A 72,089-nucleotide genomic window follows, 5' to 3' on the forward strand; every position below is an offset into this window, starting at 1 on the left:
TTAAAGAGAAACTAGTTGTGTAGATTTTGAAATCAGTATATATCTGATTTCAAAATCTACACATTCATTCCTATATAAAATCTACATATCCATTCTCCATCATTATTGTTTTCTAATATATCTTAAAACAAATACGTTGTCTCCCGCTCGACTCAGATTTGGTCACAATTAATTGATAAATTAAAGTATTCCAAGTTATCCTACAATTAATTGCATTGGATCAATTAAGATGAGCACTGATGGGCTGCACACTCCTAAAACTTTCATACATCAGTAAAAATACCATCATACGGTCAAATCAACGTGACTTTTGTAGCGTGGGTTGCAGAAGCCACACGGCAGCACACCCATCCGAAATGGGCACGCAATGCCATTGAGATGTACTTAAGTGTAATGACTTTCCAGGAGTAAATATTAACTCTCAGTACTTCCCAATAGACGTTCTTCATCTTTAGGTTTCTAAATAACCTTCACATCTTTTTCTCAGCCCTACAAGCTTTTTCTCTACTACTTCTTGCCCTTTATTTTCATTCATCTCACAATCACATCTGCTTCTCTATGCGTATGTGCGTGTGTGTGTGTATGTGTGTGTGTGTGTGTGTATAATAATGATCACCATCATAAACTCATTTCTTACATACAAAGTCGTTTACATTAAATGCATAAAACGATGAATTAAGAAATATTAAACATACTTATATAAAAATTACCTATTTTTCCCTCGTTTCCGACCCGTAGGTGACTGTAGGCATTCCCCACAAAGTATTCCTGGTGAGAAAGCAGTGGTGAACTACCATAGGGTAGTTTCCCACTGCTCTCCCCTCCCCCCAATTTTATCCGGTCTAGGGACCGGCATATAGCTGAGACGTATTCATGACTGTAATCTACGTGTATTCTCGGGGCCGGTTGGCCTGTTCTTTGTTTCCCGGGTTTCCGGGTGGGAAAAAAAAAAAAACCTACCCCACCGCATGAGACCGGATCATCCGCCTTCAGTCGAAAGAGACCAGATAAAGTTTTCTCACATCTCTTACGGGAATCCAAACCGTCTTTCCGATCAAAGCGCTTCGTCTATACTGACTGAGCTACAGTGGCTCTGAATAACATTGAAGAAAAGAAAGTTTAAAATAGCAAAATTAAAATACAAAATAATATATTTGTAATTTTTAGCAGTATTTGAATTCTATTATCTGTACGACTACACGGGACAGAGAAATTAATGAAATCAATCTTCATTTAGTATTCTCGGCAAAATTAAAAATGGTGTATCATAAAATTTTAATTCAAATCCTTTTATTATAATATCTTTCTTATAAAATATTACGTTAACCTTAAAAAGAGTTTAGAATCTTTAAAAGATATCGACAGTTTAATTACAAACAGTCGATACTTTTTACAAAACACTGTGTATTAAATCAAAATACCTTTTAATTTATTCAATGAGTTATGTACATTAAAATTGAATGTTCACTAAAAAAGGTGAGAGAGAGGAATGAAAAAATTCCTTTTTAGAACTTCCAGGGTAACAATTAGCAATGCTGAACCGAGGAAGTAAACTGAGGTTCGGCTGTTGCTGTTATCCTGGGTGTGAGTTTTTGAGTTCGCTCCCTTAGGGTTTTTGCCTTAAGGGAGCACCATGAGTCTCCGGGGAGGGTGTTCTCCGGCACGGCCCGCTGAGGGGTTCTTGCCGGTGAATTATTTTCCTCGGAATTTGAGCGGTTCTGCTCAGTGGTCGGGGAGCCCGTCACTGAGTGGAACCAACGCTGAGATATGGACGGTCTTTCGCCCACTATGGAGTGGCCTAGAGATCGTGCGATTTTTTGAGATTTTACCCTTTACTTACTAATCAGGGTAACAATTAGCAATGCTGAACCAAGGAAGTTAACTGAGGTTCGGCTGTTGCTGTTATCCTGGGTGATGAGTTTTGGAGTTCGCTCCCTTAGGGTTTTTGCCTTAAGGGAGCACTTTGAGTCTCCGGGGAAGGTGTTCTCCGGCAGGGCCCGCTGAGGGGTTCTTGTCGGTGAATTATTTTCCTCGGAATTTGAGCGGTTCTGCTCAGGAGTCGGGGAGCCCGTTGGGGTGCTTGAACGGGGCGGCCGACACTGAGTGGAACCAACGCTGAGCGGTTCTGCTTAAACGGGGAGCCCGTCGGGGTGCTTGGACGGGGCGGCCGTCAATGAGTGGAACCAACGCTGAGACATGGACGGTCTTTCGCCCACTATGGAGTGGCCTAGAGATCGTCCGATTTTTTGAGATTTTACCCTTTACTTACTAATCAGGGTAACAATTAGCAATGCTGAACCGAGGAAGTAAACTGAGGTTCGGCTGTTGCTGTTATCCTGGGTGTGAGTTTTTGAGTTCGCTCCCTTAGGGTTTTTGCCTTAAGGGAGCACCATGAGTCTCCGGGGAGGGTGTTCTCCGGCACGGCCCGCTGAGGGGTTCTTGCCGGTGAATTATTTTCCTCGGAATTTGAGCGGTTCTGCTCAGTGGTCGGGGAACCCGTCACTGAGTGGAACCAAAGCTGAGATATGGACGGTCTTTCGCCCACTATGGAGTGGCCTAGAGATCGTGCGATTTTTTGAGATTTTACCCTTTACTTACTAATCAGGGTAACAATTAGCAATGCTGAACCAAGGAAGTTAACTGAGGTTCGGCTGTTGCTGTTATCCTGGGTGATGAGTTTTGGAGTTCGCTCCCTTAGGGTTTTTGCCTTAAGGGAGCACTTTGAGTCTCCGGGGAATGTGTTCTCCGACACGGCCCGCTGAGGGGTTCTTGCCGGTGAATTATTTTCCTCGGAATTTGAGCGGTTCTGCTCAGTGGACGGGGAGCCCGTCACTGAATAGAACCAACGCTGAGATATGGACGGTCTTTCGCCCACTATGGAGTGGCCTAGAGATCGTCCGATTTTTTGAGATTTTACCCTTTACTTACTAATCAGGGTAACAATTAGCAATGCTGAACCGAGGAAGTAAACTGAGGTTCTCCTCTTGCTGTTATCCTGGGTGTGAGTTTTTGAGTTCGCTCCCTTAGGGTTTTTGCCTTAAGGGAGCACATTGAGTCTCAGGGGAAGGTGTTCTCCGGCACGGCCCGCTGAGGGGTTCTTGTCGGTGAATTATTTTCCTCGGAATTTGAGCGGTTCTGCTCAGTAGTCGGGGAGCTAGGACGGGGCGGCCGACACTGAGTGGAGCCAACGCTGAGCGGTTCTGCTTAAACGGGGAGCCCGTCGGGGTGGTAGGACGGGGCGGCCGTCAATGAGTGGAACCAACGCTGAGACATGGACGGTCTTTCGCCCACTATGGAGTGGCCTAGAGATCGTCCGATTTTTTGAGATTTTACCCTGTACTTACTAATCAGAGTAACAAATAGCAATGCTGAACCGAGGAAGTAAACTGAGGTTCGGCTGTTGCTGTTATCCTGGGTGATGAGTTTTTGAGGTCGCTCTCTTAAGGTTTTTGCCTTAAGGGAGCACTTTGAGTCTTCGATTTGGTCGGGGAGCCCGTCACTGAGTGGAACCAACGCTGAGATATGGACGGTCTTTCGCCCACTATGGAGTGGCCTAGAGATCGTCCGATTTTTTGAGATTTTACCCTTTACTTACTAATCAGGGTAACAAATGGCAATGCTGAATCAAGGAAGTTAACCGAGGTTCGGCTGTTGCTGTTATCCTGGGTGTGAGTTTTTGAGTTCGCTCTCTTAGGGTTTTTGCCTTAAGGGAGCACCTTTAGTCTCCGGGGAAGGTGTTCTCCGGCACGGCCCGCTGAGGGGTTCTTGTCGGTGAATTATTTTCCTCGGAATTTGAGCGGTTCTGCTCAGTAGTCGGGGTGCTAGGACGGGGCGGCCGACACTGAGTGGAGCCAACGCTGAGCGGTTCTGCTTAAACGGGGAGCCCGTCGGGGTGCTAGGACGGGGTGCCGTCAATGAGTGGAACCAACGCTGAGACATGGACGGTCTTTCGCCCACTATGGAGTGGCCTAGAGATCGTCCGATTTTTTGAGATTTTAACCTTTACTTACTAATCAGAGTAACAATTAGCAATGCTGAACCAAGGAAGTTAACTGAGGTTCGGCTGTTGCTGTTATCCTGGGTGTGAGTTTTTGAGTTCGCTTCCTTAGGGTTTTTGCCTAAAGGAGCGAACAGGGTAACGAATAGCAATGCTGAGTGGAACCAACGCTGAGCGGTCCTGCTTAAACGGGGAGCCTGTCGGGGTGCTACGACGGGGCGGCTGTCAATGAGTGGAACCAACGCTGAGACATGGACGGTCTTTCGCCCACTATGGAGTGGCCTAGAGATCGTCCGATGTTTTGAGATTTTACCCTTTACTTACTAATCAGGGTAACGAATAGCAATGCTGAACCGAGGAAGTTAACTGAGGTTCGGCTGTTGCTGTTATCCTGGGTGATCAGTTTTTGAGTTCGCTCTCTAAAGATTTTTACCTTAAGAGAGCACTTTGAGTCTCCGGGTCAGGTGGTCTCCGGCACAGCCCGCTGAGGGGTTCTTGCCGGTGAATTATTTTCCTCGGAATTTGAGCGGTTCTGCTCAGTGGTCGGGGAGCCCTTCACTGAGTGGAACCAACGCTGAGATATGGACGGTCCTTCTGCCACTATGGAGTGGCCTAGAGATCGTCCGATTTTTTGAGATTTTACCCTTTACTTACTAATCAGGGTAACAATTAGCAATGCTGAACCAAGGAAGTAAACTGTGGTTCGGCTGTTGCTGTTATCCTGGGTGATGAGTTTTTGAGTTCGCTCCCTTAAGGTTTTTGCCTTAGGGGAGCACTTTGAGTCTCGGGGGAGAGTGTTCTCCGGCACGGCCCGCTGAGGGGTTCTTGCCGGTGAATTGTTTTCTTCGGAATTTGAGCGGTTCTGCTCAGTGGTCGAGTTTCACTGAGTAGAACCAACGCTGAGATTTGGACGGTCTTTCGCCCACAATCGAGTGGCCTAGAGATCGTCCGATTTTTTGAGATTTTACCCTTTACTTACCAATCAGGGTAACAAATGGCAATGCTGTAGCCAATGAAGTTTTAACTGAGGCTCGGCTATTGCCGTTACCCAGCCATGACTGGAGCTTTTTAGCTCAATAGCACTCCATCCACAGATTTACTTCATTCAGATGACGGGATAAAGAGTCAAGGACTCAGTCCATCGCCCAGTTCTTATAAGAACTATAAGAAAAAAGGTGAGAGATTGTGGGAATTGGGATCAATCGACCGTGAGATGCGGTGATTGATTCATTAATGCACTTGGAGGTAATGAATGGCAAAAATGCAATGCTGTACCAATGAAGTTTAACTGAGGTTCGGCTGTTGCTGTTACCCCCTTGGGCGATGAGTTTTTGAGTTCGCTCTCTTGGGGTTTTTGCCTTAAGGGAGCACATTGAGTCTCAGGGGAAAGTGTTCTCCAGCACGTCAAGCTGAGGGGCTTTGTCGGTAAATGATTTTCTTAGGAATTTGAGCGGTTCTGCTCGGTGATGGGGGAGCCCGTCACTGTCCTGAGATTAGGACGGTCTTTCGCCCACTATAGAGTGGCCTAGCGATCGTCCGATTTTTTGAGATTTCGCCTTTATTTACTTACATAGTCGGTGATTGATTCATTAATGCCCTTGGAGGTAATGGATGGCAATGCTAATTCTGTACATATGAAGTTTAACTGAGGTTCGGCTGTTGCTGTTACCCCCTTGAGCGATGGGTTTTTGAGTTCGCTCTCTTAAGGTTTTTGCCTTAAGGGAGCAATTTGAGTCTCAGGGGAAAGTGTTCTCCTGCACGGCCCGCTGAGGGGCTTTGTCGGTGAATTATTTTCTTCAGAATTTGAGCGGTTCTGCTCGGTGGTGGGGGAGCCCATCACTGAGTGGAACCAACCTGAGATATGGACGCTCTTTCGCCCACTATGGAGTGGCCTAGAGATCGTCCGATTTTTTGAGAGTTCACCTTTACTTACATAGTCGGTGATTGTTTCTTTAAATCCAATATACCCTTGGAGGGTAATGGATGACAGTGCTGTAGCCAATGAAGTTCTAACTGAGGCTTGGCTATTGCTGTTACCCACCTGCGATGATCAGAGCCTCAATAGCTCAATAACACCTTATCCCCACACTGTTCTCTACAGATATAACGGGGAAGATGAAAAGCATTCTTGCTTTTCCCCTTTAAGCCAGTCCTTTTAAGGATTACATGATGTGATTGTTAAAATAATTTAGCTATTGTTATTAGTCACGATTGCGATATTCGAATGGAGAAAATAGTTGAGAAATAAAAGGAATAACACGCTTTCTTATGTCAAGTTATTTTTTCTTTTCTGATTTTTGCTAAATAAATAAAGCCACGTGAACTAAAATCTAAAAACATAAACTGTTACCTTAGCTGCTGCTTGTTAATGCAACATTTTTGTGTTCAGCATCTTTCGCGGGGTTTTTCATGATTACTTGATTGAATATTCGTCCAATATTCATTGAGAAAGGGAGGACAATATTGATCAAGCTGCGATTCAGTTGCTTTCTTGTACTGATCTTAAATTCACAAGTAGACTTGCTTTTCACAGAGATTCATTGAGAAAGAAAAACAGAACCTCACTGATAATCAGCAATCATTCAAGTGAATATAAAAGAGGAAGGAAGTAGAAGCCACTCCAACGAAAACACGTTTAGTTTCCGACCACTGTATTTCGATGCATCATGAAAAGGTTCAGTACCAAGACCAGTTTTAACTTTTATTGAGGTCTCATCAGTGGGAGCCAAATCCCCAGTGATAGCTGATGAGACCTCAGTGTAGTGACCCTTTTCATAACACATAGAAATATACTCGTCTGAAAGGTAATAAATATTTATTGTATTTATAATTTATTAATAATTTATTAATTACTAATAATTAATTAGGTTACTTATTTATTATATATATATAAAAGTAAATTAATAATAATGTCCTAATATATATATATATATATATATATATATATATATATATATATATATATATATATATATATATATATATATATATATATATATATATATATATATATATATATGTTTTAAAATAAGGGACACTCCTAAACAAAAACAGGCTATAATAGCCGTAATTATATTAATAGTCTTTAAGAGGAGTAACATGGGAATTTTCCCAGAAACTATACTTAAACTAGTAATTATATTTTACATGTTCTAAAATTGAAAAACTCTCTTCATAATTAGGGATAATATTTCCATGTGGCATCAGCTTGCAGGAAGTTTGTAGTTGTCTCTCTCCACGTAAAAGAAATAGTTCTTCTATCACTTCGGATAGTTCGTTATCGTTTGAGCTGATGCTTAGCTGGTTTCATTCTACCGTATTAGCCGGAGTAGCTGAATCGATTTCGTTCGGTTTACGTCTACATCGTAGAAAATCATCGATGATGTCATCTTTACGGATAAATGACACTCAGGAATACAAAGAATCAACAATCGGACGTAGTCGAAGGAATCGACAGCCAGAATTACCACTTAGCCAAACAATTAGCGGCCACATTCAAGGAATTGGTAGGTCATTCCCCTTCTTACATTAAACATACACATTGTATAAACAAAATTAAAAACATTACACTCAACGACTAAGATTTATTAGTCAGCTTTAACGTTACTTCCATTTTCACCAATGTCCCGATCAACGATACTATTATGCTCCTACAGAACCATGGGCTCACCACCTCCCCCCCCCTCAATAGCAAACTTTTATATGGAAGATGTTGAGAACGAGCTCTAGAGTCAGCGTGCCTAAAGACCGAAATTTGGCTCAGATACGTCGATGATATTTTCGCCGTTTGGTCTCATGTCTGCGAAGCACTAAATACATTCTTAGCCACCTGAACAAACAACACTAACATATCCAATTCAACACTGAAATTGAAAAAAACAACAACAAATGTCTGCCTTTCCTAGACACACACACACATCACACGTCTTCCCTCAGGCTGTCTCTACTTCTCAGTCTTTCTCAAACCTACACACACACAGGCCAATACATGCACAAAAATTCTTACCACCATCCAACACAAAACTATGTGTCATAAGCACTCATAAACACAGAGCTCAAAATATTTGTTCAAATGAGCGTAAGCTCTAAACAAGGAATACGAGATCATCAACCATACATTTATAAGAAATGGATACAGTAAATAAAATATTCACAAGATCCTCAGAGATCTACAGTTAACAGAGTAGATTCGATTTTCCTTTGTAGAGTGAAAGAGCTTGTTTTCATATACACATGTATGTTTCTGATGATGACCTCAGTACATGAGTCGAAACGTAAATTGTTATTTTATTAATAATAACTAAAATAATCATTTCAACACGTGTGTATTGTGCCGTAAATTTGAATGCTGATCACCGTGTAATAACTTTAAAAGAAAAAATGCCATCTGGCTGTTCCGCTTTTCAGTGCTTAGTCTAGATCTCACGTTGTCTCTTGCATCTTATTTCACCATTGTAACTTCATTTTGATAAACGATTTTAGATTCTTCATCCAACTGTTTCGCTATATTTTCCCTTCTCATTCCCACAGTCTTCCCAAAAACAATTGCTTGTCCAGTGATTATTCTGCTCACATAATATGTCCAAAGCACATCAACTTCTTTTTACTAGTGAATGCTTCCAAGGCCCATACAGTCTTTATATATTCTCTGAACTCTTTTTATTGGTCATTCTTGCGTCTTATTAGTCACTATTAGTATCCTTCACGTACATAATTCAAATGACTGAAAGGAATATTGATGAGAATGGAAGACAAACGTCTGTATTTGGGATTCATGTTTTATTATAATTTTATTTCGATTCAGAAATTATGAAAATTGATTATTGGTTTTATTAAGATGTATTGTCTTAAGTAAAATTCAAAAGTTGGTAAAAAACATTACTGAAGAGAGACCTCGAAGGGATGCATCGCCCACACTATGTCATTATCTCAGTTCTGCGGTAATAAATAAATTGCATTAGAATGACGTCCGTTATGAATCTTATAAGCAGCAGGCTAGAATAGTCACAACTGTTGTACGGAAAGCAAAGTCTGAGAATGAAAAGAAACTGGCTCTTCTTGCTAAAGATGACTCACAAGAATTCTATCGATATGCTGTAAGCAAAAGAAAGAATGAATATGAAAGAATAGCTCTTAAAAATCCTGATGACGTGAGAGATACAGATCCAAAAGAGATCGTTCAGTTAATGAGTGCCCATTTTTTTTTTAAATCTATCAACCTGGTGAACGCCACATTGAGCTCACTGTTACCTCTTTACTGAATGAAGAAACGAAGGTATGTGAGGCCTGAGGTTTTGGAGATTTGCACAAATTGAATAAGAATTCAGCAATAGGGACTGATGGGATATCAGCGCGTGTGCTAAAAGTGTGTTCAATTAAACTGGTCATTCCTTTGACCAGGCTGTTTAATGTGAGTGTCAGAACAGGGAAGATTCCGCAGAAATGGAAGGAATGCATGGAAATTCCTTTGCACAAGGGTGGTGCAAAGACCGATTTATCCAACTATCGACCAATTAGTATCTCAGGAGTGGTGGTGAAGATTTTGGAAAAATTGGTTAGGGCTTGCATTCAGAAATGGGTTGACAGTGAATCTCTACTTTGCAATGAACAACAAGGGTTTACTAAGGGAAGGTCAGGTTTTACCAAATTGCTCACATTCTATAATAATGTCACCATTGAACTGAACAAGGGGAATGGACACACCATGATACTTTTCAATTTTGCTGAGGCTTTTGACAGCATACAGCATGACAGACTGTTAAATAAATTGAGAGAAAATGGGTTTGGGTTATCCAATATTAGTATAGATAAGAGAATGGCTGACTGACAGATATCAAAAACTGGTATACGCAGATCTGAGTCTGCAAGGTTTAAGGTAACAAGTGGTGTAACACAAGGATCCGTGCTTGGTCCACTGTTATTCAATCTGCATTAATGATATTGGGAAGGATTTGACAAGCGATATACAGCTATTTGATGATGACGCAAAGATAGGCAAGGTAATCATGAATGCTGCTGATATGCAGTCCTTGCAGAATGATTTGAATAAGCTGGAATTGTGGGCATGGGAAAATGGGTGTCACTTCAATGTCAATAAATGTAAAGTCATTCACTTCGGCATGATTACCTATCCAATGCCGTATTATATTGGTGGTATTAGGCAAGAAGAAACTGATGAAACAAGGGATCTTGGAGTTTTAATAGATAGGAAATTGGAGTTTAGGGGGCCATGTGGCAAAGATTTCAAATACAACTCAAAATATAATTGCAATGCTGATACGAACGTTCACATGTAAAAATAAGAATGTTATTTTGCCTCTTTACAAGGCCTTGATAAGACCTCACTTGGACTATTATGCGCAGGTCTAGTCTCCTGGTTTCCAAGGTGATTCTGATATATTGGAGGGAGTACAAAGGAGAGCGTTAAAAATGATATTAGGATTGTTAAATACTGATTATGAAGACAGATTGAGAATTTGTAGACTGCAGACACTAGCAAACAGGAGAAAGAGGGGTGATATGATTGAGACTTACAAACTTCTGAAAAGGTCATACAGGATTTCAAACGATGGCATTTTTCACTTTACGGAGAGTGGAGAAAGGATGAGAGGGCGTTTTGGGAAGCTGAGACTGAATGCCACTAAGAAGCGGGTGATGGCTAGATTTTTCTCTAAGAAGGTGGTGCGTGATTGGAATGGATTGCCATTGGACGTTGTGAGTGCAAGCAGTGTGGATGAATTCAAGAATAAGTATGATAGCTTATTCTTGGTGTGTGTAGTATGTGGCCTACCTCGATGAGTTTCTGACTTCCTCGAGGTCTCTCTTAATAATAATCCCTGTAAGCTGCGATGTTCATTTTCCTCGAATTGCTCCCTGAGAATTCTATGAACCAATGCGAGCACAATATATTTTTATATTACGCAGTATATTGTTAGTTTTGCGTAGTGAATTCATGTTTCTTACTTTATTAAACTTTGTGTTTTCAATACATTCAGTAAATTACAAAATTTGTAGTTTGTTAAAAATCAATGCTTTATCTCTATTAAGCCAACAAGAATATCGTACCTTCCTTTATGATTATTAGTATATCATAAAAAGCAAAACCCTCCATGTTATATGAATTGATCAATGGCTTTTTAACTCTCTCTCTCTCTCTCTCTCGTGCTGAGTTTTACATGCATCATAAAGTAAAATGCCTGGAAATCTGAAAATATTAATTTATATATTTCGTACGAGATTCCCCCCCCCCTTTTTTTTGTTTTTCCCTTCCGCGTACCTGAGGACGGATTGAGGCCATTTAATGAGGGATTAGGGTATGCATTTTATGACTGTAGATCCGTGCGTATGTGTGTTCATAGAGCCAACTTGCATGTTCTGAGGTACGAAAAACCCGAGTTTCTGGGTGAAAAACCCTCTACTCTGTATGAGGCCGGCTAACTCACATTTAGTCAAAGAGATCAGAGAAAGGTTCCTCAAGTTATGGACGGGAATCAAGTCTTTCCGAACAAAGACCTCGTATATACCGACTGAGCTACAAAGACTCGAGTGAAAAGTTAGCCAATATAAAAAATGTGTTACCATAATCCAAGCAAAATGCCTGGCAAAAGAAACATTCCTAATGTGTAACTGGGAGTTACCTTTATCACGGACATATTTTAAATTCATCATTTATAAGAATATGATTGGACTACGGCGTAAATATCCCCCTGATAGGAACACGTCAGTTTCAATTGTGTGTTGACGCATCATCGAAGCAAATGAAGCAATGTAATGCAATGAATAATGTTTTTTGTTTAAAACGGGATCGACAATAATCGAAAATATATTAAAATAGAAAATTAAACTCAATATATTAAACTCAAGAAAATCGACCGTAGAACCCACATTATTTCAGACATTAAATGTTTTGTGTTAGGGTTAGGGACCACGAGATGGCAGCACATTTGAGCCGTCTCTCTTCACTGTGTACCGCTTAATTAGTGATAGCCTTGGGCCATCTATCTCTGATTGGTACCAGTGGAGATTGAACTACCCACTCAGTCTCCAAAAGTTAGATAGGGCTAAATGGCCTCGCCTACTCCCCGCATGCGGGAATAAAAAGGCGTTAGCTGATTTTTTTTTTTTTTTTTTTATCTTATATTAAAGATGAAGTAAAAATTATTCGTTTGCGAAAAGTTGACATCCTTTCTTTTTTGTGCATTGTTATGTCAAAAAGTTAATGATTCATATTAGAGTTTTTTTTTACGATAAGTCTCTTTTCGTGTACATTTTCATGTATTTAGGCAGGTTAACATTCAATTCCCGACAGCAAGCTTTGTATTTGCAAAAACATCGAATTCTATTTATCACACTGTGTCAGATCAACACAAATTCATGATACTCTATATAAAACTATTCATTTCAATAAATGTATCGATAATAAGAAGCATATTTCTATCCAAAGGTGGGATAAACTCATGTACCTTCTCTGCATTTAAAGCTATGAGCATAAACTTGTTATCATAAAAAGGAGATAAATTTAAAAAAAGCAAATGAAACATACATGTAATCAACAGCTAGTGATGCCACTCCCCTACAGAACAAATTTAAATATTAACATTATTACTAATTGTATTTTGCCTATAAAAACCTATATACGGAACTCGCATGCTCCGCCTTTAATTACTCCTGAAATTAGGTTTAACTGCTTTGAAAGCTATTTCGAACAGTTTATTCTCATCAGAGGCCAATCAGAAATCTACAGAAAGAAAGCCCTCTGTTTGATATCATAGCAGTCCTATGTTAGGTAAATCTAACATACGAGCTGTGTTTAAATAGGAACCAAGGTAAAAGATTCCTAAACGACGAAGCATTTGAATATGTGCCTAGAGTTAGAAGTACGTAGCGGGAGATCCATCAACCTATTGCGATGCCGAAGGTTATATTCTCATTAGCTCTCTGGTAAAAATCGAAACTTTATCACCATTAAATTACCCTTAATTACACGTCTGAGCTACTTGTATAAACAGACTAAAGACTTCATATCACTTGCCTTACTACGTATCCCATAATGTTGACAGTAATAATACCGTACTGATATGGGCAGTAGTTAAACATATGGATGTTCCAATTATTACAGGTTAAATGCTCAACTACAAAGCTAGACATGATTAAGCTTTGAAAAGATTCCTAAATGGCGCATTACCTGAATGTGTGCCTAGAGTTAAGAGAACAAAGAGGGAAATCTACCAACCTTGTGTGACTACTAAATTGGATGATAGAGGTGCACGAGAAGGAGATTCTAGATCTGTTGCTAACTTAGACAAGTATTGGCCATGACGGACATATGGAATACTAGCAAATACGCTAAAGGAATGTTCAATCGAACTGTATAGGCCCTTAACATGTTTATGTATTGTGAGTCACGACTCAAAAAAAAATGTTCCCAAGGGAATCGAAAGAATGTACGATGGTCCCATTGTACAAGGATGGTGAAAAAATGATGAATCGAACTATTTACCACTTGGTACCTGTGCAGTGGCGGTGAATTTTTGTAGAAGTTGGTAAGAAATTGCATACAGCAATAGATTGACAGACAAACTAAATCTGACAACAGCATGGGTGTACGAATGGGAGGCAATGTTTCTGAAATTTCGGATACTTTTACTAATGGGCTTGGGTGATTATCACTAGCACGTAGACCACCAGCAACAGCCCACTGTGTAATTGATCTTATTAGATTCAACCTCACACCAGATGGCTTTAGACTCACTGCACATGAAAAATTGGTATACTAGTATTGCAATCATAAGTGTCAACAATAATTGGATTCAAGTTATCCGATATCACTAACACGCATTCTTCTTTCCTATTCTGTCTATCCTTGCTAAAAATAACACTATACCCTAATAATTAGTCAGAGAACCCCTCCTCCCTAATAAGCGAAAACACAGTGTTCAGGTTCTCCTGCACCTTACGAGTATATCGCATATAGAAATAAATTGTCTTGCTGATTTCGTGCAGTACGATTTCAGGGTTATAACATGATTCATATTTCTTTATTGCTTCACCAAGTGTCCTTATACATATGTATTAAGGATACAAAGTAATTTTATAAACTTAGCTTTTTAGTCCTTCTCCCAATTAAGCAAAACAGTTAAGTTTGCGCCTGAACGTAGTTCAAGTCTAAAGGTAGTGCAACACCAGGGCAACTTGTTGTAAAGTTGGATAAAGGTCTGATCACTATTCTTACTATTTCCCATAATGTAAAACACATCTCATGAGGACACGTAAACTGTTTTACATTATGGTGTGTGTGTGTGTGGGGGGGGATACTACACAGACCGGTTTCAACCTTTTTTGAGGTCTCCTCAGTGAGTAGCTAGACCTTGAAATACCAAGGTTTCTTAAAGTTCTTAAAAGAACTGGGCGATAGACTGAGTCCTTGACTTTTCATCCCGTCATCTGAATGAAGAAAATCTGTGTAGATGGAGTGTTACTGAGCTAAAAGCTCTGATCATGGCTGGGTAACGGCAATAGCCGAGCCTCAGTTAACACTTCATTGGCTACAGCATTGCCATTTGTCACCCTGGAAGTCCTATAAAGGTGATAATCTACCAAGATTTTTAGTAATACAGAGCCTTAACAACTTTACCTATACAAGTTGCTACAAGGTACTTTTACATTGAATAAGAAATTCTGGATGAGATAAAGATGTGAAAAGTTTTTTACTTTGGAGATAATATATATTAAGGATATCATGTCATTTTATAAACTTGGTTTTTTACTCCTTCTCCCAAGTAAGCAAAACAGTTAATTTTGCGCCTGAACGTAGTTCAGGTCTAAAGGTAGTGCAACACTAGGACAAAAGGTTGAAACCGGTCTGGGTAGTGACCCATGATGTATAACAGTATACATCTCCTAGTGAGATGTGTTTTACATTATGGGAAATGCTAAGAATAGTGATCAGAGCTTTAACCACCTTTACAACGAGTTGCCCTGGTGTTGCACTACGTTTAGACTTGAATTACGTTCAGGCGCAAACTTAACTATTTTGCTTACTTGGGAGAAAGAGTAAAAAAAAAAAACCAAGTTTATTAAATTACTTGGTATCCTTAATATATATTATCCCCAAGGTAAAACACTTTGCACACACACACACACACACACACATATATATATATATATATATATATATATATATATATATATATATGTATATATATATATATATATATATATATATATATATATATATATATATATATATATGTATATATATATATATATATATATATATATATATTCTTGTAAACGATCCTAATCTGATTTACTTAAAATTTAGCAAACAGTTCACAGTTTTTATCTAGCCAATGAAGTTCTAACTGAGGCTCGGCTATTGCTGTTACCCTCCTGCCATGATCAGAGCTTTAATAGCTCAATAATACCTTATCCCTACACTGTCCTCTACAAATAACGGGGAAGATGAAAAGCATTCTTGCTTCGCCCCTTTAAGCCAGTCCTTATAAGGACAGTTTTTTGTCTGAAGATAATGCAACTTTCTGCTTAAAAATAAATGAATAAATACAATTTCATTATTTCTAGTTATATTTACTAATTAGTGGAATATATATTTAATTCATCATTATTGATGTAAGCAATATTTTTTTTCAATAACTTTATTTTGAAATAACATGTAGGAATGATGGAATTAAGTAATGATTAACATTTCTGGCATAAAGGATGAAGCAAAATGCGTTTCATACTCCCAGCTCTCTGATAGGGAAACAATCAATGAAAAAAATTTTGAGCCAATTGCTCCCCCTGAGCGATGTACACAGTCCTTATCCTTAAAAGGACTGTCTTAAAGGGGCGAAGAAAGAATGGTTTTCATATTCCCCGTTATCTGTAGAGGACAGTGTAATGATAAGGTGTTATTGAGCTATTAAAGCTCTGATCATGGCGGGAGGGTAACAGCAATAGCCGAGCCTCAGTTAGAACTTCATTGGCTACAGCATTGCTATACATTACACTCCAAGGATATTAATAAACACCGCCTTGGCCACAGATAGTCGATTCTCTCTACTGCTCCGATAACTGCCACCGATAGTCCTTATAAAGACTGGCTTAAAGGATCGAACAAGAATGCTTTTCATATTCCCCATTATCTGTAGAGGACAGTGTATGAATAAGGTGTTATTGAGCAATTAAAGCTCTGATCATGGCAGGAGGGTAACAGCAATAGCCGAGCCTCAGTTAGAACTTCATTGGCTACAGCATTGCTATACATTACACTCCAAGGATATTAATAAACACCGCCTTGGCCACAGATAGTCGATTCTCTCTACTGCTCCGATAACTGCCACCGATAGTCCTTATAAGGACTGGCTTAAAGGGTCGAACAAGAATGCTTTTCATATTCCCCGTTATCTGTAGAGGACAGTGTAATGATAAGGTGTTATTGAGCTATTAAAGCTCTGATCATGGCGGGAGGGTAACAGCAATAGCCGAGCCTCAGTTAGAACTTCATTGGCTACAGCATTGCTATACATTACACTCCAAGGATATTAATAAACACCGCCTTGGCCACAGATAGTCGATTCTCTCTACTGCTCCGATAACTGCCACCGATAGTCCTTATAAGGACTGGCTTAAAGGGTCGAACAAGAATGCTTTTCATATTCCCCATTATCTGTAGAGGACAGTGTATGAATAAGGTGTTATTGAGCAATTAAAGCTCTGATCATGGCAGGAGGGTAACAGCAATAGCCGAGCCTCATTTAGAACTTCATTGGCTACTGCATTGCCATCCATTACCCTCCAAGGGTATTGGATTGAATGAATTAATCACCGACTGTTTAAGTAAAGGTGAACTCTCAAAAAATCGGACGATCTCTATGCCACTCCATAGTGGGCGAAAGACCGTCCATATCTCAGCGTTGGTTCCACTCAGTGACGGGCTCCCCCACCACCGAGCAGAACCGCTCTAATTCCGAAGAAAAGCATTCAACGACAAAGCCCCTCAGCGGGCCGTGACGGAGAACACTTTCCCTGGAGAATCAAATTGCTCCCTTAATGCAAAAACTTTAAGAGAGCGTACTCAAAACTCTGGAATCTCAGCGCCCCAGAGGGTAACTGCAACAGCCGAACCTCAGTTAAACTTCATTGACACCGTGAAATGCGGTGATTAATACCCTTGGAGGGTAATGGAATTAATCACCGCATTTCACGGTCAATTGATGTCGATCAATCGCCACTGATAGTAAAAACGCACTGTCCCATTTAACATTAATTATACGATATTGAAAAAAAGGTGGGTGTTGTAAATATAAAACTATTTTGAAGTAAATTAAAATATAAAAAATGCTAAAATCGTTTTATATATATATATATACAGGGTGTTCGGGATAAATTTGACAGTTTCGTAAGGAAAAAGAAAATCTTCTTTGTGTCTATTAAATTTAATGAATTGACAAAAAAACATTACAGGCAGAGTTAATTACAATACTATCAACAAGATTTACTCAAAATAACCACCATTAGCATCGATCACAGCTTCAATTCTGCTTCGGAACCTCGAACAAGCTGATGCTACAGTCTCCCTGGGAAGGGCCGCAAAAACTGTTTTAATTTTATCCATTAACTGGGCTTTTGTATTACTGGAAGTGCGATTGGTGTCTTTTTCAACTGCGCCCCATACAAAATAATCCATGGGGTTAAGGTCTGGGGAGTTTGGAGGCCAAACATTTGGACTGGTGAAGTCGTAGAAATTTTCAGACAACCATTTTTGACTTTTCCCAGAGGTGTGGCAAGGGGCCGAATCCTGCTGCCATACATACGGCCTACCATTGGCTACCCTTGTTATCCAGGGCTTGACTACAGTTAGCAACTCCACGAACAAAGCCCGAATTCCAATGCCAGGGTTCTTCAACACCTGTTCCTGCAGATTTGCGAGGAATTCTGCTGTACGAACGCAATCAGATCGTCTGCTAGGGATCTTTCTTCTTGCTACATCCTCGTAGTCACCATTGCAAGTCTCTAGTTCATGCCTGATTGTTTTTACTGTATTCAGGGAGCATTGGGCAGCAGTCGTAATATCCTTATTTTGATGGCGGGCACGAATCATCATGATACAAGTTATTCTCTTCCATGATTCAGGTGGGTTCCAGCTATCCATCCTTTCTGACATCTTGTATATGAATGAAGAAGGGTCCAAACTTTTAAATGAAGAGAAGTGTGTGTTAATACATGTAACTTACGGGAAAATATAATTAATTATAAATATGTCAAATTTATCCCGAACACCCTGTATATATATATGAATCTTTTGAAGTAGTATGAGGAAACCAAGATTGTTGTAATAACGTTCCTATCAGACCTTTTAAAAATGAAAAATTGAAACCATAGATAAAAAAAAGGAAACTATCGAAATAAAAGCGATTATACTTGACTTACGAAATAAAAACAAAAGAGAATATTAGCAAATCAATTAAGTAATTAATATTTATCAACAATGTATAGAAATATCTAGTTTTCTGGTTGTGTTAACAGGTAAGGGTAATACTTCAGTTCTTCAAAGAAATATCTCATATGCTGGTCTGGTTCCCCAATCGCCAGTGATCTCGCAATCGGGCGATGAAATCATATTCCACCAAATTATAATAACGAAAGTACATGACCATAGCGGGATTCGAATCCGCATCCTGTTAGTTGGAGAGTGAGTACGCTAATGGGAAGAAAGAGCTTGAGAATTTCAGTCACTTTCTATGTCGAAACTATGGTGTGCAAAGTGATCTTAGTGCAGAATGATCTTGAGCACTCAAATTGTATTCATTTCGGTACATCAATACTCTAGTAAAGAGTTTCTGAAATGGTAGCTCACGTGATACTAGTGGTAGGTGGAAAAAAAAATTGAATGACTCTTATCAAAAATTAACCTGAACGTAACTTTTGAAGGCAAATCTGAATTTGTAATGATAGAGTTAACATATTAATATCATTCATAAATTAAAATGGTGTATTGGGCATAAATATGATTTTTTTATCTCAAATAAATTAAAGAGTATTTGCTTTTTATTATTGAATTTTTAATAAAAAGTAAAATTATTATAAAAAGAATCTATTATAAATTTCGAATGCAGGATCTTGTTTATCTTTAAACGAAAAAATGGCAGATGAATAAATTTTAATATTAATTACATAAATTCCTATAATTGACTTATATCAACATTTTCATCTCTTTTGCTACACGTAGTCTCATTAATATAACGAAAAAACATCGCATTTCTGAACGCGAAGACGACATTAATAAATTCATAAGAAAACTTATGTCTGGCTGTATAGATCACGTTCTATGTGTGAGTAATCGTCTCAATATTGAACGACTTAAAATAGAGAACACTGTGTCAGGAATGAAATCCTTTACTATTATATTATGAATTTTGCATAACTGATGCATTCGAAATTTTAAAAACGGAAAGAAAAACCCACCTCCTTGAGAGATCAGTAACTCATCTTCAGCATAACGCTATTGTCAGGATGGGTGAAGCACATGTGCTTTTCATATTCCCAATTGTCTGTGCTGGAAGTTGTTTGAGAAAATGAGTTTTGTGAGCAATTAAGCTCGCCCATTGGGGAGCAGATGTGTTAGCTAAAAACAGTTGGGAGTAGAATAGCCTTCGATTCTTTTGTATTTGAAGAAGTCTGTTTCATTGTAATCGAAAGCTTGTGCGATCAGCGGGTTTGAATGCGAACTTGATTTGAGGAAGAATTTTTCTGCGAGATCACGAAGAAAGAAGGAGATGTATGGAATGTCGGTTTCTCGATGAATCTGTGAATTTCTGATGAACCATGGGGCGTCCAGGATCATCCTCGGGCATTTATTTTGGATTCTTTGTAGTTTTAAAATGTTTGATCGTGACGTGTGACTCTTATCTTCATGATAATTGACATTTATGTCTTTAGGAGTGAAGAAAGATGCTTTTCATATTCCCCGCTATCTGTTGTGGTTACAGGGAGGGTAAAATTTATGAGCAGTTTGCTCGCCCTGAATGAGCATGGAGATTATGCATCGCTATGGGATGCTAATATAGATTTTTGGTCTTCTATATTTGAATATGTCCGTTGCCTCGTATGCTACAGCTTGCTGAACAAAATCGTTAGGGTGTGTAGACGTCTTTAGGAAAAACTTGGATGCTAAGGATTGTAGAAAAGAGAAAATATAAGGAATATTTGTATCTTTATGAAGTTGATTGTTTCTAACATACCACGGGGCGTTCAGAATCATTCTCAAGCACTTGTTCTGTACTCGTTGTGTTTTGATAATGTTAGTATTAGTGGTGTGGCTGGAGAGGAATAGGTGATTATAGGACGAATCGTCATCTGGTATAACTGCAATTTGATTCTGTTACTGAGCTTGTTATTTTTGTTAATTAGCGGGTAGATCTGAGCTATGACTTTAGATACCTTTGCGCACGTACACTTGATGTGTTGGTTGAAAGATAGCTTTTTGTCAAGAATTACACCCAGGTAATTTGTTTCTGTCTGCCAGGGAATTTCAGCATTGAATAGTAACACATCTCCTACAGGAGACATTGGCCTCTTTGAGAAAAGAACGGCAGAGCTTTTCTGGGAGTTGACTTCCAATCTCCATTTGGAGAACCAACCATCCAGCTTTAAAAGGTTTTCTTGAAGCTTTCTGGTAACGAAATGGGGTCGGAGATCTGGTTAGTATTGCTGTATCGTCCGCATACAAGGCCAAAATGGAAGACATCGGATTGTGCGGGATATCCGACATGTATGCAGAAAACAGTAATGGAGCCAGTAGAGATCCCTGCGCCACTCCAGAAAAGATATGGCGCTGGGACGAAGTAGAACCGTTGATTTTTACTTGCATTGATCTATTCTGGAGATATGAATGGATTAAATGAACCATTTGTAGTGAGGTACCGGCTGAGATAAGTTTGTGCAGGAGTTTAAAATGCCAGATTTTGTCAAATGCTTTCTAGGAAAAGTGCTCCTCTGCACTGGCGCCAATTGTAGCTGGTGGTGATGTATTCCACAATTCTGTGGATTTGCTGGGTAGTACTATGGTGTTGCCGAAAACCAAACTGTTCTTTAGGGAGAATGTTTAGGTCATTTACTGAGGTTTGGAGTCGTGAGAGGATGACCTTCTCTGCAACCTTACCCAGATTTGAGATAAGACTGATTGGACGATAATTTTTCGGTAGGTGTGGGTCTTTGCCTGGTTTATGTATAGGAATTACATCAGCCAGTTTCAAGGTGGAAGGAAAATAGTGAAATCTTAAGATTGCATTTATTATACTGGTCAGGTGCACAACAGCTTTCCGAGGTAGCAGTCTGATCACCCTGTTTGAGATGCCGCCTGGTCCAGGGGCTTTATTGCTCTTAAGTTTTTTAATAATATCATATAATTCAACAGGTGATGTGGGTGCAATATGGTCAGCGCTGGTAACCCGGAGATTTAAAGCGTGTCTGACCTGTCTGTCGATATTGTACAAGTGATTGAAAACTAAGTTTTTATAAGAGGGTTTGCACTGTTCCTCTAGATTCTTTAGTATGGCCTCTGCCTTATCTACATCTGTGTGAACTAAGCCCTGGTTTGAGATTATGGGGGGGGGGGGGAACTGATTTTATTTCTGATGTTTCTCAGTAATCCCCTCAATAGGTGAGATAGCGGATAACTTTTTATCCCAAACTTGGTTTCTCTGAGTTTTAAGTGCATCTCTTATTGCCCCATTTACCTGTTTAATCTTGTGGTGCACGCGTGTTACGGAATCTTTTCCTAGCTCTGTTTTTGTCTCTGACAAGTTTATTATGTCTTCAGGCCAACGATCTGGCTTGCGGGCAGATTTGTAGGAGGAAGCTACCTTTATAGCAGAATTAATTTCTTGTGTGAGATTTGTAACTGCAGTTTCTACTTCTTTTGTGCTTATGTGAGGAACAGGTCCAATATAATCCTAGAGTTCTGTTGACAGTCTTTCCCATGCAATGTAGGAGTGAGAAGGAGGACACTGGTATTCTTGATTTCCCAGCTGTAGTAGAATTGGATTGTGATCGGATGATAGTTCATCCATGGATATAATGCTGTATTGAAATTTGATATCCTTTCAGGATAGCTATATCCAGGATGTCAGCAGTGCCAAACGTACTGAGATCAGTTGGTACGGTGGGGCCTGCTACAACAGCGTTGCTTGATCCTAAGTAATTAGAAAGGATACAACCATTCTTGTTGGTGGTTGTGCAATTCCACACAGGGTGCTTGGAATTCAGATCCCCGGCCGTAATGGTGGATTCTCTGACGCATAAGATGGCATTTAGATTCAGAGTGAAGTAGAGATTTTTGGATAGGGTTGTAAGCTGAGTAGATTTTCAGTTTGCCATATTGCATGCGCCTATCGTAGAGGTATGCCTTTATAAGATGAATGATTCCTATTGGTACACCAGATGACATCAGTTTGTATAGCAAACCATAATGCCAAACCTTGTCAAATGCACTGACTATGTCAAGCAAAACAACCCGAGTGCATTGACGCCAGTTAAAACACATGATGATGTGTTCCACCATCTGTGTATTTGTTGAGTGGTGCTATGCGGTTGAATATCTTAATATGTTTCGTCGGAATACTGATTCTTAGAGTCTAGTAAGAATTACCTTCTCGGCAATTTTGCCGAAATTTGAGATTAGCCTGATTGGTCTGTAATTTTGAGAAAATCTGGGATCTTTTCCAGGTTTATGGATCGGTATTATGTCCACTAGTTTCCAGTAGGAAGGGAAATGTTTGTAGTGAAGGATGGAGTTAATTATATTTGTCAGATGGACAATAGCACTACGTGGTAGAAGCCTTATTACTTTGTTAGAGATACCATCGGCTCCAGGAGCCTTTTTGTTCTCAAACTTCTTAATAATATCATATATTTCAGCAGGTGAGGTGGGTGCAATTCGAGTTTAATATGTGAGAACAGAACTGAGTAAATATCTGACGTTAAGGTGGATTTTTTATATATGGTTAAAATCGAGGTGATCGTATGCAGGTATACATTGTTTTTCAATATGATTTGCTATTGCTTCATCTTTATCAGCATCAGTGTGGATGATATCTGAATCTGTTTGGAGGGGAGGAAGAGGGTTATTTCTGTTTTTAATATTTCGGATGAGATTCCATATGGAGTGGTTATCAGTAGAGATGGAGGTCAGTTTTTCTTTCCAGAGTTGAGTTCTATGGGCTGCGAGGGCATCTCTCACTGCAGAGTTGAACCTGTTCAAGATCCATTTGTCTTGCGGCTCGCTGGTGTTGTGATATCTTTTTCTAGCCTTATTTTTTTCTCTAATCAGATTCATAATATCTTCTGGCAAGTGGTTGGATTTGCGGGTAGTTGCAGGGGTAGTAACTGCAGCACAGGCTGCTTTAATCTGGTCTGTTAGATTTTTAACGGCTGTTTCAATTTTCTCTTTTGATTTAATGATGGGAACAGGGCCAATATATTTTGGAAGTTCCTTGGAGAGCCTTTCCAAGGAATAAATGAGTGAGGGGTGGGGGATAATTTTTCAAGGTTTCCAGTTTTAACCGTATTGGGTTATGGTCTGATGACAGATCGTTAATCGTCGTTAAATTTTATTGGAATCTGATGTGCTGTAATATGGCTATGTCCAACACATCAGCCCAACCATAAATGTTGTGATGGGTGGGGTCAGTGGGACCTATTACATGAAGGTTGTTGAAACCAGCATAGTTTTGTAGTATCTGTCCATTTTTGTTGGTGGAACGGCTATTCCAGGTTGAATGCTTGGCATTTAAATCACCTGCCACAATGATAGGCTCTCCAGTATCGAATAAGGCGTTCAAATCTGAGAGCAGAAATGTTTTTTGTGGAGGATGATATGCTGCGAAGATTTTTAATTTGCCGACAGAACTCGTGAGAATCTCAATGCCGGTGACCTGGAGGTTGGTGGTAGGAGGGATGTTTATGGAGTGATGAGAGATGAAGTTTTTAATGAAAATGACTGTGCTTCCTCCTCTGTGGGATAATCTATCAGCTCTACAGTTGGTTTCCACAAATTTTGGAGTTGTCTGAAGGTCTTAGGTGCGTCTCATTTAGTAAAAGGACATCTGGTGAAGTCTTTGGACGAACTCCTGGAGCTCCAAGACCTTACTCTTTAGGCCGTACGCATTCCATGCTATGATCTGCAAAGAATCTGGTTTTAATTTATTTTTGTTCATTGGTGAGCGCTGAGATAATGGCTGGTGTATCCTTTAGAAATCTATTAGTAGAACTTGGTGAAGGGTTTAATCTGTTAAAATCCAACAGCATATTTGCGAGAGAAGAGGTAATGATAGCTGTCAGATTTGTGTGTGTGTGGTGTTGTCTGTTCACTGGATGACTGTTTTGGACGAGTTAAATCCGCATATATCCTAGATTGTTGTTGCCAAGTTACTCTTTTGGGAACCTCTGACTTCGTCTGAAGAGCGTCTGACCTTTTATATTGAACTTCAGGAAACTGTGAAGTAATGATATATGCACGTAAACACAAGAAAGATATTTAATTAACCATTTAATTTCGGTCTGGAAACAGCAGATCTCCTCAGTGGTATTACAAAAAAAACAGATTTTTAAAAATAATACATGCTAGAATACTAACAATAGATCGTTAAAAATAGAACACGCCGCGTGATGTTATATCACTGAGTATTAAGTATAAAACGGAATATTTTAAAGTAGAGACATGATTGAAAAAAATTAATAAGTAATCTTGATTAGACTTTCCCAGATTTTTGATATAGATATACAGTCATTACGATTCTGGTTGGGGCGATGGAGCAAGGCCTCCACGCTTTCCTTGAACAAACGTTCGAACCTATAACGGGATCTATGTAAGAGGCGAGTCCTGGACCAAAAGATGCTGTGGTCAGTTTCAATCCCGTGTTGAGCCAATCCAGACTTTTCAGGTTTGTTGTGAAGAAAGGAGAATTGATGTTTTTGGATTCTTTTTTCAAGAGAACGTCCAGTCTCTCCAAAATAAGAGAGATCACAGTTGCAGAGAATTTGATAAACTCCAGGAAGAGATAAAGTTGAGCGTTTTTCTTCAGGAGAAGGAAACTGAGAAGACAATTTGTTCATAGGTGAATACGTAGTTGTTAAATCGTATTTCTTTAAAATTCTTGGTAGATTAAGGTAGAACTTGCGATAGGTTCTGAAATACCAGAGATATAAGGAATAGACACTCGACGTATTGAAACTTTGTTGTTTTGTGGAGGATTATAAGAATTGAGAAGATGTTGAGTACTTTTTTAGAAAAGCCATTGAGTTTCATGTGTTGTTGGATAGTAGAAAGTTCTTTCTGTAGGTAAGCTAAAGTAGAACAATTAGTTTTGGCTCTTCTGATGAGGCATTTTATAATTCCTGTTTTTTGACATGGATGATGGGCTGATTCTTTAAGAATATAACGACCTGTGAACGTTGCTTTCCTGTATACTGTAGTTATAAGAATAATTGAAGGTGGCCGGATGAGGAGAACGTCTAAAAAAGATAACTGGTTGTTTTCTTCTATTTCCATAGCAAAATTTATACGACGATGCAAGGAATTAATACTGTTTAAAAAAGAAGTTAAAGAGTTTTTGCTGTGAGGCCAAATAGTAAAGATGTCATCTATATATCTTACCCAAAAATTAGAAGAAAATAGAAGAGGTAATAGCAGAAAACAACCAGTTATCTTTTTTAGACGTCTTCCTCATCCGGCCACCTTCAAATATTTTTACAACTACAGTATACAGGAAACCAACGTTCACAGGTCGTTATATTCTTAAAGAATCAGCCCATCATCCATGTCAAAAAACAGGAATTATAAAATGCCTCATCAGAAGAGCCAAAACTAATTGTTCTACTTTAGCTTACCTACAGAAAGAACTTTCTAATATCCAACAACACATTAAACTCAATGGCTTTTCTAAAAAAAAGTACTCAACATCTTCTCAATTCTTATAATCCTCCACAAAACAACAAAGTTTCAATACGTCGAGTGTCTATTCCTTATATCTCCGGTATTTCAGAACCTACCGCAAGAATTTTAAAGAAATATGATTTAACAACTACGTATTCACCTATTAACAAATTGTCTTCTCATTTTCCTTCTCCTAATGACAAACGCTCAACTTTATCTCTTCCGGGAGTTTATCAAATTCCTTGCAACTGTGATCTCTCCTATTTTGGTCAGACTAGACGTTCTCCTGAAAAACGAATCCAAGAACATGAATCCTCCATCCTTCACAACAAACCTGGAAAGTCTAGATTGGCTCAACACGGGATTGAAACTGACCACAGCATCTTTTGGTCCAGGACTCGCCTCTTACATAGATCCCGTTATAGGTTCGAACGTTTGTTCAAGGAAAGCGTGGAGGCCTTGCTCACTCGTCCCAACCTGAATCGTAATGACTGTATATCTATATCAAAAATCTGGGAAAGTCTAATCAAGATTACTCATTAATTTTTTTTTAGTCATGTCTCTACTTCAATATATTCCCTTTAATACTTAGTGATATAACATCACGCAGCGTGTTCTATTTTTAACGATCTATTGTTAGTATTCTAGCTTGTATTTTTTTTAAAAACTGTTTTCTTGTGATACCACTGAGGATGGTCTGCTGTTTCCATACCGAAATAGTTGGTTAATTAAATATCTTTCTTGAGTTTTCGTACATATCATTCAGTCGTATGTCACAAGTATCCTTAAAACAGCAAACTGTGAAGTAATCTGTGACGTAGGTGTGCTGAGTGAGGAAGAAAATGTTTCTGTTTCTGCTTTCTATTTCTTGGATTGTGAGCGCATCCTTTGTAATTGGCGGTGTGAGAGCCGCCACAATTGGCACGTTTAGCCCGGGTAGATTTTGGTTTAGTGCATGTATTTGTTGGGTGGGCGACCCCACATTTTAGACATCTGAATTCAGCCCTGCACATCTTCTGGGCATGGCCAAATCTTTGACATCTGTGGCACTGCCCTGTTAAAGCTCTTTTTCTCAGTGGTTCTATAGTAATTTTGAGTCCACAGATGGATATCAGATCATATGTGCTTATAAGCTTGACTGATCTCAATTAGAACCACTGGCATTGGAGTCTTTTTTTTTTTTTTTGGTCATTCTACTGACCTTAACAGGTGGTAAGTCTTGCTGGTGTAGATGCTCAACCACTTCTTCTATGGATACGGCTTCCGAGACTAGTGATCCTACTAAAACGGTGTGATACCTTTGGCATCCAATTCACCAGTCAACCTTCGATAATCCATCCCTGATCAGGGCTGTATTTTAATACCTTCTGTGACATTCTTTGCTTGGATGTATGAAATCTTTAAATTGGACATCATAGTCCTTAGGGATATCCATTTTTTCTTTTCTCGTAGAATAATCGGAGGTATATTTTCCCTTGAGGAGGTAGGAGATTCCGTGTCAGGACCGTCTTCTTCCATTCGATCCGCTTTTGGTGGTTGAGAGGCTGCAGTTTTGCGTTTTTTGCGAACGCAAACCTCCTGATAATCGCTGTGAACTGCAATGAAATTGTCATCAGCAGTTGTTTCTATTACGCTGGTGCTATCGTGATGGATACTGGGAAGAAGTTCAGAGAGTTGATGGTCATCTGAATCAATCTCTTTCATTTGATGAATTACGAATTTACCTGGCCATTTAGTGTGCAGTAGATTGCCTACATGCTTGAAGATAGCAAGAAGTTCTTTGAAGTTTAGTTCTTCATATGGTGCCTCCATGATTGGCCCCAAACTCTGTTCTGTGGGGCAGGACATGCCGTGCTCTTGTCACTATAGCAAATAGACAGTTCCTTATGATTACAAGATATGAAACAATGGCGATACTAGCGGCAGTAAGCCTAGCATATCGCCGTTGTGATTTCAATTGACTTACCTGGATAAACCACTATGAAAAAATAGTGTTTGTTAATGGTAACAGGCAATTAACTACTAGTTCTTATCCTTATATGGAATGGCTTAAAGGAGTGAAGCAAGAATGCTTTTTATCTTCCCCATTATCTGTAGAGGACAGTGTAGGGATAAGGTGTTATTGCGCTATTAGAGCTGAAATCATGGCAGGAGGGTAACAGCAATATCCGAGCCTCAGTTAGAACTTCATTGGCTATAGCATTACCATCCATTACCCTCTCATGGTTTCATCCATTAACCTTCCACTTTGCAATCCACTCAATTAACTACTGTCCTTATAAGGACTGGCTTAAAGGGGCGAAGCAAGATTGCTTTTCATCTTCCCCGTTGTCTGTAGAGGACAGTGTAAGGAGAAGGTTTTAATGAGCTATAAAGCTCTGATCATGGCAAGAGGGTAACAGCAATAGCCGAGACGCAATTAGAACTTCATTGGCTACAGCATTGCCATCCATTTCCCTCCCTGGGTACCAATTTTAGTTGCCTCGTACGACATGCATTAGCTACATTGGTGCTATTCTTATCCCGGCAACCACACGGGGAAAAATTAACTACTATCATCTAGCCCAGCAACTAACTATAAAATATATAATGAAAAGAAATATGGTGTAATATTAAATTTTACAAAATAAATCAGTATCATTTTAAATCAGAAAAATATTGCTTAAATTATATTTTGTATATATTTGCTTTAAAATTATATACGTATTATATTATGGAAGAACATTACATTAATTGGATAGTTTAATCGTTTTCTTAACAGCAGCTACTAATGTATTTCTCCAAAAGCAGCAAGACATATTACATAGTATACATTATTTCTGATGTAAGTTTACATTAGAAAGAGGCACGAAATGGCAGTACTTGTTTGTATGTCTCCTCATCGGTTGCCGCTTATAATTAGTGATAGGTTTGGGCGAGATATTTCTGATTGGCTACTTGTGGAGATTGAAAGTCTCCAAAAATTAGGGCTTAAACGGCATCGCCTACTTACTATAAGAGAATGACAGGAAATAAATGCCCTTTAAAAAATAAATATTAATATTAAGTACTAAATAAATTGTTTTAACATTAAATATAACTTATGTTTCACATAACTGGAGCGTGTTTCAGAAATTATCCTCACTAGCATGAAGGCCTTCCTTCCGAATTAGGATAAATATTCTCGTCCACTCTTCTCTGGTTCAACAGAAAGTGTGCCAAAGCAGGTGAAGAGACAAACTCAGCTTACCAGTGGACTTCATCAAAAATTCCAACTGAGCCTTTGTTGCATCATGCAACAAATGGAAACCAATCATATTCGTAAAGACCAGCAGCAGAAAACCTGCCTCTGTCGGCTTGGAAGCACTCTGTCTTACTCAGGTCACCTAGAGGATATCAGTTAACAGTATGGATTCAAGCCATTCAAGGTCCACAGCTGACCTTTCAACTTATATTAGCTACCACTGGACATGTATCATTCACTGCATGTCGTGGATGGCTCTAAGCAACCAAAGCTATTAAGACAGTGTATTATGTCTTCTCTTATTATGCGTGTGTTCATACAGATTTCTTTGTTTTCCAGAATCAATGCTCTCTAACGGTATAAGAGAAAACCCTATTATCTTTTTATGCGATTGGCAACTCGTATTCATTTGAAAGCATTGATAAAGGCCTTCTTCCCAATCGGGAGTTGAACTCAAGTGTTTTAAGACTAAGGGCATCGTTCTCGACTTAACTGGAGGCTCTGAAGTGCAGCCTTATCAGAAGCTGCATCTTGCCTTTACGACTTTTGCGGCCTGCTACAATTTTTTGGCTGCAATGCGAATCAACTAAGGCCATGAGATTAGCGTAGTATGTCTATTAATTGTGTGAGTTCCTTTGGGTGGTATTGCGTTTTGTCTGCGAGATGATCACTGGAAATGACGGAAAAAGGAAAATACCCTTCTTTTGAGCTTAGCAAACTCATCTTTAACTGTAAGTTCACATATAAAAGTTCTTCTCTTCCTACACCGGGTTCGAACCCAGGTCTCTCCAAGCCACCACAGGACTAAAATATTGGTTTACTACCAGGTATTGCTGAATGATGTCTCTGCTTTGGAAACGTTTATAAGTAACTTTCATCCCTTGATCTCCAAGAATGGAAATAATCTGTGTGTGTGTGTGTGTGTGTGTGTGTGTGTGTGTGTGTGTGTGTGTGTGTGTGTGTGTGTGTGTGTGTGTGTGTGTGTGTGTGTGTGTGTGTGTGGAGAGAAAGAGAGAAAGAGATTACAATCTTCTGAAGAACTGTTGTGCCATTTCCATATTTTTTATGTAGATAGTTTTCAGTAAAAACTTGAACGATTAAGGGATATATTATTTGATTAATTGTTAATTTTATTACTTTTTAGGAGGGGGTGATGTTGTAAATATGATTGTCGCTCGCTGTCTTAAATGCCATGGAAATGAAAACATGCACCAAAAACTTTTTTCACAATTTTCTTTGACCTTTGAAATTATATCGGAAAATTTGTATAAACGTCTTAGTTGCAATCGACCCACACCGAAAATCCATCGATTAGAATACGCCACAGTTTTTTTTAATGAGAAATTTTAATTATTTATCTGTGCTAAATTGGTGATTATGAGGACTCGTCTTAAAAACTGAAATAAGAGGATCCTTTACAACTGAAGATGAACGAGTTACTCTCCTATGGGGTTGGTAGGGTTTTCTCGTAGACAAATTCTTCTTTTCTTATCTGAGTTTAAACTTCAGTCCAAAGTTCAAACGGTGATTGACGATCCAGCAATCAAGAAGTACTACATTGAGGTTTTGCTTCTCCACCATTACAATGAACTCGCTCATTCCTTTTGCAGAATTTCTGACTTTTACGGCATCGCTGTAAAAAATAGAAAATTTGGGGCATTGGATGAAAGATGGTAACTATGGGATGGCATTCATTAGCAGCTTAAAGAGTGCACAAATTTCACTGTGTATGCATGTTTTGGCTTTTACAACTTATATACTTCATGTGAATTTTGTTCTTCATCTGTTCATAAACTTGTCTATAATTTCAAACATATTAAGAAGCGTGTTGCTTATTAAGATATGTTTAAAAATAATCAAAAATATTAGGGTTCAATGAAACATATTATGGAGCAAATGATTAGTGTGAGAGATAATAGAAAAACACGCATTAACTGCAGATGGATTTATTTATTATTATTATTTCAAAATATACGACGCTCGATACAAGAATTTAATTTGCACATTTAATTGTGGAGTTAAAAGAAAACATTCTGAAAATATCTTTAACAGTGAAACGAACCCTAATTCACCATAATAAGGCGAACAGAATTAATGCAAAAAAAAAAAAAAAAGAATAACAGCAAGCACGTGTATCAGAGTCCATTGGCTAGTCTCCAGAAGAGTACGAGTCGCTTCGGTTAGGTTTGTATACAATGCAAAATAGAAATGGATTGTTTGCGATAAATTGAAGCCTTGGACTCTTAGCAATAATAATAATTGCTGTGACAACGGCAGCCTCACTGCGTTCTTCGTTCACCTCAACAAACGCTTTGTGGATCACTTTGGAAACTTTACCTGACCACTCACTAATTCCACTGAGGTCTGCAAGATCTGTGAAAGCGAGCTTCATCCCCATTTGTTGAAGGACAGAATTCAAATTCTTATTGAATTCAATTGTAAATTTTGGAATTTCTATTCTGGAGATTTTCTTTTCCACTAATCTTTCGCTGATGCTGAATAGAAGATCCACCGACAAAATGTCTACCAGTGCTTCAAGTCCACTCCTTTCATTGGGCAGCAAAATCCACATCGCGAGTTCTTCTCCAACGTACATCAACTCCAACACCTTGAAATTATATTCCTCCATGTCAGCATATCCAAAGGTTTCGTTTTTTCCTGGTGTCATGATCATTGTGGGTAAGTAATTCCCTGAATCAACATTTGTGCGGCTAAAGAACGGCGTTTCCGCAGTGTCGTTAGGGTTGAACGGTGTCTTCCATGTGCCTTTGAAGTACACTGCATTCAGAAGAACGGCAACAACTAACGGGGGAAGTCCATCGATTTCCAGTATTTTCTGATGTGTTTTCTCGGCCACCCATTCATTGATTTCTTTGATTGCTTTTTCAGTATTTCCAAAATCGACGTTTTTAAACTCAGCGTCATATATTAATTTCAGACCTTCCACATACTCGGGAAGGACAGCGAATCCAACTGCAGCAAGCAAGGCATTGGCCACTTCGAGAACGTAGTTTTCATCTGCGGCAGTTAGAACTTCCAGCATCTCCTTAATGCCTGTCTGTATGTCTTCATTTGTAACGTTGTCATTTGCCATGGCGTGTTGAATTTCTGCCGCTGTCGTTTGTCGAGCTCAATACAGTAGCATGCCCAGCGCAACGTAGATACTAAATGGCGAACAACAGATGTTACCTGATTCATTTAGCCGTTTGAAGAGGTTTATTCCAAATATATTGCAATTATTCGATACCTGCTTCGATAAATAAGATCCTATAACACACGAAGCAAGGAGACAGATGCAGATGAGAACGGCTTTAATCTCATTTCTGGAAAAAGAAAATCATGAATTCTTAAATAAAGATGGCAAAAATGTAGACTTTGAAGTCGAAAGCATGCCTCTTAAAAATTCACTATAATAATATAAATATTTTGCTACCGTACGTTTAAACAAGAGAGAGAGAGATCAACTACGTATAGTCTCCGATCAGGTTGTCTCTGTTGCAGAACTGAGGTGGTGGAATGTCCTCGTTTTCGGAATTAAAAAAAAAAAAGAAAAACAAACCAAGTCTGCCATCTTCATAGACTAATGACTAACTAACGTTTACTTAACATTCTTTACAAGTTTCCTTGTGTCTTAGAGAAGATTTGAACCCATATTCATCCTACGAGTTGTGCTAACCTTGTAGTTCATTACTGGTGCTTCGACACAAGAAGCCCCAGAGATGTAACCCTGGTAATATGAAGCTAATGTCTCAAACCAGGCGTCCAAAGATACCCAAGCCTCCTTGGACCACTTGCAGCAACAATCATAAAAACACAACTCAATAAAACACCATGCCGGCTCGACCGTTGCCAGGAATATCAAGGATCGCGTTGCTTGTTTGGGAGGAGGGAAAGCTTGGAAAATATGTTACAGTCCTCTAAACAACACTCTCTTAAGATTTGTTCCTTAAACATAGAAGAAGCACTCTCTAAATCCAAAACCAAAGTCATCGGAAAAATAGTCAAAGACAAAATGATTGAGGTCCTGGCCCTCCAGAAAACCCACTTGCCTGACGCAGCTCTCAATAAATATATGAGGCTTGATTCATGCTCTTATAACCGCCATCCCAAGCATGGCCTGGCAACAATCCGGCCTGCTCTGGAAGACTTAACCCAATGCGTGCCCGAAGTAGAACATTCCATAGGTATTAAAATTCAAAATACCACCATCTACAACGTCTACAAACCACCATCGCAATTCTGGCCTGACCAGATGGACCGGCCTCCATCTCACCTTACTATCCATTTTGGTGACTTCCACTCTCATCACACCATGTGGAGCTATTCCTCTAACAACCAGGATGGTGATAATCTACTGTTGTTAATTGGATGGATACATATAACCTGTATTTGATCTGTTACGCTAAGCAAGAAGACACTCTTCACTCAGCCAGATGGAACAGAACCTACACACCCCGATCTGTGCACAGTCTGTAAAGACTCTGAAGACCACCATCTGCCAACAACCAGAAACATCCTCAACAGATTCCCTAACAGCCAGCATCGTGCTACACTAATAGAAACAGGTACGTCAAACCCAATCATCAGAGGAACACCAATCGCTAGATGGAACCTTCGCAGTTACGACTGGAATGTATTTGAAAACAAATTGAGCAAATCATTACAGCAATACCACCCACCATTAATTGCTGTCCCAGATTTGTAAAATTAATCAAAAACTGCAGCCAAAGCCTTTATTCCCGAGGCTACAGCATACAATACATCTCGTGCTGGAGTAAGAATATCGAGGAACGTTTAACCAAATATGAAAAAAAATTGAAGACTCAACTATTTCTAAGGAGCTCATAATAACGCTTGACAAAATAAATAATAAAACTAAAAAATTAAAGGAAAGATGGATCTCAACCATCCATGAACCTGACTTCATCAATTCTAGCTTTTCCGGCTAGAATGTCCGGGGAGCAGAACCGACAACATACAAATCACCAGAGATAAATCCTGATCAAATGGCTAATAATTTACTGAAAACCGCCAAGATAAGTCTCAGCTCTACTATGAAATACCTGTGCAATCTTCCATCAGAAAAAAAATCTGAAGATGGCCTCCGAGATTCCTGAAATTGTGCAGCCAGTTTTTCTTAAAGAGGCGCAGGAAGCCTTAAAACCCACCAAGAATGGCAAGGCTGCAAGAGTGGATGGTATCCTCTCCGAGTTTCTAAAACATCTTGGCCAACGAGTTCAAAAATGGTAATATTTTTCCGCCAGCAACTGTGCTTGCGTGCGCAACAGTGGCGGCTCGTGGCTTGAAATCGTGGGGGTGCTACAACTTTCGAAATATAGATACACACTCTAAGTACAGTGTATACGTGTTTGGATAAAATATCAAAATTATGCTAAAAATTTAAAAAAAAATGAAACATGAAAAAATATTGTTTATTATCGATAAAATTATATTTTTTGGTATAATTCAAAATTACTTAAAAATAAAATCTATTATCATAACCCCAATAATGTTCTAAAATAAAAACTATAACAAATGTTATGTCTTTAATTGTAATCTCCAAATATTTAAAGAGACGGAGTAAACACGATAAGCACAACGAACACTCTACTACTGCCGCAAACTGCATATAAACAAGAGTGGAACGGACAGTGCCACATTACGCTAATAACTCGCATCTCACTATGACGTGCATAGGCTTACGCGCGTAGCAATATGGCACTGTGATAAACACGGTACTGCTAGAGTCCTTCGCCCTAAAGTGCTACAAGATGGATTTTTATTATTTTTTATACAAAATAAGAGAATTGTATAGGATTGTTGACGATAAAATTAAATAATACAAGCAAATATAAATAAATTAATAAATATATTTATATATCGAGAAAAACTGGGGGTGTTGCAGTTTTGCAGTGCCTATGCACGAGTCGCCCCTGGCGCACAAACACCTGGAAATATCAGAAAACAAGTTAAAATACCTAAAATTACTGATGCGAATATAAGCTTCAAAAAAGTGTAGATTTTTGTGTTACATAACGTGATAGTAAATGACCTTTTAACTCATTTTTTATTATTTACTGGCATACGAATTATTTTACCGTGACAATCCTTTTTCGAAGTTTTAGCCTGGAACCTGATGCAGCTTTTTAGTTTTTAATATTTACAGGTTTTCGTCTTTAAAAATAGTCTCGGTTGTGGAAGTGAAACACTTAACGTCACCAAGCGTTAGAACTCTGCTTATTATTATTATTATTATTATTATTATTTATTTATTTATTTTTATAGAGAAAGAGAGTGGCCTTCTCTAGGTATTCTTGTAGTCAATGGATCAGGCAAAGAAACCGTGTTGTAGGTTTCTCGCTATTTTACCGGTGACGAAATTAAAAGTATAACCAAAATTTGTATGTTGTGATATGTGGATCCCTTTGTCCTGTCGCAGAACATCAAACACCTCCTTAAGATAAATTACCAGTTGGGAATCGAGACATTGACTTGCCTCAAGATGGCGAAAAGTAAAAACGAACTGTTTATTGGTTTTCGAAAAAAAAAACAAAAAAAACTGGGGGTTAATGCAAGGCTACCTACTCCCTTTCAGGAATAAAAACGTGTGCAGGATTGATTTTTTTTTTTTTTTTAATTTTAATAAGATGAAATACTTTATAAATTTTTTGCTTTTTCATCCCCACCCCACGCACACAATAGAATGAGTTCTGTAATTCTGTACTGGCATTACAGTTTTACATCGATGTGTAAAATTGTGACGTCATATATACGGCATAACGTGTAGTACCGATTTTTGAGGTTTTCAAACCTGGTACCTCTGGAAATCTCTACATTATTACTGAAAAGTATAACTCGAATCAAATATCTGCATGCACTGCAGACATTTTTGGAAGTTCTCACTAGTTTAATAACATTTGACTTTTCTAATAACGGCCACTGCACTACTACTACTGTAAAATTTATAGTACACTAATTTTAGGAGTCGAAATGTTCCAATTATACTATACCCACAAAAACAGAATGCGAAAACAGAATATATATATATATATATATATATATATATATATTGCACTAAAATTTATATTTCGCACTAAAATTTATTGCATTCGATGACTTGGAAAGTATATACAGGGTGTCACAAAATTCACGCAAGATAGCGCCATTTGTGCGGTAAAGTGAAAAAAAAGACAGCGTGACAGCTGACAATTTAGGTTCTCCCACTTAAGTGGGGGTCACTGTTTGCTATGAGTCTCCTCCACACCTTCCTGTCTTGGGCTTTCACCACATCCAAGTTCTTCATCTTCAAATCCTCTTCTACCAGCTCCCTCCATCTCTTCTTTGGCCGCCCACGCTTCCGCCTTCCTTGCACATCCATCTGCATGACCCTTCTTCCCACATATTCGTTCCTCCCTCCTCATCACATGACCAAACCATCTCAACCTTGCCTCCTGTATTTTCGCTCCTACGTTCGTAACTTTCACTGTTCCCCTGACATAGTCATTTCTCAGATGATCCTTTCTGGTCACACCGCACATCCACCTAAGCATTCTCATCTCTGCTACTTCCATCCTGCTGATGTTATCTTTCCTCAGGGCCACAGTTTCTATAGCATATGTCATAGCTATAGTCCTCACTACTGTCCTATAAATTTTGCCTTTCAGATTGATCGGCACCCTCTTATCGCATAACACTCCAGCCATCTCCCTCCAGTTCCTCCAACCCGCTTGTATCCTGCATCCCACTTCCTTCTCCGCTCCTCCATCTTCTCCCACTGTTGAACCTAAGTATCTAAAGTCTCTCACCTTCCTGATGACATTTCCTTCCAGCTCCAGATCTGTCTTCTGGCCACCAATTTTCATTGTTGAGCAATATTTTAAAAATGATGAAAGTTTGGCAGCTACAGTTCGCAATTTTCGTACAAAATATGGTGGGAATAGTGATTTAACTTTATCAACTGTGAAAAGATTAATTAAAAAATTCAAGGAAACTGGATCAATTAGTCATCTTATACACGCTGGCCGTCCTTCAACAAGTCGTTCAACAGAAAACATCGAAGCAGTTCGTGAGAGTGTTGCTGAGAGTACAGGAACATCAATTTGGCACAGTGGTCTTGAATTGGCCATTTCGAGAAGCACACTACAGCATATTCTCACGAAAGATTTGCATATTTATGCTTACAAAGTTCAATTGACTCAAGAACTGAAGCCTACTGACCACACACAGCGAAGAGAGTTCGTTGAATGGATTATGGAAGAACAACAAGTGGATGCTTATTTTTCGAACAAAATCATCTTCAGCGATGAGGCTCATTTTCATCTTGATGGCTTTGTTAATCGACAAAATTGTCGCATTTGGGGTTCAGAAAATCCACGAGTGATTGTTGAGAAACAAATGCATTCACAACGTGTCACTGTTTGGTGCAGATTTTGGGCTGGAGGCATCATCGGGCCATTCTACTTCGAAAATGCTGCTGGCAAGGCAATAACAGTGAATGATGCTCGCTATCGCGACATGATAATCCAGTTTTTTTGTGCTTAAATTGCAAGATATGGATGTGGACGACATGTGGTTTCAACAAGATGGTGCCACATTCCATACATCCCGAGAAACAATTCAATTACTGCATGAGTCATTTCCTGGTCGTGTAATTTCCGGTTTTGGTGATCAGAATTGGCCGCCAAGATCATGTGACTTAACGCAGTCGGAATTTTTTCTTTGGGGTTTTTTGAAGTCTAAGGTTTATGCCAACAAGCCCACGACCACCCACGCCTTGAAGGAGAAAACTGAGCGCTGTATCAACGAAATTCAGCCACATTTATGCAAAACAATCATGGAAAATTTCGACAAAAGAGTGCGTATGTGCCAGCAAAGCTGTGGAGGCCATTTACCCGATATGCTGTTCCATGCGTACCCCTATACTGTATACTTTATGAATCAATAAGAAATTACAATTTTTAATTAAAAACCTGTGTTTTCTATCAAAATTACTTCTTGCGCAAATTTTGGGACGCCCTGTATATATTTATATATATATTTTTATTTATTGTAATAAATAATATAAAGATATAACTTTCCAAGTCATCGAAAGCAATAATAAATTTATTGCATTCGATGACTTTGAAAATATATATATTTATGTTTATATTACTCCCCATGGAATTATTGCATTCGATGACTTGGAATGTATTCTTTATATATATCTTTATATACTTTCCAAGGCATGGAATGCAATAAATCCATGGTGAGTAATATAAAGATATAATATCTTTATATTACTCACCATGGATTTATTGCATTCGATGACCTGGAAAGTATTCTTTATATTACTCACCATGGGTTTGTTCAGTTGGAGAATAATTTCCAAGTCATCGAAAAACCATGCAATAAATCCATGGTGAGTAATATAAAGATATATATAAAGATATATATATTTTTCATATATATATATGAAAATTTATATATATATATATGTATATATATATATATAAATATATATATATATATATATAATTATATATTTATATATATATAAATATATATATAATTATATAAATATATATATAAATATATATAAATATATAATTATATAATTATATATAATTATATATAATTATATAAATATATATAAATAAATATATATATATATATATATATATTATATCTTTATATTGGTCATCATGGATTTATTGCATTCGATGACTTGAAAGTAATCTTTATATTACATTACTTACCAAGGATTTGTAAAATCTGAAATTTGCTTTGAAAGTTCGAACGAATATAACCCCACAACCTATCTATATACAGATTATGAATAAACAAAAATACTGGTTTAGAAATAGTCATGTAAAATAATATTGAACCAAGTAATTTTAATTTTAATAAAATATTTTTAAAATATAATTTATCTAAATGATTAATTTAATATTTTATATATAAACTTTAATTTTGAGGAACTTTTTTATTTTCCTTTTTTTTTAAATATAAATCAAACTCACGAAGAATTGGAAACTTACGTAAAATCTACGCTTGGAACTATTCCAATTCTTTTAACTGTAGAGCAATCTTCTAGAGAGGTATTATTATTATTATTATTATTATTATTATTATTATTATTATTATTATTATTATTATTATTAATAATAACTAATCCTTATAAGTAAATGCAGAAATTTGTATGTTTAATCACTCTTTTTCAATTATTATTATTATTATTATTATTATTATTATTATTATTATTATTATTATTATTATCATTATTATTATTATTATTATTATTATTATTATTATTATTATTATTATTATTATTATTAATCTGTATACTCTGTATTCAAAAATTCTGTTATAGTCTTTATTGATAATTTTAAAAGGACATGTGTTGTAAATACATAATATAGAAGCAATAAATTATTATTATTATTATAAAAAACTTATTCTGTGTGTCTGTGTGTGCGTGCGTGCGGAAAATATGTCTTGTAAACTTTTATCGTTAAATGTGAATAACTGTCGAATATTATTCTGTTGAAACCTCAAAAATTAATTCCTTAGAAAAGAGAGACATTTTTTTAGAAAATAATTTTTAAAAAATAATTTAGCCCCTAGCGAGAACACCATTTCTTGGGAAGATCTAGGTTTGAATATCATCTTTCAGACAAGAGAAACATTTATAAACTATTCGGATGAAGATAAATTAGCGTGTCGTATACGGAAATAGCAGTGCCGTTTCCTGTAGTTTGAAAAAAGTAGACGAACTGGCTTGAGAACAGACACATTTACAGACATATCGGACTACAAACCAAGTTCGAATGCCAGTAACAGCTTGATTACGGAAAGGAAAAATGGATTGAATTTTCACAAAATGTTGTCAAATTTATACTTTTTTTACCTTTTTTTTTTTATCAATCCAACATGCACGCACGAAATGTTGAGAAAACCTATGATACATAAGTAGGGTGTGACCAATATTTGTAACAAATACTTCATATCTGTCATAAATTTTGAAGATATCTAATATCAGATATAATTTTTTTTAGTTCATTTTTCTAAAATATTTTCTAAAATATTAAATATTCGGTCGAACCTTTTAGGATCTTTCAGTAAAAAAAAAAAAAAATATATATATATTTATATATATTATTATTATTATTATTATTATTATTATTATTATTATTATTATTATTCGGTCTTACTGGTTTAATTTTTGAAAATAATAGTTTTGATATTTTTAAGGCGAAAAATTAAGCTTTGCTTGGCAACAACTATTTCCAGGTTGACTTTTTTGAATAAGTAAAGGCAGTTGAAGTTATCATTCTCCACGCAACCGCAATGAGAACCGATTCTGCAATTTCAATCACGTGACAATATACGAATAGGAAAAGCAGTTTTAGATTTAAAAACAATTAGCAAGTTTTAAGCCGAGAAATGTTGTGATGCATTTCTCAGCTTAAAACTTAAGATATAAATGATTCTCCTAAAATAAATATTTCTATCGTTTTTCCGATAATAAGCGCGTTAAACTCCAATTATTTATTTAATTGTCCAAATTTCATTGTTTATTCTGATTTAGAATAAGCAACATTTTATATTTCCTGGTTTTGAATAAACAGAAATAATATTTTAAAAACATAACCAGAAAGATGTTAAGGATGAAACCAAAGGGAGAATCTTACCTCATTCAGAAGGGAACCGATGCTGATGTACTGTATGTATTGTGCCTTTAACTTGCTGCAGCACTCGGAAATACATCCCTGCAGGTACGTATACAGTACGGTACTTTCCGGTGTTAGGTCACTTCAGCTAATGAAACGAATTTTTATCGGAATAACTGAAGCGTGTGACAACGAAGGCTGATGGATGGATCTTTTTGCAAACTGCTTCTTTCCAAATCGTATTTATGAATATTAATAAGAACGGCGCCGTGTATATGTAGCGATATGTTCGGAGTAATAATATAACTAACTAAAACAGATAGGGGACCAGAAGATTCGAACTCTATGTGGATTGGTGATATGAAAATGAAATAATAGAAAGATAGGTAGATGACAGAAGAAATAATTCATGTTTGACCCAAGCTCTGAAAAAACACGACGTATCTCTCATTAAAGTAATCATTTTAAAGTCCGGTGTGTCGATCCGAAAAATTAATTGCGTTCGTGAAGTTAGTATTCATTTATTAAGTAGTGAAAGACGAATAAAAAAAATAAATATTTCTCTTAGTATATTTTAAAATCGTACAACTACTAATGCATTCAGATGTCAGTTCATTATCTTAATGAGAAGTGTATTTGTAAACGCCACATCACTTGACGTAAAACAATACGATGAGTGTTTTGCAAGTTTACAATCCTTTACCTCCCATGTTTATATGAGTCAGTACAGGATGGGTTGGTACTCAAATTAAGAAAGAATTGAGGGATAAAATTCCCTCGTTGTTCTGCATATATTGGAAAAGATAATAATAATAATAAACTCTATGACAAGGAATTGGTACGAGCACGAAGTAAACGTAATAAAAAATCCTGCTACCAGTTCCATGTTTTGCCAAAATGAAATTACTGTCCAGTTTCACAATGAAAATCAAAGGACGTATCAAAACCTTTATCGATAGTAAATTGCCTACATCCATTATCATCGTGGGTAATTGAATTCCTTTTTACTTTATGATATGCAGATGCAGGAAATATACTCTAGACAACGGACGCCATCTTGTGTTCCTAATTCTAATCAGCCTATATGATATGTGAGTTCTAGGATCTTTCTGTGTTTCAAGGGTTAAACTCTGAGTTTTCAGCAGGTAGAAATACGCGAACTTACTTACCAGAGTCAGAGATTCACTACTAGAGTTATCTGCTACACAAAACACTGAAAATACTATTTAAAGGTTGGTAAATAACAATAATAATCATATACTGTTTGTTAATGCTCTTGGTAAGATCTGTAATTACTAAAATAGGGAATTCTACGAACTTACATATTATGCTAAAACGATGCCTATCATCAGATTAACCATCCTTTATTTATTATTTTCTTTTTCTTTTTTTATTTTATTTAGCATAAATGTATATATCCTAGGGTTAATGAACCATTTTTCATCACCATCGCGCCTTCTGCAACGTCTGATAAATTTTTTTTTCGAATGATTTCTTTAATATAAGGTTCTAAATCTAACAGCGATTTTTTAAATTGTTGGACAGCTAGCGGTAACATATGGTTGGGAAATATACAGTGAATTTGTCTTCTTCTTGTTCTTCTTCTCCCTTCTACGTATTAGGCCTATTGGACTGTTACAGAACTATCTTAGGCCCTTCTAAGTTGTACCCGTCCAGAGGATAAGGTAACTAGCCCTGTGCCTCCCGGTATATTCTATGGCTGGAGCCGCGTGTGTTCACGGGGCTGTTTGCCTACATGCGGGATGAAAAACCCCAGTTAAACTGGAGAGAAAACCCTGCTGTCCACGCCAAACACAGGCTAACTTGGCTATGCCTGAGAAAGATCCTTAAACTTCACATCGGTGAGGGGAATTGAGCCCAGGACACTGCTTTCCCAAACATATGCGAAACGTATAGTCACTCGGGCAACCGCGCGGATAGTCATTTTGTATGATGGATAAAAAAGGCTGAAACGCCACTGCCAATATATCAGTGAGTTTTATTTTTTTTTATCCATAGCTATATTCAAATAAAGATAAATTTTATATTTTAGTTTATATTGTGTCAAAAACAGTTATGATTATAACTAATATCGTGTTCAGTGGCAATTATAACCAGTGTTTTCAAAGTATGAATACATGTGATGTTTGCGATTTCTGATGCATCGTATATTGCGCCAGTGTGTCACTCAATATGTATTTCTTAATTATCATAAATATTCATAATACAAGATGTAGTCATATGCCACATCGACAGACGCAATGTAGGTGTGTTTTCGACAGAAAGAGAGAGAACATGTGACGCTATTCGGTTATTTCTAAATATAAAGACATCATTTCATACGTCGAAACGTTTTAATAACGAATAGTTCTGCGTGGAGCAAGTGGACATTCTCCCTCTACTAACAATTGCCAAGTTTAAGCTCGGTTATTCTTCATCGTATTTTGTGCCTCATCAAAATAGGTAGGATTTTACTCTCGGTTTTAAAACTAATAAATATCTTTCAGCACACCACATCAAACGGCCGTTTTTCTTTATGCTAAGATCTGTTTACAATAATAGCACCAGGTCGTCCGCTATAATTCAAAATACTTCATGAAACTTTAATGATAAACCACAAAATTATTTATTAGCATGTTTATTAGAGCAGGTTGAAACATCAAATTTTATTTTGTAACTATATTTGCCAATTATTCCAATAAACAGTTATTGTTTCGGTAACCAAATGATAATTTTTATAAATTCATAAGTCCTGACAAAAGTACACTTAATATATAATAATAATTAATACATAATAATATCGTTTATTCATTGCTGTGTGTTTTCAAACCATCAATCACAAAATCTGTGGAATTAGCGATTCATACGTATACGTGTCTGCCCTCTCTGTTAATTTTATATAAATGATCGAAGTCCAAATTTTCAAATGAAGGTTTACACTGCTCTTCTAAATTTTTTACTCTGGTTTCTGCCTTTTCAAGGTCTGTGTGAACAATGCCCTGGTAAGAGATTACAGGGGGAAGGGTGCCTTTGTTTTTGATATTGCTCAGTAGCTCCCAGATAGAGTGATCAGCAGGTGAGATAGCAAGTAACGTTTCCTCCCATGATTGGTTTCTGTAATCTTTGAGTGGATCTCTCACTCCACCATTTAGTCTGTTAAGAACTATTTTGTCTTGTGGCGCGCTGGTGTTGTGAAATCTTTTCCTTGCTCTATTTTTTTCCCTGATCAAATTCATATCTTCAGGCAGACGACCAGGCTTGTGGACAGATTTGTAGGAGGTGGCTGCCATCATAGCGGAGTTAATTTGTTGGGTGAGGCTTGTGACTGCGGTTTCAACATCTGCTTTTGAACTTATATGAGGAACAGGTCCAATGTAATCTCGGAGTACTTTTGACAATCTTTCCTAATATAAATGAGTGAGAGGGAGGAGACAGGTGATCTTGCTTTCCCAGCTGTAGAAGAATTGGGTTGTGATCAGATGACAGCTCGTTCAATGATTTTTTAATTCAATAAACTCATTCAATGAAGTTTAATATCTTGCAGGATAGCTATACCCAGGATGTCAGCAGTGCCACACGTGCTGAGGTAGGTTGGTTCGGTGGTGCCAGCCACAACAGCTTAGTTGGAACTTATGTAGTTAGAGATTATGCAGCCATTTTTGTTGGTGGTTCTACAATTCCAGCAGGGTACTAGGAGTTGAAGTCTCCGACAAAAATAATGGGCTCTCTGACTCCTAAGATGACATTTAGATCAGAATGCAGTAGAGGTTTTAAGGGTGGGTTGTAAGCTGAGTAGATTTTCAGTCTGTCGGCAGAGCTGGTGAATACTTCCACGCCTTTGACCTCAAGATTAGTGGATGGAGGGTTGTTTACAGAATGGTGTTTGATATAATTTTTAATGAAGATACCAGTGCCGCCGCCTCTATAATTTAGTCTGTCGGTTCCGTATAGGAGATAATCCCTTAATTTTGGGCTGTCCGAGGGTCTTAGATGGGTCTCGTTTATTAAAATAACATCCGGCTGACATTTAGGATAAACAAACTACCTTTTGAACACAGAAACTTACAAACTACAATAGCCTGAAAAGAGCTCTAAGGACATACTACGAACAAGAAACACGCACTCAAAATACCATACAAACTTAACGAAACACAATATATTCGTGTTCAGGCTTCCAGTTCAGCAACGCATCAAGACTTTCCAGGTTATCGTACATGTGTGCGTGCGTGCGTGCGTGTGTGTGTGTGTGTGTGTGTGTGTGTGTGTGTGTGTGTGTGTGTGTGTGTGTGTGTGTGTGTGTGTGTGTGTGTGTGTGTGTGTAAATCATTCATTTGAGATAAACAAGAAACTGAATGGCGAATTCAAACGATGATGCTGACTGAAGGTTGGTTGAAGGTGAATTTATGTAACGTGACTATAGTAGATTCAAAAGACATCAAATTCTTCTTTAATTTGAAGACGTATTTGGAATATAAGAAACTCAAGAAATTATGACAGTTGAATCTCATTTAAAGAATCTTAGAAATGCGCGGAAGGTTTTATGTAGCTATTTGGTTTATATAATACACGCACTATTACTACTGCTCCTTCCACTACTTCCGCATGTGATGATGTCATATATTTTTAATATAGACGACCACCGGCATAACGTAACACTGGGACAGAGAATAAGAGCGCACTACATCAATTCAGAATAGAAAATTCGGAGTATACAAAAGCCTGAAATTCAAGAATCAGGTAAGAATTCTTTTGTTTGTCCTATTTTATTAGTTTACCTTTTGTTAGTCTAATGACAATGAAAAAATAAGTCAATACTTCTCTCTCTCTTTCTTTCTTTCTTTCTCTTTTAGTTTTTATAACACGATTTCTTTTTCTTTCTTTCTTTCTTCTGTTTTTTGGCGAAAATTTATAATATCCATTGACTTCATTGTCTTTCACTTAAATATTAGATTTTGATAACTCTTTGTTCCGTTATTGCAATTATCCAATAGTTAGCAATCACGGTCATATTTAATATTCTGTACGTGATTACAAACGTTGCTATTTTTTTGCTTTTAAATTTTGTTTAAAAAGTGACACGACTTTTATTACAATGCAAAATGCTTGTGTATAAGTTCTCATAAATATCTTGTGTGCACATATCTCAGCATGCTGTGAGTGAGACCGAAGTTTTCTCGGAAACTGCGATTAAATAGGAAAAAAGCTAACCCCCCCCTTTTATATATTTATTTTTCTTTCTAGCTGTCATTATGATATCTTCGGGGTCCGAGGAGGACAGCTGTTGGTGAAGTGCTGCAGGGGAGGGGTAGGTACTGGTATATGCTACGATGAGTGTTCGAGCGGGAGAGGATTTGTTGGCTGTGGATTTTGTCAGGCTGAGAAGGGTCAAGTGATTGAAAGCCCTTCGGTGATGTGTTCGAAGAGGGCTGTGGAGAGGGATGAGTAAGTGTTTTTTTTTTTTTTTTTTTGCCTGTAGATATTTCGATGGTCTTTTAGCCTAGGTTGACAATAAGTGAAGCTTGCTCTGAATTCTTGACTACGAACAATAATATTAGGAGAATTGGTGTGACGAGGATACCAAAAAGGATGTATTTTAATGTTCTCTGAACCGTTATCCTAACTTGACCAGTAGTGGTGTTGTTCTTCTGCAGGATTCCTTCACATGCACATTAGAATGCTGCCACTACAGGTTGACTGCTATTCGTCAGTATGCAATAAAAAAAAAATAAAAGAATAGAACTACAAAAAAAAAGAACCTTAAAATTTTTACACCACTCAGTCAATCACACAGAAAGTTCCCAAAATCACAAAATATCTACCATTAACTTCATCCGTAGATATATGCAAAGCAGGTCGGATTCAGACTCGCATAAGAACATATCCAAACTCGGCATTTGCAATCATAGTTGATTAAGAGCTAGTGGCTAATCCTCGATTTTCAGTTAGGATTATTTTTGCTTTTGCTTGCTTGAGTTTTCCGTTCCCAGGCGACAGACATCGAATTCATAATCATGGATAAAGGGGTTACAGATGACAGGTGAGCCTAGTGTGAAAGACTGCGTTTAGAAACGGCCTACCAACGTATAAATACAAATACTAATTGTAAAAATAAACCGACTAGGATGTACAAAATTCTTTTAAAATCGAATTTTATCTTCACGAGAGCTAGCTAGACTCATATTTTCCTTGTAGAGTTTTCCAGTAAAACAGACGGACCTGTCTGATAGCTCAGAGTTTCAGTTGCTTTGTTTCAATCGCCATCTTTTCGCATCCACGCCGACATCAGCAACACAAGAATATCTGTAAGGAGCCTGATCTAGCTGTGATTTCACTATTGTTGTTACATGTTTTATTGTTTATATCTCATCGATTTAACTGACATAATTTAATTAAAAGTTAGAATGATGGATGCGAAAATTACATTTTTTGTTTTTAAATAAGCCTTTACACCTTAGCCTATCTTTGGACTTTATTCGGATGCACATTCAAACTTATCTCGAAGTCAGTAAGTCGATCAAAAGCGATTACAACAGATTTTAAGAATTGGCACGTTATCTGCAACACCAAGAAAAGTTGAACATCAATCAAAAGTTATGTTTTTTTATACTTATATTAACTTTATTATTTTGTACCGCTCAATTTTAGAGAGCTATTTTTGAGTTGAGAGCGAATTTTTATGTAAAAAACAGTTTAATATACCGGTATTTAAAAAACAATCTTAGAAAGATACAATAAAAGAAACTGTGGGCACATTACAAACGCAATTAAATAACGATGTATTTTTTCCCATAAATTATAACACACACACACACACACACGCACACACACACACACATACTATTATTTATGACTGGGATTAAAAATTGCCTAACATTATAACATGAACAAATTACGATTACTCCATGCTTCCACTTATTTTTCGTGAAAACACCCGGGTTTTGTTGGTACTACAAAATTTATGTTCTCATGGTATATTCAGAGTAATTCTATTTTTTTTTTCGTTCACGCACGTCATTCGGTTTCTCCATAATATGATCTCATTAATCATCTGCCTTCTCACCATCAGGGCTGGTAAGCAAGGCTATCTTCAGCTCACACCTAAAAAAAATGCGGTGGTATTAACGTACAAATTTTGGTCTCATAGCTTGTACACCACTATGAAGATTTTGTCTTCTCCATCGTCGTGTATTAGCAATGAGACGGTTTCGTTATTATCTGAAGATCCAGTAATTATTCGGTGACCATAAATATAGACTTATGCCAATCCACACCCAGAGGGCTGTCCGAAATAACATTACTAACCTTTGAACACAAGTCGTAGAAAGTCTGTAGAATCATTGGTCGCTCTTGAAATTTAGAGCGTTTTTAATCGGGTCCAACAGGAAGGCCTACTTTACTGATCCTGACTTGTTTACCCCATAGAGCTTACAATTAAATCGATAGATAAAACACGTGGCTATTCGCGTGCTTTATTTCTTCATTATTATGATGTCCTATACATTTTACAACATTTGATGTGTTTTCCTGATTTACGCTCGCGCGTAGACCTACACCATTTACAGTGTAGAAATTCGGAATCAAAATCCTACGCAACAGGTTGGTTACTCCTTATTCCTGGTGGTATCCTGTGTCTGTAGAAGCTTGTGTTCACACGCTTTGCCTGCCTGCGGAAGGAAAAACCCAAATAAACTGGGGAGAAAAACCCTGCTGTCCACGCCCAAGACTGGCTGACTTGGCTATGTCTGAGAAGGATCCTGACGACGGCGAAGAGAATCGAGCCCAGGACATGCCTTTCCCAGGCATAGAATGCGAAGCTGATAACCACTAGGCTAAAAGCGCGGCCATTTTGATGGGTATAATTCTTTAAAATATAAACAGAAATTATGTTTATGATGTAATGAGCTTCAAAGTATTTTTATGTTTTACAAATTAATGACTTTTATAAAATTTTCTTCTGTTATTCATTTTTGAATATAATTTTTTTTTATGTTCTTACAGGAATGCAGTTCATGCTAGCTTTTTGTTTTATCTCTATCAGTATTCTCGTGAATGTTCGGGAATCTCAAAGTGGCTTGGTGAAACTAATTAACAGTAATGGTATTGGACGTCACAAACGGTTGTTAGACGCACTGGCAGGTAACTTGTTTTCCTCATTCATTAAGATTGCCACTCCCAACGTGAGGGGAAACACAGGAAAATTCCTTGCCGCAGAAATCCGTAAAGATGAACCTGAAACTTATGTCTCCACTAATATCGCTAAGCGGTCTTTGAACAAAAGAGGAGTTCCGATTGTATTTAACCGCCCATTTCGTATGCTAATTGTAATTAATAATAAACCATTCATTCAAATATTTGGTCAGTTAAACTATACACTTGTTGGGTAAAGTGCAAGTGTAAGTATGCGTTGCCCGCTAATACAAATAAAGAAGTCATTTAAATTGGTGAGTGGATTTCTGTATTTTTCACATTATTAATCAATTCCACTGAAATGAGACATTTTCCAGTGTACTTGCGATCCTCCTTCAACGTTATTATAATGCACACCTCTTCTTGAAATAATTATTACACGGGAAAGTAAAGCAAAAGCAATAGTAAGTGCATGGGAAATAAACAATAATTGAAGCATTTTCAGCCCTCTGACAACAGGAGCTGAGCCAGTCAACGTCAGTGTCTCATCCTCTGCTTTTTCTTTAATCATTCTTAATAACAATTAGCGTTGTTCTCGATGAACGTCGATAATATACACACATACCGGCCATTGAATTAGAAACCTTTACGCAGATGTATTAAATGTCACTCACGCAGCGCAGCGTATATGCAAAATACTCACCAAATGTTCTCAGCAACCGTTTAAGAATGCTGCTGGTTGGTAATCGTCATCAGTGTTGATCACAAATGGAAAAACCAAAGATCGTTCTGAGTTTGATAAGCGAAGTCCGAATTGATGGCTTATTGTGGGTGCTCGACTGACTGGAGCCACGTTGTTGAAAACAGCAGCGCTAACTGGTTTCTCAAAAGGTCAGATATCCTGGGTGTTTAATCAGTGGAAAAATAACCCACTTTTCCTATCTGAAAGACGTAACTGTAGTCCTAAGACAGTCAGTCAAGACCGAGATCGCGTTGTCTGAGAATTCTTGTACGGACAAACAGAACTTTCTGTTTAGAGCAAATGATCGCAGCATTTAATGAAGGGTGTTTCCCACCCATAACCTGACCTTGAAAAACTCTAACAAAACGTCATATGGGCTGATGAATCACGATACACCTTGTCTGTATATCGGTAGCCAGAGGATTTGGCAGAAGTCCCCATTAAACAATGAACCCAGCTTTCCTTGTAAACACAACTCAAGGGTCTGGAGGTGGTGTCCTAATGTGAGGCATGTTCCACTGGTATCGAACCAGCCTTCTGATACTGATGGAAGGTAGGGTATCCTCAAAGGAATATCTGAAATTTTTGACGATCAAGTTCATTCTATAATGTTGATCTTTAATCCAGCAGGTAACAGTTGAACATTTGTTTCATGGACGTCAATCCTACTGTCTATCGCGCAAGAAATGTTGGGCACTGGTTCAGAGAGTTAGCCGGCCTCATATATATATATTTATATATATATATATTTTTTTTTTCTTGTATCGTTTTACTTGTTTAAAATGTTACGTAATAATTCATAAAAGGCAAACTCATATAAATAAAGGAACCAAATAATGAGAATAATGTAAATGTAAATCTTCCTCTGAACCTCTTTTACAGCAACAACAACTTTAAAATTATTGAATAAAATAATCTCAGTAAAGTAATCATTTCTAAACTGAAGCCAACAACCTAACAGTGAAACCTAACTGTATTACGAAATTAATCGCTTTTACAGGGTGTTTGTTGTGCGGTAAAGTTGCCAACGAGAAAAAAAAGACAGCGTGACAGCGGACAGTTCAGGGTTATTAAAATAGAGCGCTACACGAAAGAATAACGCATTTTCATTGTTGAGCAATATTTTAAAAATAATGAAGGTTTGGCAGCTACAGTTCGCAATTTTCGTACAAAATATGGTCGGAATAGTGATTTAACTTCACCAACTGTGAAAAGATTAATTTAAAAATTCAAGGAAACTGGATCAATTAGTGATCTTATACACTCTGGCCGTCCTTCAACAAATCGTTCAACAGAAAACATCGAAGCAGTTCGTGAGAGTGTTGCTGAGAGTCCAGGAAATTTGGCACCGTGGTCTTGAATTGGGCATTTCGAGAAGCTCTCTACAGCATATTCTCACGAACGATTTGCATCTTTATGCTTACAAAGTTCAATTGACTCAAGAACTGAAGCCTACTAACCACACACAGCGAAGAGAGTTCGTTGAATGGATTATGGAACAACAAAAAGTGGATGCTTATTTTTCGAACAAAATCATCTTCAGCGATGAGGCTCATTTTCATCTTGATGGCTTTGTTAATCGACAAAATTGTCGCATTTGGGGTTCAGAAAATCCACGAGTGATTGTTGAGAAACAAATGCATTCACAACGTGTCACTGTTTGGTGCGGATTTTGGTCTGGAGGCATCATCGGGCCATTCCTCTTCTTCGAAAATGCGGCTGGTAAGGCAATAACAGTTAATGGTGCTCGCTATCGCGACATGATAGTCCAGTTTTTTGTGCCTAAATTGCAAGATATGGATGTGGACGACATGTGGTTTCAACAAGATGGTACCAGATGCCATACAGCCCGAGAAACAATTCAATTACTGCATGACTCATTTCCTGGTCGTGTAATTTCCCGTTTTGGTGATCAGAATTGGCTACCCAGATCATGTGACTTAACGCCGTTGGACTTTTTTCTTTCGGGTTTTTTGAAGTTTAAGGTTTATTCCAACAAGCCCACGACCACCTACGCCTTAAGGAGGAAATTGAGCGCTGTATCAACGAAATTCAGTCACATTTATACAAAACGGTCATGGAAAATTTCGACAAAAGAGTGCGTATGTGCCTGCAAAGCTGTGGAGGCCATTTACCCGATATGCTATTCCATGCATAACCCTATACTGTATACTTTATGAATCAATAAGAAATTACAATTTTTAATTAAAAACCTGTGTTTTCTATCAAAATTACTTCTTGCGTGAATTTTGGGACACCCTGTATTTGAAGGAGGCGACCTATACCGAGGAGTAAGAACTTCCTCTCTTATTTCCCTTTCATTTAGTCCGATTAGGTCTGATTGCGTGAGAAACTATTAGGAAATTTAAAAACATTTCCTTGTTGCTTTTAACAATTTTCAATTTTTTTGATCGACATTTTTTTAAACATTTAGGATTTAGCCGGATGTTGAATACATGGGTAGAATAAAAGTGAATCGATAATATTCGTATTTGAATCGGGATAAATGCAAATGGAACTTCGTTCTTAATTCTCTTAATCCTGCGACACGGAAAAATTAGCAGGAAAGAAAGAAAGAAATTCAATGATGTAAAGAGAAAGTGGAAAAATCTCTAATCGCCTACCACATCCTCTCCCTTTGTGTGCCTGTAGCATTTCTACAAGTGTTGGTTTATTTGTGAACGCCTTGCTAAAACAATGGAACAAGTTTCGAGGCTATATAAGATCTAGATCAATTTCGGTACAGATGTAACCCTTTGGTTGGAAAGATCCTGGGTTCGATTCCTCTCCGTGACACGTGAGGAATCTGTATCTGGTCTCTTTCGACGAAAGGTGAGTTCGCCGGCCTCATAGTACGGAGGTAGGGTATATATGGCCCATGACTGAATTATTTTTCACTTATTTAATTTTTAATTAAGTTTATTAATTTTTGACGATGATTATTTGTAAATTTGTTAAATGCTTTGGAAATTCCTATTAAAATATCACTGTAGATCCTTTATGTATGCCTCCCACATGTTCATATTAATGAGTTAAACTATGAGGCAAACAATGCCATGTCTTGTAACAATGAATTACTCACCCTGAGATCTTGTTCCTACGTTCCAGATTCGTCTCATGTTGAATGAATTAAAAAAAAAATGAAGTTCAGAAATATATTGTACATAATTCATGTGGTTTTAAAAGCACATGTTTGCAACCTTAAATGATCAATCAATTGGAGATATACTTATCTGAAAGTTTTAACATAACATCATTAGATTATATTATTAACCGAAAAAATTGTATTTCATTTCTTAATCAAAAAGTAATCCCATCATACAATACTAATTTTATTTCTTTTATACTAATAACTTCGAATAAAATAAAAGGTGTATTAGATTTTTAAAGTGTTTTTAAAAACGGTTTAAAAAATTAGAAGTTTTAAACTGAAATAAAAATTTACCTTATATAGTAAATTATTTTTATTATATTTTATAGCTTTAGATATATTTAGGAAATAATTGAATAACTACTAATAGCCATTCCTTAATTCGATAATTCTTTTCACAAAATTTGACTATAGAGGACACTGAACTCTATGATGCGAATATATTAATGGCGAAGAACCTTTATAAAACATTCTGTCATTTAAAAGAAGCGAAAGAATTGAATGGTTTGGCCGTGAGTGGAGGGAGGTATAACGAGTTGATGTTCTTCAAGTGGATTTCACAAAAAGGTTTGGGGAAAAAAACAAGCAAGTTTGATGAAAGTGCAGACGAAGAACATCGACATTAGGAAGATTACAGATCACTGATGTCTGACTATTTTTGTACAATAGACACCGAAATAGACCCATTCAAATCTTCAACTGTCTATATTTCTGTTTTTTTTTTTCGCAAGAACACGAGAATACAGAGCGAGTATTTTGCTTACGTACTGCAGACGTATCTTCCTCAGTTGTGTTTCGACGATACCTTTTGTTGAAAAGAAAGGAGTCCGAGTCTCGTTTAAGACGCGAAGAATCTTTATTAAGTCTTTTCAACGGAAGGGTCCTTGCGGTTAGCCTAGTGGCTATGCGCTTCGCAACCATATGCCTGGGGAATGAGTGTCGTAGGTTCGATTCTCGTCGGAGACCAGAGGAGCTGAAGGATCTTCCTCAGCCATAGTCAGGTTAGCCGGTCGTGAGCGTGGACAGTAGTTTTCCCCACTTTATCCTGGGGTTATTTGCTCCGCAAAGCAGGCAAACCGGCCTTGAGACCTCAACACTACAAGACATAGGATAAACCGAGGCATATCCTGTGCACTGTTTGATGGCCGATGATTAGTAAAAGAGGGTAAAAGGAAGATGAGATGAGACGATGGAAGGTGAATTAACCGGTCTCATACGCAGGAAGATATTCGAGTTTTCATCACGTAAAGTAGACAAACTCCTCATATGAAGTGATGAGTAGTTAATACAATATCATTATAGTCTTATTTTAATATTATATATATATATATATATAATATTAAAAGCTATTTTAAATATAAACCTGGTTTTTACTCCATTTCACAAGTAATTAAGCAGACAAGTTTGCGCCTGCAAGTGTTGCAAGTCTAGCTGACCCTGCACATAGTGCAAGTTAAGGCAACTCGTGGTAAAGGCAGATTAAACTCTGATCACTATTCTTAATATTAACCCTTAATGCAAAGCACATCTCCTGGAGGTGGTGTGTGATGCTATATGATACTATGTACAAAAAGCAAGGGGCCACTACCCAGACCGGTTTCGACCTTTATTGAAGTCTCGTCAGTGAGAGCCAGGCTAAGAAACACCAAGTTTTAAGTAATACGCAGCTTATAAATATTTTATCAAAACAAGTTGCCATAAGGTGCTTTGACCTTATTAAATAAAAATCTCAGGATGAGAGATAGATGGAGAAAGTTTTTTACCTTGGGTATGATATATGTTAAAGATACCAAGCTATTTTAAATATAAACCCGGTTTTTTACTCCATATCCCAAGTAAGCAAACAGACAAGTCAGTCAAGTTTGCACCTGCAAGTGTTGCAAGTCTAGCTGACCCTGCACGTAGTGTAAGTCAGGGAAACTCGTGGTAAAGGTAGAATAACCTCTGATCACTATTCTTAATATTTACCCTTAATGCAAAACACATCCCCTGGAGGAGGTGTATGATGCTATGTATTAAATGCAAGGGATCCAGACCCAAACAAACAGACACGTTTATCAAAAACTACGTACTCAGTAACTTGTGTACTCCATTTTTTAGAGAAGTAAAATATCGCAATAAATACAGAAGCTATAAAAATATTGAAAGAATAGCACTAAAGATAAAATGCTGAATAATATATATATATTAATATAAAAGCATTCCGATATTATTATTAGTATTATAATATACTTACTATATTTACTACACAATTACTGCATTGTATAGTGATTTGTATGGATATTCGTGCCAATTTATATGTAAATACGATGATTAAATTTAGGCTGCTTAAAAATTATATTTACATTTATAAAGAATTAAGTAATTTGCAGTTTGTACTGAAGCTTTGTACTGTACAGAAAATATATTTCATTGTATATATATACGTGGTCTGTTCAATAAGTAATAAGACTAATTTTACTGTGGCGAAACCACTCATCACAATATTAATTTCTTTGGAATAAAGAAATGTTGCTGTCTGTATTAACAAAAGAGGTTGATAGATGCAAATTACTTAATTCTTTATAAATGTAAATATAAATTTTTAAGCAGCCTAAATTTAATCATCGTATTTACATGTAAATTGGCACGAATATCCATACAAATCACTATACAATGCAGTAATTGTGTAGTAAATATAGTAAGTATATTATAATACTAATAATAATATCGGAATGCTTTTATATTAATATATATATATTATTCAGCATACGGGCTGATGTGCCAGAGTGTCACGTGACTAAACGCAAGTGCTCATCGTCGCGCCTACGAGGCGCGACCGGTCTTCGAAATGGAAGCCTCCTTGGAACAGCGTTATGCGATTAAATTTTGTGTGCGTTTGCAAAAATCGGCATCGGACACTTTTATCATGATACGCGAAGCTTTCCACGATGAAGCAATGTCGAAGGCAAGTGTTTTTCGCTGGCATAAAACTTTTAAGGAAGGAAGGCAAAATGTGGAAGATCTTGAACGTGAGGGAAGACCTTCAACGTCCATCACAGAGACAATGATCAACACAGCAGCGATTATCATCAAGCACGTCAAATGGAAGCGTCCATTGCTGAAGAATGGCTTCTTATTGCACCACGATAATGCAACGCCACATATTGCTGGTTGTGTAGTGGACGTATTGCAGAAGAACAACACAGATATCCTACCAAACCCTCCATATAGTCCTGATCTCGCACCGTGCGATTTCTGGCTGTTTCCTCAGCTCAAGAAACCACTAAGAATGCCGCCATTTCGAAAGCAACAAAGCATGTGTAAAAGCTGCGGAGGCGGATTTGAAAGAACTCTAAAAAATGTACCCTCACATGTGTTTAAGAAGTGGACGCAACGTTGGGATAAATGCATCGCGTCTCACAGTAGGTACTTCAGAAAAGACCATGTAAATGATGACGATTAAAAGTAATCTGTTTTCTGTATAAATATAGTCTTAATACTTATTGAACAGCCTACGTATATATATATATATATATTTACGTATATGTGAGGGTACATTTTTTAGAGTTCTTTCAAATCCGCCTCCGCAGCTTTTACACATGCTATGTTGCTTTCGAAATGGCGGCATTCTTAGTGGTTTCTTGAGCTGAGGAAACAGCCAGAAATCGCACGGTGCGAGATCAGGACTATATGGAGGGTTTGGTATATATATATATATATATATATATATATATATATATATTTGTGTGCTGAAATAATATATATATATATATATATATATATATATATATATTTGTGTGCTGAAATAATGTATGTATATATATATATATATATATATATATATATATAATTATTATTATAAGTTGTACTGTTAGCTTACTTCTATGCTTCGTAACATGTATTGGTTACATAGCTGTGAAAACTAAAAATAGTGAAGAATAACTGATTGCTGAAACTGAAATCCACTTTATAATCGGTATGAAATATTTTTTTATTTCTAACAATCACATGACTTTTGTGTGATGAGTAAAATACAAAGTTTTTTAATGGACCATAATCGTTATTAGCCATGATAAATGCTAAATGTATTGGATAATAAATTTCCATTAGTTTTATGTGCCGACACAGAAATACCATTTGTGCTTGATATACTGAAAATTTTCAAACGTGATGGGAAAAACAACAAGAACATAAGTTTTAGCAAGAGTTCCCTTGGTATTGCGCAAGAACTCTGCTAACCACTCAGGAATGAGAGCATTAGATTACAACATTCATAATTATCTATTCAGAAGAAAAATATTCTCACCATTTCAATAAATTTTCTGAAGTAATTTTTTTGTGCATCTTAGCCAGGACTTACGTACCAGAATAGACTCCTGCTGGTCAATATTAAATAATCCATTCCTACAGTAGTTTAGTTTTAAATTCCTATTTTTATCATTTTAACTTGATAACACCTTGGCTACTTCCGAGGGAATATCAGGAAGGAAGCAAATCATGCATTTTTTTTCAGGAGATCGAAAAAACTGATGTCTCTCTAAAAAAAAAAAAGAGATAATTTTTTTATTTCCTTTTATCTTCCTTGCTGAAGATATATTCTCTGTATAAGTACAGTTTATATATTGAATTATGACCAAAGAAATGAAAGCTACGAGATAAGTGTATTATAAATGTATATACGAAATCAATACACTTATCTCGTAATTTTTTTTTTTCAAGCGCCCCTAATTTGCTTGTTTTATAGGATGAATGCTCGGGATGTTTTGCTTAAAAGACAAAATCCTACCACATTCCTATCAGAACATATAACTGACATTCAAACGGCTTAATAAAGATTCCTTGCTGCGTAGACCGGGTTCAAACCGAGATAGTTAATCCAGCGCACTCAGAAAATGAAAACCACCCGCTGAATTTGTTGAATCAAGTCAGATGAATTCCCCCAATGAATTAAGAAATATCCTGAGTGATCAACATCCATGCCTTGGATGTTGATCATAGGAGTGAAAAAAAATTTTTCCCAAATAAAAGAGTTCTTTTGTAGTATTGATTATCGAAGAACTGTCCTTCCGTTGCTACCGAAAGAAAGATAACTTTCTTTCGGTAGCCCTAAGAAATTTCAAAACACAATTAAAAAAAAATAATTAAGAAATGCTTGCAATAATGCAAGTCTCCACTCTCCAACCAACAGGTTATAGGGATGAATCCAATGCTGGTGTAACCGAATTTGATGGCGCTTGAGGCATCAACCTGTTAATCAGAAACCTAAGGTAGCTTGGGAAACTATCATGTTTCCTCTCTACAGCAAGAGAACTATATCACTACCCTCAGGCTACTTGCGATGTTATACTGGTGTCGAGAACCTAAGGACGAACACGTTCTGAAGATTACAGCAGCAAATTCAGACGAATCAACTTGTGACAATTTGTATATCTGGCGATTCCTAGTAGAAAGCTAGTGCACATTGAAATATTCGAATCGCACGAAAAGGGGACACGTGGTAGCACTTAACAGGATAAAAAGCAAACGACTACACTATGCGAATTGTGTTTGAGGGAAGGTCTTTTCGTGAAGGAAAAAAGTTGCACAGTTGGATGTCTTGTAATATCTCAACGACATAAGCTAGATGATTTCGCGCAGGGAAAAATTATTGGAAATCTTGAAGAAGTCCGCATAATACTGATATTGTCAGAAAGTTTGGAATCTCCATCAATCTTGTATCCAGGCCCCAGGCAGTGTTTACCACCAATAAAATGTGCTACAGCCGCTTGCTAAGAGGTCCTCCTCGCTCTAGCACGGAGCATGAACACCGAGGTTTAGTTACGACAGCAAAACGTAATCGACGCACCATGTCAGGTAGACTTGCACGTAGGTCCCATTCAAGAACAGGCACGCGGTATCTCGCCAAAAACTGTGGCAAGACATCTGTGAAAGTAGGCCTAAACGCCAGAGCACCTGAGTATGCATCCCTTTATCTACTGCTCATCGTAGAGCACGTTTTCAGTGCTCCATAAAAACAATATTGCAGCGAATTTCCTCAACGTTATCTTCGAAGGAAGAATTTCTTTTTATAGACGACAATGACACATCACCTCGTATACGAGTAGTGGATATACTTCTGGACATCGGAGAGATTAATCGAATCAAGCGGTTCAGCATCCGCCCCAGATCTGAACCATATAGAACACGTTTATGTATACACTAGGGAGACGCATTGCTTCTCGACATTTCCCTACAGGAAACCAAGAATCCATTATCTTTTCTCTGAAGGAGAAGTGGGCCAGGTAGCCTCAAGTACTCCTGAATCACTTGGTGCTAAGCTTAGTACGAATTTGTTAGAACTGCATCGCAGGTCTGGGAGGATATATTCCATATCCAAATGTCTCTTCGCATAGTTTTCTGTAAGCACAGCATATTAATTCCTTAAAAATGTATTTAAATTTAATTATACGAAATTTATAAAGTATGTTTGTGTAATATAACTTAGTATGATGACAAGAAAAGGTCCACATTTGGCTGTAGTCATGCCAATGTGTTCATATACAGGTAAAATGTAGCTCGTCCTTAACTTGTGAACACCAATAAATTCACAGGCCTTTCTTTTTGCAACCAGTGAACCGTTTCGTGGATTAAAATGTGCGTTTTTGATTTCCATTCCCTAATAAAATGATAAGTGTACATACATTATTTGATGTGAAAAATCCATATTAAATTGCACGTTTGTATATCTCGTTTCTTACTAGAGAGACTCACAAATCGAATGAAGAGGTTATTTTAAGGAATCTAAATGAAAACACGCCTTTCATTTTTCTTCACAACCTTCGAGAATTCTCTTTAAAACCACTGTTTATTAGATTAAAAGTTGCGTCACTTCTTGACTTTAATAAATCAAATACTTATACAATAAATAATGCAGGATATATAATATGCAAATATAACATACAACACGTTACTCAGAATGCAGAATAATGATTGACAGAGATCACTTTGGCAATACTTTAAGTGAAACACAGAATAAAATTATTCGCTGCGTTTTTACATTTTATAAGCTCGAGTACAAAACTTGCAAACTCCTGTGTTAATGTATTACTTAATCTTTGTAATCATTTATTTCCGAACTACATTTAGCTTTTTCATTAATATTCGCATTACTTTGGTGATCGGAGTAATTATGTCGTTTAACATCAATATGGAAATTCCGAGCCATACGCCCAAATATCCTCCTATGTAACGCAGGATGGCATGACTCTGAAGAAAACCAACAGTGGAAATGTTAATTCAGATGTATTTAAAGTATATATAGTATAATAAAGTATAACGTAGTTAGAATATTGAATAGGGTTACTAGTTAGTTACTAGTTAGGTTACTTCATGAAAGTTTATTGGAGATTTGAAGCCATTTTAGGCTTCCAATAAGCAGACAGTGATTCTCACACCGAGAAATAGAATTCATGTCTCACCTACATATATTCACAAAGACCATGATCACAGTTAGATTCGAACCCATTTTCTTTTTTAGAGAGTGAAAAAGCTATCTACTCAGGCATCTAGTGAAGCAAAGTTTGTCTCTACCTCTGTCAGTGGTGATACATCTCCATTGATATAGTTCATAAAACATTTTAAAATATTATGTGTGTCATGACGTCACAAATACCCACCAGTATTTGGATATTGTTTGTGCCAAACCATATCCGGTTATTAGCCAACTGTTCTTATAGAATGCTAAGGGCTCAGTTCTGTAGAGTGACCAGTCGATTTGGAATCCAATTAGGAGCATTGCTGTAACAGAATTCCTGGCATGATATTGCTATCAAATCTGGACATTTTATTAATGAACCGAATAATTCTGACTTTGGATTTAATAAATAACATGCTCCAAAAAACTCATCTTCTGAATCAAGCAAGGTGTTACATTTACATGAATACACACGTGCCATCGTGTGTATTCATGTAAATGTAACATTTCATGTAACAAATTAAGGAGATTATCATATCAACGTAATGCACTATTACTTTATAGTACTGTAGCAATTCCCGTTATCGCTATTACACTCTGAAGATTATTTATATCTTAATGATAAGCTTATGTTGTTATATAAACTGAAGGGGTTTCTCCCAATGAATTAGCTGCTCACTGAGCATCTAATTCATTGGGAGAAAGTTGAACCCTGTGGGTAAATTAAACGAATCAGGGTATAGCAGGTATAAAGTCGAAATTATATGAAGGCTGATGTATATCGGGGTCACTGGCTGAGAGTTTACAATGAACTACACGCGATTCACTCTGCAAATATCTATTTGCAGGTAAGGTAACAAGCTGAAAAAGTGAACCCGACAGAGGCTGACCTTCACTACAATATATATATATGGAAATTGTTTCAAATCGCTTAATATTTTAATTTTATTAGGAGATAGAAAAACAACTTACAGAAAATTTCGGAGTGTAATTATACGAGAGCATCTCCAGTTGATCTTGTAAGATCTTTATTCGTAAGCCAAAGCAAGTGTGATAGCTAAAACAGAAAACAAATGAAATACAGTTTTTATTATTTTTTTCCTACTAATTATTATTAGTAGGAAAAATAGTACTGCGATACACCAAAAATAACTCACTGTGAGAAGGCCCCTCTACATTCTGTAGTTTTTTAAAATTATTCCTATGTAGCCACTGAAGATGGTCTGTAATATTAAGACCGAAATATTTGGCAAATTAAACATTATTCTTGTGTTAACGTGTATATATTTCTAATCATTATGTCACAAGTATTGTGAAAAAATCAAAAACTCACACAAAAAATAATTATCGACCGATGACCTATTGCTCTGACCAGTTGTCTTTTTAAGCTATTAGAGAAAATGGTCAAAGCCAGACTTTTCTGGTATATATAGAAAGCAACCGTCTTGTCTCTCTCTCTCTCTCTCTCTCTCTCTCTCTCTCTCTCTCTCCAATATACAATCTGGCTTCCATAGAAATCGTTCAACTTTAGACCACTTCTTTCGTTTAGAAACTTGTGTAAGAGTGGCATTACTTAGGCAGAACATCTGGTTTCCGTTTGTTTTGACATGGAAAAAGCTTATGAGACAGCGTTGTGATATGCCAAATTAAAATACCTCAAGTACCGGGTGAACTTTCCAAGTCAGAGTGGGAAGTACGCTTCTCGGCCATATCATCAAAGACAGCATGTTACCCAAGGCATTTTCTTATGTGTGACACTTTTTTTTGCTATGAAAGTTAACTCAATCTCTGAATAGCTTACTCTAACTGTAAATGGTACTCCATATGTTGAGGACTTCAAAATTTATTCTCACTCTCCTAACATGAGAGTATTGAAAGACTACTTCAGTAAGCAATTGATGAGTTTCTCTCTGAATTCTTAAAAATTAGTTCAAGTTTTCAGCAGAGAAAAAGTCTGTGCACACTTCTGTCGAAATCTCAGTCTTCATTCAGATCCTCAGTTAAGAATGGGACGAACTATTATTCCAGTAGCAACAAAAACAAAGTGATTGAAACTAATCTTTGACAGAAAACATAATTTCCGTGCACGCATTCGTGAACTGAAAGAACAGTGCAAGAGGGCACTGAATCTGCTTCGTACACTATCCTCTGCTGAGTAAGGTGGCAACCGAACTTCGTTGCTTTGTTTTTATCATGCACTTATACGTTCGAAAACTCTGCCATAGGTGGAGCTTATGCTCGTCCTTATGCCGGTCCTAAGCCTGGGTAAAAGAGGATGGTTAAGCGATGGGCTGATCACCCATCCTCGTAAAAATTCCCTGATTACTGAAACCATGAGTGAAGCAAGAATTCCCTTGAGACAGAGTGCTATGACCCATGGTCCCTTGACAGATGACTATTTACAGTTCTTTGAAGAGAAGCCAACAGCTACGATACAGCTCGGGACAAGCCTCATGGAACCTCACTTGTGGATGTGGTCAATCACTCATCCTAAAATCAAACTCAAAATCGGAACACGGATGACGACGGATAGTAATCGAAGAACGAAAGATAACTAGGACGGTCGACTAGGATGGTGGAGCTGAGGAAGAGCAAGAGAAGGAGTATTGGACTGAAAAGGATTGCGCGCTAATCTCTTGGGCTCATGCACCTCTTAGGTATAAAGAGTATTAAGCAAGTTAAGCGTACATTCAAAGCAGGATTATTACGGGTCTCAAGTCTATGGTTCTGCAAGGTAGCTTAACCAGCCATCGTTGGGTCGCATCCATCATCAGGGTATACAGATAGTTATGGGAGCCTTTCGCACATCACCCACTCAAAGTCTTTATGTTGAAGCAAATGAACTTGCTCTATCACTTCGATGAAACCAGTTGTCTCTTAATTATTCCCTAAAGAAAACATCTCTCCTAGAACATCTTACATGGACCAGTCTCTTTTATCTCCGTTGGGAAGAAAAGATCAATATCACACACGTTAAAAATACGTTCTTTTGATATGCGTGTTAAAGAGACTATGCAAGCTGTTGCCATGAATGTTTAGAGCATTGCCTACGATAAACTTAACAGCATCCCTTCATGGCAGGTTTGCACTCCATCCTGCAACCTCTCACTTTGTCAGCTACAGAAGGCTTATACTCCATCATCTGTCTACCTGCAATTGTTTTTAATGCACAGCCAGTAGCCTATTCTGATTTCTTGGCCATCTATACTGATGGTTCAAGAACGGACCTGTGTTGGCTGTGCGGCTGTGTTTCCTGACATGACTGTCTCCAACAAGATCCCACTGATTGCAGTAATTATACAGCAGTGTTGCATGCCATTCAGCTAGCACTTGTGCATATAAAGGAAAACCAGCACCAGAAGTGTGTAATTTATATAGAATCATTGAACTCTTTACAGACTCTTTCCTCTCCTACGTGCAATCCTCAACCTGAGCTATATAACGCGTTAGAACTGTTGTTCAAAATGAAAATCCTAAATTTTAATGTTCAGTTGTGATGGATTCCGAACCACACTGGAATTAAAGGAAATTAGACTGCAGATGCATGTGGCTGGATCAGTTCATACTTTCTCCATGTTTACTTTCTTCATACTCTTTGACAGTATCACATGCAGACTACTGACAGTTTACAAGTTCAATATTAATTGCTCAATTGCAGTTATCATGGTGGGAAGCATTGTGAAACAAATTATATCACATTAAGCCTGAAATTAAGTATTGGATTTGTAGTCAATGTAGAAAGAGAAGAGAGGAAGTTGTTCTTGCTAGGCTCCGCATAGGTCACAGTCGTTTTACACATTCCTATTCACTGAAGCCTGATGACAGTCTCATATGTGAAAAATGTAATACGCGTTTTACAATTTGTCATATTCTTTTGGAGTGCCAGAACATTGCATGAGAGAGGAATGAAATTTTTATCTATCGACGCATGCCATATACACTCGGGCATATTACATGATGTTTTTTTTAACTTTCTACAAAGAATTAATTTGTACAAACGTATTTGACTAATTATTTTTATATGTATATACTGCATTGTTTTTTCTACATGCATACTGTTTACAATTATTCTTTGACTGCATGTATCCTTTGGTCAGGCTCAGTATGATCTTTGCTGTTCTTGCGTCAATAAACTATAAACCAACCAACCACATTTTCACAGAGCAATTCCTATAATACAATAATATTTCTAATTGGAGTTCATCGTGTTGATCACTTCTTTTTTTGTCATAATTTCTTCGTGTTAAACATTAGAAATCACCATCATTGAGAGTGTTTTTTCTGTTCTTTTATTTCTTTCATATATTTTGGATTGTTCTATTTGTTAAAATTATTTTAATTTTAACAATATATATATATATATATATATATTGAATGACTAGAACCGAGATTTAATAAAAAGGTTTTAATATAAACACACTACTAGTTTCGGCCTGTAACAGCCTTCTTCAGGTGACATTATAAAAGAAAAAACACTAAACATTGAGGGTTAAAAGACTATGAACAACATAGACAGTCTTTATACATAATTAGCATGAAAACGTTGTAGTTGTATTTGAAGCTGTTCTTTCATTTGTTGCATTGTTGGGAGCGTGCGTGCTTGCTGAATCATATGAACGCCAGTACATGATTACAGCTGATGACTATCTGGGAGGTTGTAGCTTAAGTTGTTATTTAGATGAACAGGATTGAAGATGATTTCTCTCGATTCCACAATTTTTCTCTCTATTTCGTCACTGCAACGGAAGATGTTTGTAGACTTTTCCCAGCAGACTTTGTGACTTTGGTTATCATCATTAGGATTAGCCGAGAAGAGTATATGACTTAATAATGCACTTGCTCGCTGTCTCTTGTAAGTAATGTCTCTCATGTGTTCTTCCATACGCATTTCGACAGATTTGTCTGTCTGCCCGAAACAAGGGTATTGCAGTCACATAATATTTAAATACGCCAGGGTATTTGAGTTGATGATGACAAGGTTTTGGGTGGCTAATTAAGGAACGGATCTTTGGAAGTGGAGTGAACAAGGATCTGATATTGTATTTTTTTTTAGAACTTTTGCTAATTTATGTGAAACAGTACTTATGTAAGGAATAGATATATTGCTTTTGAATCTATTTGTTTCTTCTGAGTGATGTCTGGGAGGATTAAGAAGGAATTTGTTAATGATTTTCTTGGAATATCCATTAACTTCGAAAGAAGTTTTTAGATGGTTTATTTCTGTAAGCAGTTCATTTGGATCATCAAGAAGAGAACGGGCTCTATGTCCCAAGGTGGAAATTATTCCAAGCTTATGAGGAGGGGAATGATGGGACTGACTGTGCAGATATCTGTTGGTATGTGTGGGTTTTCTATATATCGATATTTTTAGTTTACCAGAAGAGCGAGTCAGTTTGACATCAAGAAAAGGCAAGGAATTATCCGTTTCAAGCTCAGCAGTAAACTTAATACTTTGATGTCGGCTATTGAGATGTTCGAGGAAAACCATAAGGGATTCATGTCCATGGCTCCAAACAATGAAGACATCATCCACATAACGTTTCCAAACTTTACGTGTTAAAATAAAGGAAGAGATAGCCTTGGTTTCAAAATCTTCTAAGTACATATTTGCAAGAACAGGAGATAAAGGATTACCCATAGCCAGTCCATGATTTTGTTTGTATATATTATCTTGAAATTTGAAGTAACCGGACCTGATGCAATGTGTAAGCAAGGCTGACATTTTTTTGGATAACTTGTCCTTGAGTAATGTTAGGACTTCATCTGTTGGGACATTAATGTTAACCGATTCAATGATCATTCTGCCATATATATATATATATATATATATATTAGGAGAATTCATTTTTACTCGGTAGGAATATTATAAAATAAGTTTACTGACTATTACCGAGAGAACAGATGGCAAGATATATTTAACAAGATACTACTAGTTTACCAGTTTCGTTACAAGAACATCATCAGGTATCATACTCAAAGAAATATATAAAAAATTACAGAGACTTAAAATTGTATTAACAGAACAAGTGAAAAACAGTATGTTTGAAAAAATGCAAGTATGAGTTCCATACAAACGAATACTACGCGCTGTCGCGAGTGCGCCAGTACTGAACCGAAGCAACGTGTGCGTCCGAGAGATTGTAACTCAGGCTGTTGTTGATATGAGAGGAATCTAGAGAAATTTCTCTTGATTCAACAATCTTTCTTTCGAGTTCATCGTAGCACACATGGATATTAGCAGTTTGAGTCCAGTTTACAATGTGCTGGCGGCCTTCGTCTGAGTTAGCAGAAAAGAGAACGTGGCTAGAGAGAGCGCTAGCTCTAGTCCTGTTATAGGAGATATCTCTACGGTGTTCATCCAAACGTAGAAGGATGGATTTGGCAGTCTGTCCATAATAAGGCTTTCCGCAATCACACAAAATCTTGTAGACTCCTGGAAGCTGAGTAGGAAGATGTTTCTGTTTATATTTGCAAAGTAATGAACGAAGTTTTGGAAACGTAGTGTAGCACGTTTTGAAGTTAAATTTCTTGAGAATCTTTGCCAGTTTTGGTGAAAGAGAGCTGATGTCAGGCAAGGAGATGAAGGCTCTTGGGGGAGGGGGATCTTCAGCAGTAGTTGAGTGCCTGGGGGAAAGAAATTTGTCAATCTTCTTTGGAGAGAAGCAATTGTTAATAAACGTTTTTTTAAGAAAACTGAGTTCATTTATAATTTCTGTTTCTTCGGTAAGTAATGATTTGGCTCGGTCGGCTAAAGTGGAAATAATACCACATTTTTGAGGAGGATAATGATGGGAGGAAGCATGAAGGTATCTGTCAGTATGAGTAGGCTTTCTAAAAATTGAGATTTTAATGTTCTCAGCACATCTGGTAAGTTTGAGGTCTAAAAAGGGAAGACAGTCATCCGATTCCAGTTCGAGGGTGAAAGAGATTTTTTCGTGGCACTTGTTTAGGTGGTCTAAAAATAAATAGAGTTTATTGACGCCGTCTTCCCAGATGAGGAAAATATCATCAATATATCGGAACCAGACTTTTGGTTTAAAGTGAAAGGAGTTAATATAATAACAAGATCTACTTACAAAACGCAGGTCTGGCTATGGGCAGCCCGCTCTCTCCGATTCTTGCGGATATATTTCTCAACGAATTTGAAGGAAAAGCTATTAATTCCTTATTATAATATCCATGTGTGCTACGATGAACTCGAAAGAAAGATTGTTGAATCAAGAGAAATTTCTCTAGATTCCTCTCATATCAACAACAGCCTGAGTTACAATCTCTCGGACGCACACGTTGCTTCTGTTCAGTATTGGCGCACTCGCGACAGCGCGTAGTATTCGTTTGTGTGGAACTCATACTTGCATTTTTTCAAACATACTGTTTTTCACTTGTTCTGTTAATACAATTTTAAGTCTCTGTAATTTTTTATATATTTCTTTGAGTATGATACCTGATGATGTTCTTGTAACGAAACTAGTAAACTAGTAGTATCTTGTTAAATATATCTTGCCGTCTTTTCTCTCGGTAATAGTCAGTAAACTTATTTTATATATATATATTTATTTATTTATTTATTTATTTATTTATTATTTATTTATTTTTATTACTATTTTTTTTTCTTCCCAGCGCGGATTTAAATAAAAACAAGCAACATTCTATTCCATCTGCCTTCCTATTTTAGGCAGTTGTTTTCAAGCAACAGGAACTTGCTGTCTATATTGTGAGGTGGCTGTGACGGAGCATATTCTGTGGTTTATTCTCTCAATTTCTTTTCAGAATGTTGTAAGAACGAAAACAAAGAAAATCTCCCAAATCGAACGAAACCATGACTATCACTGAGTGAAGATCTTATTAGGGCATCCTTTTATTAGGATAGCGCTAAGGACGCATAATAAAAATTTCTATGATAAAGGAACAAGAAAAAGTAATCAAAACGAAGGCAACCCCATCCCCTACCCCCTCTGTGAAGATATAAAAATGTATCCCATGGTTCTCTTAAAATAAACGAAACAATAAACACCATCCAGCGATGTGTTGAGGTGTGAATTCTTCATCTGATTATGTAATACGGAACATTCCGTACATTACAAAAGAAATCATATGAAGAAACTAAACGATGAAACTAGCGTTAAAAATAGAAATGATATATATGAGTAGGTAGAAAAGTGGGTATTCTGATCAGTTGAAGAAGCATCTCAGACATTTCAAATTGAAAAAATTTCCATATTTTAGCTGCAGTTATTTAATTAAATTAGTTGCAGCTAAAATATGGAAATTTTTTCAATCTGAAGTGTAACCTTATTATTGCTATTACTAAATGTCGTTGAAATTCGTCGATGGCATCTCTCTCTCTATTCATTGCTACTAAAATTTTCTCGAGTACTCTAACACCCTCGAGGTCGAAGTAAGCAAGAGAGGCCAAGTGAGGCCATATAGGAACGAATATAGAAGGAACCTGACACAAGTAAGTGGAAGCAATGTCAGGTACAGCTGGGGAACACGTGGCCACTAACCATGTACTCTCCCAAGACGAGAGCCTCTGAGGCGTTGGTGAGTGTATCCATAGCAAAATACCAGTACGACGTCATATTTCCTCTCAGGTGAAAGAATCAGACTTGAGTTCCATCTAGGACATCATTGAATGATATCATAGAGAAGAACTACGCAATGAAAATCTCTTGTTTTTCAGCCCATAAGATAGACAGCAAAGAATATAAATATATATAACATAATAGTAATCTCAAGAGGTTAAGTTATTCCCCCAGAATCCATTTTATCTAAACCGAAATCAAACTAAACATTAGGCACAACGTTTTGTTAACAGCGCTTCAATTGCTTACTACTCTCTGTGAATTTCTCTATGAACTATTTCACACATCACGGAAGATTTAACTAGGTTTTTTTGGCGGTCCCTTGTGCCTCAGTCGGGCTTCAGTCTCAAATAGCAGTAAGCCTGCTTTCTGCTGCATTCCCGAAGACTGGATATTATGGGACTCCACAGAATATTTTATAATGCCAGAAGGTTATCAGCGGATTGTATCCAGTAGTTGAGAGGAGTTTGAATTGGTAAGCACCTTTACAGTAAATAAAAAAATAAAAAGTAATGTTTGCTACTTATAATTTGGATATTATGTTAAACCACGGTATTGAATAATCAGGAGAGTACTTATCGAATAGATACTTACAGATCATTTTTAACCAACATCTCTTCCTGAAAGCTCAACTAAAGTCAAAATAAGATGAGTATTACGGAATGGCATATTTTATATTAAATTCAATTACAAAGTTCAATATAATAAGCAGAGAATCAAATATCAAAATATGTGCTTGCAGTAGATTTCTATCATTTTGATAATCAATTGTGCATCCTTTTCACACTGAATGGATTCAATTTCCTATTCGGTTTGCGTAATCTGAAAAATCGACACAAAATACTCAAAATTCTACATCGTAATTAGTATCAACCTGGTGTTCAAGAAATTATTCGATTTTCTTCTTGGTTGACCAAATTGTTCCCATATCCATTCTCTAGTCAAAAGGCTGTGGGTTCGAATCCAGCTATGAGCATTGATATTTGCGATAGTTGTCCCGTTAGGTGGGAGATGAATTTCACCACCAGGTGTGAGAGAGATCATTTCAGTGTTTATTGGTAGGGAAGTGGTGTTTCGAAACCATCTAAATATAAATAAATAAAAAATCCAAAAATTGATTTAAATAATTAAATTATAAAATTAAAAGCCGAGATTTCAGGAAAAATCAGAGCCAACCTTCAAATATTTCAAGAAACTGTGTCAACCTTTTGGGAAAACAAATTCAGTTACAGAAGCAGTTTGGGAGCGCAAGAAATTGGATGTAAAATTATTAATAGCCTGAATTTTTAGTGCAGAAGATTTAACATGTAAATTAGAGTATCAGACCTAATTTTCAGTTGAAACAACAACAACAACAATAATACTAATAAATAATTACTTTATTTTTGTCGGAAAAGTTTCTTAACATAAAGTATAAATATTATAGATAACCATTCGTGGCACAGAGATAAGCTTTGCCCTATGACAGGGGTCTTCATCAGACATTGTGGGCTACTTTAAATATCTGAATGAATCCCGTGGGCCACTAAACTATACTACAGTATTCAAAATTCTAAGATCCTATGCTTTCCAGATTCACAAGGGACGCTGTGCGTTTGATACTTTACATAAAATCCTATAAAAATAAACAAACTCAGTTTTAAGAGCACAAGTAGGAGTCGGATTCATGATAAGTAATACAATTAACACTTCAAAAATATAATTTAATGAAGAAAAAAACATTCATTTTTTACAATGCCAGTGGGCAACTTGGCAAAGTTTTTCGATGTTGGAAGTCGCTATGCGCTGAGTATTCTCGAGATGTTGGTCTGTAATCTGAGTTCTTTTCTTGGACTTCACATGCTTCATTCTGGAGAAGAACTGCTCATATTAGTATGTGCTTCCTAAGAAAGTGCATATCTTCAATGCATGTAGGCAACGATTAAGGAATACATCCTCAGAAATGTAGTCTTTGTAAAATGTAAGCAAGGGCGTCATGGTCCGGAGGGTTGCACCAGATGAGCAGCACTTCTCCATTTCTCTCTTTCTGTCGCTTCCGTCATTCTTAAACCAGTCCATTCCACAATCTCATTAAACCATTCTCTAGTTGGTCTTCCACATCTCTTCCCCTCAACTTACCCTTGTAATATAGTTATCGTCAGTTGTCCCGAAGAACCTCTCAGAAGATGTCCTGCAGATCTGCTTTCTTTGCATAATATTCTTGAGCAGTGTTCTTTCCATCCCAACTCGCCTTAAAACTTCTTGATTTGATATTCTTTCTGTATAGCTAATCTTTTCCGTCTTTCGATAACACCACATTTCCAATGCATTAATTCTTTCCATATCTCTCTTTCCGAGTGTCCATGACTCACTTCCATAACTTCCAATGCTCCAAACTGTTGCTTTAACTATTCCAGTTCTAACACCTATTTTAATATTCTTGTTTATTAAAATTCTCTTCATTTCCAAAGATGAAGCAAGGGCACACTGAATAATTTTTATCTCAAAGAAGAGTTATTTTGGAGTTCAAGCAGCTCCATTTTTAATGAGTCTGGCATTTCAGCAGCATTGACACTGAATGGCATTGAAAATAAATCTAAAGAAGACTGCTGGTTATGAAAATCACTAAATCTGTCTTCGAACTCACACCGCAACATGGCTAATTTTGTAGCGTATTCATGAAGAGATGAACTGTTGGACTAAGCGAAAACCTGAAAATGAGTTGTCTTTTTTGCCAGTTGTGTCTCTCAAAGTTTGCGCTTGCCCATAAAAGCTTTGATGTGATCAAACAGAGTCTGCACCAGTTGATTTTTGGATTGTAGCCGCATATTAAGTCATCCATATACCATGAGATGTTGGTCACAAAAGCAAAGTCTGTCATCCTTTCGATTCATAAATTCTGCAATCAGATTCCCCTTGGTTTGCAAGAACTGCTTTATTTCACTCCTTAAGTCAAAGACTCTTTTATGAGCCTTCCCTCTGCTCAACCAACACACATCACAATAATAAACCACATCGCATGATCCGCTTCCCACTCTTGGATAAACAACTCCTGGAATTGATGATGATTCGGTCCTCTTAAGCTAATAATGTGGACGACAGTCACAATAACTTTCATGACATTCTCAAATGCAATAGTTTTCGCGCACAAATTCTCCTGGTGGATTAAACAGTGGTAATGGACAAAATCTTTTCTTCAAGTTCCAGTTCTTTCCGTAGCAGTGAAACAATCCCTTCGTCCTTTCCCACCATAGCAAGGGCACCA

The 72,089-nt window shown here is 37.2% G+C and overlaps 1 protein-coding gene across 1 annotated transcript; it reads right to left on the bottom strand.

Annotated features, from left to right (window-relative positions):
* Window positions 1–31,306: 31,306 nt before the first annotated feature.
* LOC150092112 (ovalbumin-like) lies at window positions 31,307–32,251 on the bottom strand. The gene has a single exon (XM_090415300.1). It carries the CDS (start codon window positions 32,249–32,251, stop codon window positions 31,307–31,309), a length of 945 nt encoding a protein of 314 aa, XP_090271426.1.
* Between the last annotated feature and the right edge of the window lie 39,838 nt (window positions 32,252–72,089).

Source organism: Typopeltis vanoorti, unplaced genomic scaffold (genome assembly GCF_054136105.1).
Source record: "Typopeltis vanoorti isolate ZY-2024b unplaced genomic scaffold, IOZ_Tvanoo_1.0 HiC_scaffold_632, whole genome shotgun sequence".
Classification (NCBI taxonomy): domain Eukaryota; kingdom Metazoa; phylum Arthropoda; class Arachnida; order Uropygi; family Thelyphonidae; genus Typopeltis; species Typopeltis vanoorti.

Coding starts and splice junctions, on each gene's coding strand:
- LOC150092112 (XM_090415300.1), bottom strand. CDS start 32,251: ATGGCAAATGACAACGTTACAAATGAAGACATACAGACAGGCATTAAG.